The sequence below is a fragment of the Scophthalmus maximus genome, chromosome 21, assembly GCF_022379125.1.
Source record: "Scophthalmus maximus strain ysfricsl-2021 chromosome 21, ASM2237912v1, whole genome shotgun sequence".
In the NCBI taxonomy this organism is placed as follows: domain Eukaryota; kingdom Metazoa; phylum Chordata; class Actinopteri; order Pleuronectiformes; family Scophthalmidae; genus Scophthalmus; species Scophthalmus maximus.
The window spans coordinates 13,746,659-13,818,747 of NC_061535.1; the positions used below are offsets into that span (position 1 = coordinate 13,746,659).

General features: G+C 42.0%; 1 protein-coding gene and 1 long non-coding RNA gene across 2 annotated transcripts; both read right to left on the bottom strand.

The window, feature by feature from the left end:
* Positions 1-1,722: 1,722 nt before the first annotated feature.
* LOC118291416 lies at positions 1,723-10,039 on the bottom strand. Its single transcript, XR_004786661.2, has 2 exons — positions 9,636-10,039; positions 1,723-2,352 (listed from the first exon to the last, which is right to left on the bottom strand). It is a non-coding gene; the product is annotated as an uncharacterized LOC118291416 (long non-coding RNA).
* Positions 10,040-17,869: 7,830 nt separating this feature from the next.
* cdh10a (cadherin 10, type 2a (T2-cadherin)) lies at positions 17,870-42,212 on the bottom strand. The gene is made up of 12 exons (XM_035619671.2): positions 41,946-42,212; positions 36,131-36,475; positions 28,992-29,286; positions 26,323-26,442; positions 25,728-25,895; positions 25,407-25,588; positions 24,534-24,787; positions 23,386-23,522; positions 23,186-23,307; positions 22,555-22,663; positions 21,619-21,870; positions 17,870-19,144 (listed from the first exon to the last, which is right to left on the bottom strand). The coding sequence occupies exons 2-12, from the start codon at positions 36,341-36,343 to the stop codon at positions 18,654-18,656; spliced, it is 2,343 nt and encodes a 780-aa protein (XP_035475564.2). The 5' UTR covers positions 36,344-36,475; positions 41,946-42,212; the 3' UTR covers positions 17,870-18,653.
* Between the last annotated feature and the right edge of the window lie 29,877 nt (positions 42,213-72,089).

Genomic DNA, 72,089 nt, shown 5'->3' on the forward strand with positions numbered 1-72,089 from the left:
AGTTCGATGTATGGACGTTTGGGTTTTACACCCATGTGCTGGGCACTGAGCAAAATAATGGTTGACTGGTGGTACTCTTGCTTTGGCTCTCAGAGTTTAGTTTGGATTTGCGTGTTTCTCCAGTTTCTACGGCACCATCTAATTTGACACACGTTTTAACGTGGTAAAAATTCTTCTTCTGTTGTTTTCTTGTGGCGGTTGGCAAACAGTTTATAGATGCCTTACGGCCCCCGTTTGGCAGTAATAACACATTACTTACTTCTCAAAAAATATTACATTTTTTAAGGTAAGACGATGGTCTAGTAAATTGTTTGGGGTTTTTTTATATTCAAAAGTTTTTCATTCATTACCCAACCCTAGTGATTACAGTGATGGATTAAGGAACGATAACATTTTTTCTGTTAATTACTTTATATAATTATATAAATATAATATTTTAAGGTTTTTGTTTTGTTTACACCAGAATAGCAAAACTATTTTGGAGAATTATTAATCATTAAGATTCTACTAATAACTAATCTGTCCACAAATCAGATGAAAGATTGCACCATATACAGTATTTGTTCATTTTTAGGGAAACAAACAAAGGAGGCAACATCGATCCAAATTATCGAAATTTAAACTTAATCAACAAAATACAAACCAAGCACATAATTAGTGTTGCATTCACATTAGCTTAGCTATTCATATACAACATAGTTATACATATTTACATTATATAATACATCTTGGTCTGCCATCCTGTATGGATTTAATTTGCAACAGCTTGTTGCAAATGAACTAATGGGGGATATACAGCCGGTTAAGGTTTGAATGAACATGTGCTGAAAATCCAGGTTCTATCTGGACAAAGGCCTTAGAGCTTGTACCTGTGGATGATTCATTACACGCTCACACACACAATTGCGAGGCCAAAGTGGGATTCATTTGTGAACTATTCACAGATTTTTAATTCATCATTAATTTTAACCTCTTCAGGAATGCTGATGTCAGGTTTGGGTATAGATTCCATATGTGAATGCTACACCCGTCTTCCCCAGGAGAGAGCAGATTATTGGACTCCATGGGAGCATGGGGAAGCATTTTATGGGATGAATGCAGTATTCTTTTTTTTACACACTGGCAGATGTTGCTCAGGTAAACACAGTGAGTGGGTGTGAGGCTGTATTGCGTACAGAACAAGTAGGACACTTTCATCTCTTTCATCCCGCTGGTTCACGATTCTTGGAGAAAAATAGTCCTGGGAAGGAAGACGATGAGGTGCGTCGCCTTCATTCCCAACCATTGAGTGGGATAAATGTCGCAGCTGAACTGACGGATGGTTCTTAAAGTATTCTACATTTGTGTGCTTCTGAAAAGAGCAGCCGTCACATCGCCACACTGTAATTGGCTGACCAGTGCCAGAAAAATAAAATAAAAAAAGAAATGGTTTGTTGCCCCGAGGATATATTCGGACCCAGAAAATAATGTGAAACCTTGTGAGCAGCAGTCAGCAGCTGCAAATGTTTGGACTTTTGCACATTATAATTGTGTGCTATAGTGACCCATGGCAGATGGGTGGGTGCAGTTGGAAGTTGTAATAATTAGAGAACTAAATGGAAAGGTCAGAGGTTTTTGGAGCGTTCACAGACTCTCTCTCTTCACCAAATCGAATCGTAGAACATTTCTGCAACTTAACCATCATCATTTTTGTTGCGGTTACAAACTGAGAGAAACAAATGATTGGCTCACGGATCAGAATCAGAAATACTTTATTGATCCACGGGGGGAAATTGGGGAAATTGGATCCATAAGCATCAAATACTTGGGATTTGCATGATTACACAAAAACGACTGAAGAGATTCCCACAAAACTTGGTGGAAAGTTGGGACTTGGGCTGAGAAACAACTTTCATTTGAATGCAGATCCAGGATCTTTTTTTATTTTTTGACATTTTCATAGATTCCCCGAGGGCTAACTTAGTGATCTCCATGAAAAATCAAGCATATTTCGGGCTGTAGTATCTTTAAGTGTGAGCAATTTGGTGCAGCTTGATTGAATTTACGGGGACAGTTGGGCCTCTGCGGAGGTGTGACATTCTTAAACCATTTTCTTGAATATGACATGTTTGACCTACCTAACGGAAGAAGTAAAGAAAAAGGGAAGCTAAGACTTAGCTTTGATGGTTCCCTGTAACATTAAAGTATAGTTTCCTGTAGTCCTCTCTGTTATATCTGTAGAGAGGGAGGTGTCGGTATGAATCAGACGTAAAGAAGGGAAGGCTCGGACTAAAGTTGAACTGCCGCTCTTCATCTTCTCTTCGCCACGGACAAGTTTTCAAGAAACAGCAGCTCTTCAGAAGTTTGGTCCGCCTGCAAAATGTCAAATAGCAAATGGCTGTAATTATAAAGCACTTTTATCAAAAGTGCTATACAGTACAGTCTTTCACCTGTTCACACACACGAATACCGACGGCGGAGAGCTATGATACAGTGCGAGGTGTCGATCCGACTGCGGAGAGTAATTCCATGTTTGCTGTTTTGGCCCTAATGACGCCTTATGTGGCCGAGAGGAGGCGGGAACTGAGCCATTAGACCGGATGACGCTGTGCAAAAACTGCCCCCATGTAATCAATATAGGTGATATAAATACACAAAACCAGAAAAGCCACTATCTTCCATCCAATTTTTCAGTTCCCCTATGGGTCTGCACATGCTTAGCAGTAATAATAAAGGTGCACAAACATGTACTATGTCATCTTTTACCAGAAGAGTGCAAAGACCGCAATCATTTCTTTAAACTAAAGTTTACACGAGTGCCATCATGAATGAAACATGTTATGGCCCTCTGACCATCTTTTTAGTCGGCAAAAGACAATAATTTTGACAAATGGCAGAGGTTTTCTTTTTTATTTGCCCCTGGCTGCTCTCATATCACCGCGATAATGTGACTCTGTCACGTAGTCAAATTATATTATAATGTGACCTGGGGTTGGCACAGTAACTTGTCGGAAAAAGAAAAAACACATTCAAATCTGCCAGATCTCGATTTTTTATTTGGAACCAAACCCCCAAAAAGCAAATTTTCCACTATTTCACCAAGTTTGTGGAAATCCCATAAATAGATTAGACACAAACAAAAATAAAAATGACAGGGGCGAAAAACCTCACTGGATTAAAATTTTAATTATAGCACACCCAGTGGTGTTGATGTGGAGCAACTGCGGTGTTAATTCGACACAACTCCTGAGATGAAACTTGTCAGATAATTCATAATGCTTTGCATCATTTTAGCAATGGACGAACCAAAGTAACTTTGATTTAGTTTTCATTTCATTTGCATTTTTCTTCATTAGGTGGTGTACCAATGCGCCCGTGGTGTTATCTCATAAAGTAGAGACATAAAGGGAGTCTTTGTAGCACACACACCTTTACTACCCCCTTTTGGAATTTGATAATAAAATCGAATTATTCTCCCATGTTTGGCGGAACCACTCGGGACTACATTATCTACACGTCAGTGGAGTCAGAATGAGGGAGCTGAAGTCCTCTATGTGCCTTTCATTATTGTAATTGCCGTGTCTGTCCATCACACGGGCACTCCCAAAAGAACATTATCTCACACTGTACAACTACGCGGCTTAACATGGGAAATATGCACATTTCAAACTGAAGCGCGAGTCACATTATGCTGGAAATTCACTTTACTCAAGTTTAACATTCGGCTTTGGTTGTAGCCCATGTTGGTTTAACTGACAAGAAAGTGTATGATTTGCATTAAGTTGTCTTTTTTCTTCTTCTTTCCCTTCGGCTAAAATACTCACACAGAAATTGATGATCACTTGACTCTTAATGTAACAACTTTGTACATTTAGATCTTTGGCAAATTATTGAGCATTTGCTCCTGCAACCTTTCCACATCTTGGTCTTATGCAGAAGAGTGTGTGTTCTCTGTACTTAGGTGGACTTCAGACGACTGCCTGCAAGGTCAATTGATCAACTGCATTGCCCTGCCTATTCCACATCAACCTGATGTCCGTTGCATTCGGCGGGACCTCAGGAACTGAGGAAGACGAGCACCCTAAAGTTACAAAGTTTAAAATATCAGTCTCTTTATTGATCTGGTGACACCCTTGTTTACTGGTTGCAGTGATGAATGATTTATGTCGGAAATCACACAACGTATCGACCAAACCCCGAGTCCTGAGCAGCCGCTCTGATAGAAATGCAACAGAGGAAGGCCAACTCGTGCAATTCTACGTGGATAATAAAGCTGTTGTCGATGCAAAATTAGCAATCAGCGCTAACCATAACAAATGGATTGCAATTCTTGTGGCTGCTTCTCAACAGAGCCGTGGGTTTTCACCGTTTCCTTGCCTTCTTTTTTCGATTAAAAGTATCGGGGAAACGGTTGTTTTTGTGTTGGCAGTTAATACAGCTTCATACATCTGTGAGCGCTGTCGGTAAACAGATTGGATGTTGTGTAGAAGTACATACATTTATAAAACATGATGAACAAAAGGTAGAGTGAAATATTGAAAATCAACAGGATTATAACGTGAACGTAGGAAGTTGTGAATTGTACAACAACAGATAAATGTAAATGTTTAAAACCATTATGGGATTGCAGGATTTATTTGGTGTGATTTCTGTTGTCACTCCTTTGACATTTAGGCAGGGTGTAGATATTTGAGCATAGCTATTTCAGTACAAAAACAAACATTTCTTAAGGCTGATAATTCAATATAGTACGATGCATTGTCAATGGAAACCAACCCTTTTCTCCTTGATGGGACGGCCTAATTAAAGGCAAGGATAATTAACTGAGTCCCATTTCATAGGAGACAAAGTGCAAGGCAGCAGCAGCCCCCATTATCCTTTTGATAACTGAAGTGTCCTTCCTTTCATCTCCACTCTTAATGCCATCAAATGCCATTACTGATTGTCCAATTTACAGAGTGCTCTGGGATCTCGCTGCTTGTCGAGGCACCGGAGTGCATCGCAAATACGAGGCCGGTGCTCAGCGAGGTGCAGTCATCCTTGGACATCGCAACAAACAGGGATATTTTCCACTTTATTTCAAAAAAAAGAAATGATCTCATGCTATTCTGAGGTTGGTATAGGTTATGATCATCTGATGCCCAGAATATTTCACACTTAACGGGGCGCTGTGGAAAAGGTGAGTTTATCAGATTAGTTTTGCTGGGATACACACACACACACACACACACACACACTGAATTATTTTGGTGCTGAACACGGATGACAAAGAAAAGCTATTGCGAACCAGATGGTGGCCCGAGCAAATATCCACATGCTTTAGAGATTGTAGAAATGGAGGTCAGAGTCGAGTAACCTTGGTGGCTCAGGCAAGTGAACCGTAGATTGAGCCTAAGACCATCTAAGAGTTTCCTGATGCAGTCTGATATCATCCCCGTGTGTAATCAACTCCGTACAGTAGAGACCGAAATGTACACTTCAACGCATACGGAACATCTTTAACTTTTTTAGAAAACCCATGAAATACAGACAGTAAGTTAACAAGTCAGAGTTAAATTACATATAGAAAAACTATTCAATTTCTTTGTTCGATGAAAAATAGGCCTAATGCACGAATGCTAGTGTAGGTTGTAAATTTAAATGTACTAGTCCACAAATTAATGTATTTCTGTAATTTTGGGGGGATATAATTGGGATAAAAGTACTATACTCTTTGTTCTCATAAAAACCTTCATTTTTTTAGTTGGAAATATAATCATTCATTTATGTCGTTCCATCTTCATTTACTCTGACCCAGTAGCATCTATACTGATGCTTACACCAATACAGAAATGTTACTTTTATATAGATATCAAGATTATTGAAGGATACTTTGTAGTTGCAGAGATATACATGTCATTATCGAGCAGAAGCCTGAGAAAAAAGGCCTTGGGACTACTATTGTTACTATCCCTGCAGCAGACTTTACTCTTTACTCCCATTCCAGGTAGCATAAATTAGTATATAAATTTAAAGATGTAACCCTTACTCTTGGATTCCAATGTCATCGACCTTTGAACTTAAAATTGCTTTCCTTTTTTTTAAAGGCCAGACATGTTGGAATAAAAGGAAAAAATTGAATTTTTGCATCCAAAAAAACAGCTTTTTATCTGCGTAATTACAACGCATCCAAAGGCCGAACCCTGCTGAGGTTCTTTTACGTTATTTAAAAGTGTTATAACCCTGTGAGGGAGTCTTCTTTGATGAAATGGATGGTATTTAATCAAGGCCTGATATTAAATCTCCCAGTAGAGGATATTTATAGTCAGACAGTGGAATTCATTATACAATGAAATGTATACAGTATATATAAGTCGTGGTTACAGTTTTAAATATCCATGCCGTTGAACTTAAACAGAAACTTGCTATTCTTGGAAATTGTACACTTGCTTTTTCAATAAATTGTATATGATCTTACAAACTTGTCTTCAACTGCCACGCCACCAGAAATGTATTTACCCGACGTCATCTGTGGACTTTTAACTTCAGTCTGCCACAGCTATAAGCTTTACCACAACATTGCAATAATTTTCAACTTACTCGTTTCCACATTGCTGACTATGAAGCATTTCAGAATGCCTGTTGTAATAATGATAGTAAAAGAAATGGGCTGAGCACAAACAAATGCTTTTTTTGTGTTGATGAAACGGTTCTGACAGTTGTGGAAGCTTCAGCGGTGTGGGTTTATATTCTCCGGGGATTATGAGGAATCAACACAGCTGCAGTGAAGGCGGTGTTCACAGAAACAGATGTTATTTGTATTAATACTTTGTGTGTGGATGGGGAGGAGGAGGGTGTTGCTGCCGCCGGCGTCTTTACCCCAGACTCATTGTTGTATTCCATCATTGCCTTTATGTCTCTATTAATAAAGCTGCTTGGCGAACAGACGTGTTTCTCAGGTGCCGTGCTAAGATACATCTTGGTAATTATTTACATAGACTCAGGTCTTTAAGGTCCCATGTTCTGTTTTCATGTGCTTTCACGTTGTAATGCAAATAATTAAGTTAACATATTTTGCAGAATTAACCTCCACTCAGGTAAGCTCTCATAATGGGCTGGACTCGGGGGACTAAGTGGAGTCTTTGATGTCCAATAAAGGAAAATACTCTCAGCTGAAAGCTTTTTGTGATCCATGCGTGAGGGAAACCAGTCTGTAGTATCTCCAGTTTTGCTTTAGAAATCATATTTCACCCTATTTTAAACGAAACGTTGGAAATCTACATTTTGCCTTTTCAGTTGTCCTGGGGGTGGGGGATTAAAACTCAAGATCGAGTGCAGCCGTATCTTTTAGGTTGATCAAAAGCAATATTGTTGCAGGAACCGTATAAATCTTCAAGCATTTTGTGCTCACATAAATATTGCCAGATTTTCATCTGGGACATTCGGCGGCTGCTCGAAACAAGATATTGTTAGATTGATAGGAGCACGAGAAAACACAGTGCATCACTGAGACCTTGGCCATGAGTCCATTAGCATTCATAATCTGTCCACGTGTGTCACCTGGTCTGGAAATGAATATGCCGCTCAAGCTTTGGGTCTCTTATGAATGTGAAGGTGACCAGATTGCTTGTGTTCTGATTACTTTAGGAGATAACATATGCATTAAAGAGGCATACCTGAAACTTAACCAAGGTCAGACCTTTAATATAGAACAAGCCCTGAAAATTCTACCTGCAGTTTAATATCTAACAAGCAACTCAATATGATCAGAGAGAACTGGGACATGATGATGTATAACGTGTCAAGTTGCATCATCCGACTTGTTTGCTGCACTGCCTTTTTGTATCCTGTTGCCAATAAATCTCATATTGACATGGCCTTATCATGTGCAACCTGAAACACGCATAGTATTTTTTGAAAAGAGACCCTTGAAACACCATCACAGCCAGCGGCAAATATACCCCGCTGCTTGTAAACAGTCAACAAGGACAGCTCTCCGCCTCCTGCTGCCGAGATTGAGCCTCGGTGCTGTTACAAAAAGTGCTGATCCTGATGTAATATTGACAGGCGCTGAGCCAGGCGAGGTCCTTGGGTCTGACACATTAAGGTCATATTACTTCCCTCCAACCTTCCTGCCCATCTGACTGAGCTGAGCACTAAAGATAGCACGCGGCCAACACACGAGCCCCCACTGCCACCGTGTCGATAATTAAAAATTCATGGACCTTTAATGTTAAACATGACAAAGGACAATGAGACAACACGGGGATGGGGACACACGTGTCGGGCAACCTGTGTAAAGACATCTAACATCTAACGGGACAACGTGTCGGTCTATCATTGTCAGAACACTTCATAACAAATCAATAATTTTTAGCAAATTTGATATTCCTAAACAAATGTTATGTTGTGCCATGCCCCCTCGAAGTTGGTCAGACAATATCTTCGCGAAGCGTCGAGGGCAAAATTCAATACATCGTCTTGGCCGCATAAATAATGTATTACGGGCTCTTAGGGTAAAAACAAGAGGAGGTTATAAATATGAAACGTATGAGCTGTATTGACGAGGCCCAGCCAAGCTGGCACCTGTCATCACCAGGAGAGCGTCCAGTGAAACAACAGACAAATGTCCTCCATCATCTCCGCCCTTTGTCGGACCTCTGGAGGTCGACTCTGAGCACAGTTCTTGTGAAGGTGTTGGGCTCCTGCCAAATACTCCTTACCGTAATCATCGCAGAAGGGTTGGATTCTTTCTTTCGTAATGAAACCTATATACTGTATATTCAGACGGTATAGGGATTTTTCGGATGGAGAGCCTCAAATGTCGAGCGCTCCAAACGAACCACGAACTCACGAAAAGGCTTTTTGCCCTGCGGCAAACCATATGGCAACGAATCATGACGACGAGAGGAGGTAACGGCTGCCGTTGACAATTTAAATCAGCAAAGACATGGGCCCAATTTACCAAGGTCAAAAACAATGGGTATGTCATGAAATGAGCTTTTGATCATATCGCCCGGCTTGTATGTGAGGGACTTTTTCTAGAGGTTTCTAAAAATTTCTTGTATTTTTCGCCCTTGACTCCAAAATACTTGGAGCAACACGTATATTCAGTATTGACTCTGAATTGCCACCACACTATTGAGCATTCATTTCTCTTTGCAGTTGTCATTAAGAGCGGTAGATGGGTGGATTGGGAATATTGAAAAAGCAGAGGAGGTGAGATCAAATGCACAAGATAACTTTTATGTTGCAATAATCTATTTCTTAATTTCTCCAGTGCCGAGAGCGGAGCCGATAACGTTGAAGCTTCTACAACCTGTCTTTCATAATTTATCCATGGGGGAGTTTCAATACCAATCCTTAATCCTGGGCATTCTCATTTTTATTTAATGCTTTACCTTTTATTTTGCACTGCAAAGTCCGTCTGTGAAAGCACCAAGGGTTTTTTAGAAGTTAAATAGAAACGGCATGAATGATTTTCTGTCATAGTGGAGCAATCGTGGAATAAAAAAAAAAAATGTTTTGTTACTATCTGTACCAGGGCCAGGGCGATATGGACTTTGGACTTACCAAATTGTAACTTCTTTGAAATGATCCCTTTTTACAGACTAAACAATTACCTGAATAATCAGCTGACTAAATCTCCTGGTGACAATGGTAAAAGAAAAACAAACCTGGCTTGATGTTGGATAATGCTGGACAGCTTTCTAGCCACTAGAGTCCGCAGTCATCAGCCAGTGGAGTCATGCACCTTGAGCATTACTGAAAAGTTTCTCCAAAGTGTTTCATCCCTCCCTCTGCCTGCTGTGTATCTCAGAAAGTCCAGATACACCCTGATGAACTGTTGTTCAAGAAGTCGTCCGCCGAGCCCGGCAACAGAAATGTCAATTTATCAGCTACTGGGCTTCGTGTCTGAAACAAAATCCAAGCTTTGGATCTTCTTCCTCTTTCGTCAGCCGAGATGAATCTTGCACTTTCACACCTGGTCAGAGGAACACTCAGGGTTTCGGGGGGTTGCTTTCAGAGATGGCAGGACATGTGTGCATTGCTGTGTAGTGCGGTGGACGAGAAGAGCGAGTTGTATTATGGGATGTCTATGTCGAGCTACAGGCAACCCGCAGAGCTTTTTATCTGGCTGTGCAACCTGGCCGGATGGCATCCTCTTGGCACGCCATCCTTGTGACTGGCCACTTGGCTCGCGGCCCAGGGATATTTGGCTCGCTCTGCAGAGCAGAATCACCCCATCCCCCTAATTCCCTGCTTTACTTCTCTCCCCCTCTCTCTCTGACTCTTTCACACACACACACACACACACACTCTCTCACTGGCCTCTTGCCTAAGGACAACTGCAGTGCTCTGTGTGGCCGTGTGCGTCCCTTTATACTGGCTACATGGCCGTGGCTGGTAAGAAAGACGGTGCCATGATAGCTACCGACAACCGCACAATTATACAAACAAATCACAGTCGGTCGGCCGCTGCAAGGTGGCTTTTTTGCAATGCATGAGACCCCATCGGCGGTGACTTACCAAGCCACCGGTGTAATTCATTTGCAGCGATGGCCTTGGGTGGTGCAGAATCAGGGGACATGCAACAGCTTATTATCCACCCCTCCGACTGTCGATCAAATTGATAGCTCACTCTTAGTGGCATCTCATTGACATTGTGTTGAATGTCCTGTGTCTTCCCTGCTTAATTGAACATAGAATTACCCTATTTGGACACGCTTAGCGGAATGGAGATCGACAATAGTGAAATAGACGACGAGATCAGAGCTGACCTCTGGAACACACCCCACACACGTAAGCCAGAGGCTGCAGTCAGAAAAGATTTTCTAAAGGGGTTGGTATGAACATGTAGTAATCTGTAAAATGCTGGCACAGCAACATACACATTGAAAACTCAGAGACTGTTCTTTATTTACATTTAAGTCCAGGGAATGGGGTTTTGAAAGAATGGGAGGATTGCAAATGTGTGTTTGTGATTAAAAAAAAAGGGATAAAAAATGGGACAGCTTCTCAGAGGTTGGAATTAAAGTTGACCCGCAACGATATTATGCGCACGTTCTTTGGGCGGAAGTCGGCATTCAAGTCGTTTGTGTACGTTCATTATGAACAGGGTGAAAGCAAGGACGAGTCGGGGTGGGTGGGGGAAAGTAATCAGCCGTTTCGGCAGTATTTCATCTGTGGAACATGGAAATAAAATGTCCATGATCATAAACGCTCAACGGTGCTGTGCGTACAAGTCACCTGTAATGAAGAGGCGTCCGGAGCTGTTGCAGTAATGTCTCACCTCATTGGTGTATGGGCCGTTCTTCATCATCATGTGGTAACTGAAGCATTTCCCTCAATGGAGTGAGGATTAACGAAGGTAAAGGATCAGATCTAGTGCAGTCCAGATCTAGGGTTGATACAGTTAGAGATCTTTACTTGTCGATTTTTCGAGGATTTTGATATAAAATATTAATCATGCAATGGAAAGGGAAATGAATAAAAACATCTTAATCCAATATTCTGTCACCTCATGATATACAACCACTTAGTTGAGCTTGACATATAGATGTAAAAAATCTATTTAATTAGTCAGTATGAAATGGTAGCACTTTAAATATGTATCCAATGTTTTGCTAACAACATTATTAATGGCAACCAGCATTTCAAATCATCGTACATTTGGACGACTTTTAGTCTGTAACATCTTCTGATGTTATTTGATTCTAAAGAAACTTGGAAAAAAACTAGTAGGTAGTTTGTGTGGACCAGTACAACAGTATATGCGGCTACCTGTTTAAAGATCTCTGCTGCCCTCTGCTGACGGCAAACCAACCAAGGATATCAAAGCCAACAGCCCCACATACAGTACATTGTGTCTGACTGTAGGTGTAAAACAGATGATTTAATATTTATATTCCACGTGATAAGGAGAGTTGAAGTGAGTGCCACATAGTTCCTTTATTATGTAACAGTTCCAATGAATAAAGCTGCTAAATGTCCAAACTTAAATGTGGATAAACTGAAAAAAAAGAAAGTAAGAGGAAGAGACCATCTGTCATATTCAAATATTCTTATTTTTTTTCCAATTTCTATTTTGCTTATCTAGGAACTTATAAAAATATTTATTTTTAAAAGAAGAAAAAAAATAGAACGATGACAAATAATGTCAGTAAGTCACTTGTTGTGGTTTTAGTCGTCCAGAAGATGGAGCCAAGCACTTATGAAATAAATGTACAAGGTACCAAAGACTTAGAGGTCACAGAGGCACAACATGTTGGAGGCAGGCAGTTGATCAATTAGCCAAATTTAACTCATGTTGAACCTTCTTGAACAAACATTTTTGGATCATTTCCACATCGACATTAGATTTAAAAAAAATTATCATCATCATATCCATCGTAAAAGTGCAACGCCACAAACGCATAACATCAGCTCTTGAACGAAGCTTCACCAGGTTATTACAGCTATAACTGGCAGAGAGTCACGTGTGCACCTGCGTTACATAAAACCCGGCGCGATAACAATCCTTTGGCAGCAATAGAAAAGTGGTATTATGCATCATCTCAGGTGCTGTATATGCGCTCATGCGAGTGCAAATACAATATCCACAACAAAGATAGCATTCGCCATTTCTGAACAGCAATTACATTTCCCCTAAGAAAATTATCCAGATGGGTTTGAAATATGCAATAATTTGTTTGGTCATTAAGACGCCTATTCAGAACTGCTTTTCCTTGTAATTATAACAAACTAGGCAGGATTCCATGCCACTGATGCATTCTCTTTGTGCTCAGAAGTGATTTTCATTCCCTGAGGGATAAAAAAGCTGCTCTTTTTTTTAATGTTCAACCCACGTCCATAGCTACTTGCCAGTAAAGCAATGAAACTGCATTAAACCTGGAAGAGTGGCTCCGAGATTGCAACTGCTGCTGCAAAAAAAATGTCAGAACAGTGGTGGAGTTACAGATGTCACAGCAAACAGAGTGTAATAATTATTGTCTTCATGGTGAAGTATGTCACAAGAAGTCATGAGACTTTGACATGTTTTGCTTTCGACAAGATCTCCACACTCAATCATTTTTTTTTCTTTTTTTAATTGTATACACACGCTTGTCATCAGTCTATGTACTGCAATATATTGTTAAAGATCGATTGTTTTATACATTAAATATTTACAGACATCACCTATACGTTTTTTTATATAGTTTTTCCAACATGTACAAAAATAAGCTTTTGGTCTAAACCTTTATTTTATTGAGTTATATAATGATGTTGTGGATGTAAAAGTTGAGTGAGAAAGCGTCTACCGGCTAGTTTGGTTGATTACAATAATTCATCTGTAAATGGGCAATATATGTGCTGAAAAAATGACATACTTTATTTTTTATTTTAAAATTGGATTGATTTAACATGCTAATTGGAACTGGTTATCGTGAATTACAGTCTGTTGTTCGTAAGATAAGATAAGAGGAACTTTATTAATCCCACAGGGGTAAAATTTCTCAGTGTTTAAGCAGCAGCTGCACATGGACATGGGGTAGGTTCCAAGCGCAATACATGCCTGTGCCTGAGTCAAAGCAGGTGTCATCACATGTCAAGACGCCAGAAATTTCACCAAGCTTCACGGTGATCTGCTCTCTTCACTAACCCACCGACGGGCCCTGCTGGGACTCATCTGGCTCACAAACATGTCACAGTCTGTCCCGAGGTGAACAACCAGGCTCAGACGGACCAAACTATGGCCAGAGCACAGTCACACCTGAGATGAAGCGGTCACAAGCTATGAGATCTGTTGTGGTGTTCGGAAAACAACTGGCAACATTAATTAATGAATAAATGAACAGGCGCACCAAGGCGTACTTAACAACTCTTTTATTTTATGGTCACAAAAACATCATACATCTATTTTATTTAGCTATAACTTTAGGTTTCTATCAGTAGCTTCAAATACTACTTATTACAATTTATTTTTAAAGCTGATTTTTATTTCATAGCATCTTTCTGAAGTCTGACTATATGGGCACATTGGGGTTTCAGTTGCTAAAGGTCAGTCAATGGAAAAAATCTATTCTGGACTCCAGTCGGGTAGATGAGGCTTTGCAAGTTGCCAAATTGACCGTTTTTCTAATCGATGTGTTCACAAATAATACCCTTTTCTTTTACGCTTGAGCCACATTAAGCTTTTATGCGGCGAAAATGTGAGACAATTGGCGACATGCCTGTGACTTGTTCCTGGAAAATGGTGTAACGAGGAGGGACTATTTTAAATAGTCCTGGCACAGGACGACGAGGAAAAAAGCCCCCAGGTGGCCCCCGAGCGCTGTCACATCTTGTCTACCTACCAATATTTCACCTGCATTATTGACCGCAGTACTTACCGACTTTAAGTCTTTTCCAGCCACAACAGACCCTGAAAAAAAAAACCCAACATCATACATTATGGATCATGACACGAGGCCTGTTTCTTATGAGCCTTGCAGGGGGGCACAAAAACCTCCTAAAAATTAAAGTCTTGAACTTATGGCATCGTCAGCCATAGAGCAGCTGCACACAGAAAAATCCATTCCAGAGCCTTGGGAAGTTGCAGCTAAGCTGATCATGCTCATGTCACAAATTCTCATCACGACTTTTATGAATAATAAATCTATACAAAAGCAGCTATCACAAAAAATCTATATAATCCACAACACATAAGCAGCTGCAGCTGCAGTCCTGCACCTCGTCCATCGGAGCCAGATGTCAGCAGCCCCCTTCTCCTCCTCTAATGGACCTCGGCTGAACTAATAAAGCAGCAGTGGCCCACACTTGGTTTACCATCAGGAGTAATCTGTCATGTATTATTCCATCTGACATGCAAATGCCTTTCTTGCATCAAAAGGGATATATTCTACTTAAGCTCTAATCATGCAGTTACCAGTGAGTCGGGTGAGCAGAGAAGATAAAAAAAAACAACTCCCTTTCTGCCTAGAAAGCCAGCGGAGACCCAGAGGGGGAGAACAGAAGCCCATCTCCCCATGTTGCAGGGCTCGATACAGGTCACCGTGGTCAAATTAGTGGCAAGACATGAAACGTAATGGGGACACTTCATTAATGAAACGAAGGGAGAATGATCACTGCTTGCCGGGGCACGTATCTCTGCATAGGAGGTCAAATAACAAGCATTCCCTTTGATTCATCCCACTGGACAGGAAACTGAACTACTTTATGACAAGTAAAAAAAAAAAAATCATCTCACAGCAGCGTTTCACTCTCATTATTGGATTTTCTACAGACTTATGTAATGCGTTTTCAAAACTAATTCATCGTGCTCATTTAAAAAAAAAAATGCCTTTCACGGGTCGAACTCCATGTATGGATTTTAGTCAAGTGATGTGTTCTAATGCAAAAACATGAATCTTCCTCCACATGTTTTTTAGACAAATGTTACAGTAATCGATGAGATGATAAATTCTTCAAAGATGGATGCCAACCTTTTAAACACTTAGGCTCACCTGTACAATGAAATATAGTCCAAAACAACTGTTCTGTAATGATGCGTTAACACGAAATGCAGATTTTCAGGATCATTTGTGTTTTTATATATTCGCCCGTTCTCTTTCCACTCGGACATCGCAGAGTTTGAGAGAATCTCGACGCTAATTGGCTTTTGCGACGTTGCGTCGCGCTGATATTTACCTTGAGTTCAAATATTTCAACTTGAGCGAGTGATGGGAATGACGCAAAGTCGGCATCTTATTGCACCAAAGTCTACCAAGTCTGGCCTCCATCGTAGTTTCTAACACCCTGCTCCTCTTAATAATGTCGTCAATCACACCACCTTTCACTGTGACTTCAGGAGTAAACACAAATGAATGTACACGTTTCCAACAGTGTCACCATTACACTTAAAATCGGAGCCTTGGCAGAACAACTGTGTTGGAATGGAGTGTAGAAACATACCATAATGGTATTGTGTACGTTCAGCAGGTGTGCTCTGTGGAATCTAAAAGGTTCTGGCAGGTTTATAGAGAGAAAGCAGTGGGGTCAGTAATAGTTATGTGACATGGAGATGCTGCGGCGGGGTCGGGGCTTGAACTCGACTGTCTCGGGAGGTTTTTTGCAGAAAACGGGTCCAGTCTTTCCATCTGAGCTTTCACTTAGAGAATAATAGCCACCGAGGGAAAGAAGCACTGCCACCGCTCTCCCTCGTTCTTGAACTTGTTTTGAGGCATAAGTCGATGGTATTTCTGTATTGGACAGAATTATATTGAGAGATGATTCTGGGACAACAATGCAAAAGTGAACATATTTTATTCCGCAACTGCTCGACCCACAGAAATCTACAACCCAAACCCGATCTGACTGTTTTTTGGAGTAGAACCTCTTTGTCGAAGCCTTTGTTTTTCAGCTCCGGTCGACCCTCGTTTCTCTTCGCCTTCCCATGTAGTGGACTCCAGAGCAACACAAACACTAACTGAAGCCTTCAAATTTACAACAATGTGGTCCACAGCTGGATATTAAAAGCTTCACAAGGGTGGGATTTATGGCCTGACTGTTTTATATTGCTTTGCATTAGATAGAACCGTAGTCCTGACTCAACTGCTCAAATCAAGTGTCGCTTTCTTTTTAAATATGATGGATTTGGTTTTTAAATAACTTAACCAGTCTATTTCTTGTTGTAATATTTAAAACCTCGTTTTACATATTGTGTTTTTTACTCAGCAACAGAAGTGCTGTTCTTTCTGTAAAGCCTTCCTTTTGAGTTTCCTCTTGTGAAGGCAGTCATTTCACTTGGACCACAAAGGGATGTTTTACACCATGAAAAATAAATGAACCAAGCCTAAAAGCTTTCATGGACTGGGGGAAAAAATATATCTCTATAACAAATAGACGGACCGAGTAGCCAGACATACATTTAACAAGAGAACAACAATTTAACACCAAATCTCATTCAATCATACACATTTAAAAAAGGAAAGAAACAGGACAGCAGCTACATGTGTAGCTGGCAGCTGTTAAGATTTGAAAATCGAGTGAAGCGGCGTATCGATCTCAGGCATCGCCGTCGCCACAGCTGCCCGCTAATCAGCGAGCACTGTGTTGACTAACAGAACATTTGCGGATGAGCGTGTAATCAACCACATGGTGTTTGGTGAACAGCACATTGGGAACCATCATTTTCCTCCGGTAACTAGTTATTCTTCAGCCTCGGCTCGTACAATAAGTTGATTTCATTTTGCAAGGTGCAAAATCCAGAGGGGAAATCCTTTCAAAACCCCAAACTTGACAAAGAAATACTCTACAATGACAGAAACATTACTTTTCTTAATATCATTAAAAGTCAAAGAGATGTTGAGAACAATGCACAATATTACGGGCTGTAGATGTTGCTAGAAATCATCAACATTTGAAGTGCCAATACCCACAAGTATACATAGTGGTGTATTATCACACAGAATACTTACTGCATGTCTTCACACGTCCCCCCCCCCCCCCCCCTTTATTTTCTCTCTTCTATCTGGGTTTAAATCTGATGGATACAAACTGCAACATTCAGGACTAAAGAAGAAATGGCTGAAAAGATGCAATCACCAAGTGCACTGACCAGAGCCGGATGATTATATTATATTCTTCTAAATATTCTGACAATAGGTAAGTGGTCTCAGACTTGTAGACTCCACCGCCGGTAGTTTGGATTGTTCTCGAAATGAACTTCACTTTGTTTACAGATTGAACGCTGTGTGAAAGTTTGAATGAATCCCGTCTTCATTAGTCTTTACAGTGGGTGGAGGAGTATTCCCCAGACGGACCCTGCGAGAGAAACAGATATTTCTCTGCGTAGGAACTCACCAAATTCATATTGTTATTGATAAGGTAGAAGACCAAAAGGCCCTTTCAGTCGCGACTAAAGCAGGCAACGGAGTGGGAATGTAGCTGCTTCTTTTGTACATCATTTTATTAAGAAAATAAGTATAAAAATATAAATATAAAACAATATGACTCGGCATTCAAACGGCATGAATTCAGTGTATGACAGTTTTTTTCCTACAACATACACTTTCCATTACATATTACACCTATATGATGAAATGAATTCACAGTTTTGACAAATAAACTGCACCAACCATTCACATGAACATTGCTTGTCAAACGAAGATAGCAAATAGTATATTAGGATGTCCATCGTTAAAAACACATCGTAGATTTACAGCAGTGAATGGAGGTGGCTGAAAACGCTGCTCGACTCCTTCCCTCCCGCACCCGCGCCCAGTCTGTCGCCATTGAACACTGATAGTATACAATACTACTATCTCTCAGGTCAAATACAAAACACATTGTCCACACCATAGTTCACGAAAAAACTCCTAAAAGTCGAAGGCATCTTTACTGAGTATGACCAAAAAACAGTGAAAATTTGAGAATTATACTGTCTCCGCATTAATGAGAAAGTTCAACTCAAGTTCAAGTCTTGATTTTTCCCGTTTCCAGCATCCGCACAAGGAGAGCGTGTATATGAGAGTCAAATAGACAACTAGTCAACTAGCGCACCAGCCAGCAAACTAGACAGATAAACAGATAGTTAGCTTGATAGATAGGTAGACGGACAGTCAACTAGCTGGCCAGCTAACTAACGAGACAACATGGCTGTCTGGCTAGGTAGCTAGTTCAACAGACAGGAAAGAGAATGGGCGTGAGTAAAAGAGAGACCGCCGTGGCTGTGTCTAGGTCTCTCGGTCAGGGCTCTTCCCGATGTACATCTCCGCCAACTTTTTGAACTGCGGCCCCCAGTTGCCGAGGTAATCGAACTCCTGGTCGCCCTCGGTGGCGGCCGACTCCAGCGAACTGAGGGACTCCGCCAGCGAGCCGCTGCCCTCGTACGCGTACGTGGCCAGCGAGTCGTACGGCGGCGCTGTGGGATCCGCGTCGTTCTCCTGAAGCCTCCCGTTGATGAAGTCCCTGACGTCCGCGTTATCCTTTATAGGTGATGTCCTCCGAAAGGGAAACAGCATTTCGGGTATGATGTCCCTGCGCAGCTTGTTGGCGTCCATCACCTCGGGGTTGCGCAGCGTGCCGATATCAAAGGCCTGCGTGTCCTCCTCTCCGCCCCCTTCATCGTTGTAACTGACAACGTTGTCTCTGACGTCCTCTTTGGAGATGATCAGAGGCTCCTTCTTCCTCTGTCTCCTCAGGGCCGCGAACAGCACCACGATCACTACACAAGACACAGTGGGAAATACACAGACAGAGAGAGAGAGAGAGAGAGCTCAGCACAAGATGTGTGCCTCCCTTAACATGTGTCATGCATTTAAAAAGCACAGGGGAGCTAAAGCGCAGAGGGGAGACACATTTGCTACTCGCGATAAATCCCCAACACTGCCTCAGGCGTTCACCTCCTATTATTAAAAGATTCAGTGAACAGCACATTCGCTGTATAAAATGCATGGTGGTTGGAGGATCCTCTCTTTTTTTATATACCGTCCAGCACGCAACCTCATATTTCATCTCTTTCATTGTTTTTCAGCCGTTAAAGACAACCAGACATTGCAGAGTGAGCATGTTTCCAGACAGTGGCGCTGCGCGGTAGCAAGTTTTTAAAATAAACTCATAATTCTTCTGCAAAATCACTTATTTAGGACAAGCACATTTCCGACTCCACCTGTGCTATTCTCCTTCGCCCTCCTCCTTTTTTTTGGTCCTAGCAGCAGGTACTGTAGTTGTCTGCCTGCCTCCCACCTGGGTGTTAATTACAACGCCTTCACCACCAGTCGCGGTGGCTGTTCAGACAAATCTTTCCGAACATTTGTGACTGACCGCTGCCACGCTCTTTTTTTAGACGCCGCGGCCGACTGCGATGAGCAGATAGGGAGAGCCGTTCCAGCTCAGCGCCTTCCTGTTGGAGTCAAGCTGGGGTGAATGAGACAGTCTGTCAGGGGGGTTTGCAACCCCGTTCGCGAGAGAGAAGCATCGGGTAATGAGCAGATGTCATGATATTTTGCTCAAGAGGAGCGCTCGGCATTTAACCTTCAGTGCACTTGATGTACGAGAGAAGATCCGCCTGCCACCAGAAACAGGATTTAAAACTTGAAATTACAACAAGCACATTTGGGGGGGGGGAAGCTGGTTAGTACTTAATTGCATGTATCAGTACTTTTTGTCGAGTTGCAGATCAAATAACACGCAAAAAAAAAAACCAAGACAAATCGTGGCAGGAGGTTGAAATTCAAAACATGGGGAGACGCACGCACATTCAAACTGCATCGCCTTCAACAGTATGCACGGGCCTCTGCATCTGCATTCACAGCGGCTAGTATGTCAGAAATGCTCCTATCAAGTACCCTGCTCGGCCAATCAAGGTGAGGTTCGGTGGCGGTGTTGGAGCTCATTTCTTATTGATACGCCCTTGACCATAAGCACTGCACATTTCTGCTTTTTGCTGGGTAAAACGATAGGCGCCGTTGCCGTTGTGTCCCCGGTATTGTGTTACGCACGACGCTGGATCACGAGGAGGGACAACATCAGAATGTCAAGAAGTTTAACATGCGACCTACTTTACCAGGGAAATACACGGACCGTTTTCTTTTAAGTGCGCACATTTGAATGGTGCGTTGAACCACAGCACTATTTTCTGAGGTAGAACTGATGATTATTAGCAAATATGCAAAGTAACTTCGTCATTGATTAGAGCTGCTTTAATTAGTAATTACTTTGAGATCCCTGCATGAGTTACTTCTCCTAAAATGCCCTTTTTAATGTTCTCCTGAAACTCAACTTCTTGTGGTCATATGAATAATTGCTGTCCTCTCTAGCATGATGTGTTTATGGCGCAAGGGGAGGACATCAGGATGGATGGTTGGGCGTACAAAGTGTCGTAAGCTCTGCATCTTCTACCAAGAGTATGCGCCGTCTTCTTTTAATAATTCAAGTAGAATGCGTTTCTTTTTCTAATGATGGTCATGGGACCTTTTTTTTTACACGAATGCAAAAAAAACTAGTTGAGGTATGAATGCTGAGCTTCTCTGGCAGCCAAAGTGGGCACCACTGTCATACTGTCAGGAACATTTTATAGATCGCACTGCAGGAGGGAGTCCAAGCTTTCAATCGATGTCCTCTTTGCAATGATAGACCATGTCATTTCTTTTCCTGCTCTGTGTGGGCACTCAGCAGCATGTAAGTACTCTGAGAGTAAGGCCTGCCTGGGGTCTGTTTGTGTGGCATGTGCCCGTACCATGGACCAAGCAGCACTAAAAAACAAAACAAACAACAGAACACCACTTGCTAGAAAACCATTATATCCTGTAAGAAGTCTTTTTTTTGGTTAAATCATGTTTTCCCAAAAAGCTCAGGAGCTCTATAAAGCTCAACTCTATTTGGCCTTTTTGTATCTAAAAAGCAAACTACCGTACGAGCTAATGCTCAATCTTGTTGTCATATAATACAATGACTAGCTAGGACTAACTACTTATTTACACGTCTTCTACATCGGACATCAACTGGTGATAAAACTTGCCTGGGGTTTTTAGCAAACAGTCATTGTGGGCTGTTCAAATAAAATTGACTCGACTCCAGTAGAAGAACTGAGATGTCTCTTAAGCAATGGCTACTTTTGCTGAATGAATTGACAGAAGGGCTCAAATATACATGGTGACACACCTGCACATACACATGCTCATACAAGAGGCGACTTACTGAGCAGGATGATGACACAGAGCAGTATGGCCACCAGCGCTCCCGTTGTGAGACCATCTGAGAAGGGCAGGACCTCGGAGTTGCACGACTGCATGTTACCACGGCTGTCACAGGCACACACTCGCACAATCAGTGTGCTGGTGCTGCTCTGAATGGGGTAGTCGTTGTCCGAGATCACCACCGGCAGGAAGTACACGCTCATCTCGTGTCGGCTGAAACCTCCCCTCCGCGTCAGGATATTGGCAGTGTTATCTGCGGAAGAGGCGCAGATGGGCAGAGCTTGTCAACGATGATATATTCCAGTTAGCTGGATGATCTTACAGGAAATCATTTCATCGTGTATTTCCTGTTTCCTTCAATGCCGTGACAGACAGCTCATAATTCTCAGAGCCATTTGAATTACTAAGGCGTCTGTATAACGATTCAAGGTTTAACGTTCAAGGGTACTTTATTTTCATTCCCATCCATTTGAGCATGCACATGCAGAGTGTGTAACCAATCATATTAATATCAACCTGTCGTATTGATAGAAAACACCACTTGATCAGTAATCATTTACATTAGTAGTCATCATTGCAAAAAATGGAAGTAGTCCAGTTTCCATCTCGTATCTCTGCTGCAGTCTTCTCACTTTGTCTACTGCAATTCATTTCAGTCATTGAAATTTTATATACTAAAAATCAACACTTCACACGCCTCGAAGTACCAATCTGTTACTGTAACCTGCCTCAAATTTCACTGTCCGTTTACCTGTTCGGATACTGACATTAGTAAGTCAATCAAGACTACATTTCTCCCTCATAGGCTTATAGTCCTGAAGACTTCCAGCACATCCATCCAAACCACATTCTCCCATTTGCTGAAACAACCAGGGATCAAATGCTAAAAATGACAATTAAAATTTGTTTGGGGATTGCAAAAACGAGCATATCTTACCTTGCCTGTCGTCGATGGTGAAGTTTGGGTTGGTGGCGCTCATACTGAAGACAAACTTGTGTCCAACAAGGGGTTCGTCTGTGTCGACGGCGCTTATTGTCTGAATCAGCTAAGAGGAACGATACAAAGTGTGAAAAAGAGAACACATGGAAACTCCTGTTGGTTTTTCCGAATCGACAAATCTAAAAAATGTGTCCAATGTAAAACGCACAAACACAGGCCAGATCTTCCATGTACTGGTGTCTTTTCGCTGGTAAGCAGTGAAGTACTGAATTGATTTTATGATACTTTCATTTGTTCCAAAGCACAGTATCAGCTGGCACCAGGTTATAGACCTCGCAGATCTGCTCACAGGCTGATGCTCTCCATTCCACTCAATTGAAATCCAAGGTTGAGTGAGCATTTTCTGTGGTTGGCCCTAGATTGTGGAATGGTTTGCCACTCACTACCAAATCACCCCCTCCTATTGATATCTTTCACACTTGTCTAAAGACCTATCTTTTTTCATTTAGCCTTTCAAAAGTCATGAAGACGACTGACTAGTCATCTGTAAGCTTTTTAACTTAATAATAATCAATTCAACAAATCATTGAAGACGTATTTCAAGCACGAGATCATGAACGTTAAGCACCTGTCCTGCTTTGACGTTCTCACAGACAAACGTGTCATAGGACATGGCAAACTCGGGGGCGTTGTCGTTGACATCTAACACCTTGATGAAAACAGGCACTCGAGTTGTCTGCCGCGGATTATCTGAAATAAATAAATAGTTAGGGTTAAGCATGGAACAGGCGAAACAAAACTGTGTAAGAGATTTGAAACGTCAATTACTTATTTCAGTGGCCACCACAGAGATGTTGTGCCATTTGGACATTTCTCTATCCAGCGCTTTCAGTGTTGTGATGGTGCCATTCACAGAGTCGATGTTGAACAACCTCTCCAGATCTGTGTGTCGATCAATGGAGTATCTGAAAGAACAACACAAAATAATACAATTTTATGCCAACATGTGTAACTTCATAACAACTGTAAACACAGCTCATTGTGTTTTATCCGTCACTGTCTGGGATGTTTGCATACATGTAATGTTGCTCGTGCAATCAAATCCAGTTTTGATCCCTTCTGCTCGCAAAGATTTCTGTCTTCACACAGCTAAGTACGTCAAAAAAAGTGTTCCACACAGTAATTCACTGGTTTCCAAAGCAAATATTCAATTCTCTGTGTTGTCAAAACATTGCTCATCTCCTCTACTGCCTGCTCATTTGTCATAGTCAACTTTCATATTCTAATGAAATTTGAATATGCAACACAATACGCCTTGTGGCATGGGCCCGAGACTGGCGTATCTCCGTGTCAGAGACAGGCAGGCGCCATATGTGCGGAATGGCGGCACTGAGCTGTGTGAGTCGATACAGCAAATTAAGCCCTTTCACTTTGACTTTGTGCCGTGCCACAGAGGGCTTACATAATTCTGGGAAATAAACACTGTCGGTATTCACTTCACAGGGCCGCCGCCATCTTCCACTGGGAAATCACCGGGGAGGGGGGGGACCCATGAATAATATCCTTTTCTTCCCCCTCCATACTGACACATGGCTCGGCTGATGGATTAGATTTAGCCAAGTGGGCACATTTTCATCCTCACTCAAAAAAAAAACAACTAATGAGAGGAGACTTTGTATTTCCATCACGTGACGCTTGTTTTCTTATTGATTTTTATACTGCTTTAATTAAAGCTGGAACAATGAGTGTTTGAAACAATCAAATTACTACAATCAAGTGTTACTCTCACTTGGTTGGTGAGGAAATCTTTGCTTAACAGGTCATTGATTAATTTCCAAGTTTGCCAAGTTTCGAGCACTCAATTCTCCAGGAGAATGAATTTGTTGTGAAAGGGTACAAAGGGGATTTGGCATTTGGCTCTAACAGCCTGGCACTGTTTAGGGCCTAAACACTTCTCGCTGTCTCTTGTAGCTCACTTGACTGGCTTGTTGTCAGCATCGGGGTCCCTGGCCGACACCACGCCGACGAAGCTGCCAGCAGCCGTGTCCTCGTGCACCTCGATGATGTAAGGGTTCCTGGTGAAGACGGGGGGCTCATCCACATCCTCCACGGTTACCTTGACTGTGGCGTAGTCTTTGAACTGCAAACCGTGGATGAACCTTGCGTCTAAGTAGGTGTTTTTCACCTCCACCCTGAACTCGTAGTCCCTCTTACTTTCATAATCCAGCGCCTGGAAATGAAAGAGCATCAGAAGTCAAGCTGAAGATTTCGTTCCATGAAAAAACAGATGCCCTCCAGGATTTTGATTGGGCATGTACTGCACTTGATTTGTCTGCTTTATCTTTTTCATACTTAGAAGTCTTAGTTACAAACCCGTTTGAGGAGTACTGATCTTGAAGGTCCAAAGGAAAACTACAAAGAGGTTCCAGCCAAAGACTCTTTTTTACACATTACATTACACAGGCTTAGGGTATCTGATCCAGTTCAAAAATACATTCTGTCTTTTTTCGTACATGAGTATATGTTATCAGGGGCTGTTTCGAATCTGAATCTGCACTATTCTGTCTTTCCACTGAAGTGAAGCATACACATGTTGAAAACAACACAAAATGAGAACTCAACTTTAAATTAATGTAAAGCAGTAAAACTTGGAACAGTTTAGAGAAGTTCCTAAATTAGAATCCCTCAACCTTTCAGGAGTTTCATTTACAATCATGTGCTAGAAGTTGAAAGTCACAAACAAATCTTCCAGCTACAAACTTCAAGTCGTAGCTACATGATGAAAAAGCATGATAAACCATGAAACAGTTAACGTGCATGAACAATATTATTGGAAGTTTAGAGTTTACCCTTTTGATAATGATAACTCCCTCCTGCGTGGTTTGGTCAGTGATGATGTTGAATATGTCGTGACCCCCGACAATGCTGTACTCCATCTCAGCGTTGCGCCCAACATCCGGATCATCTGCCTTGATGCGGCCGATGGCGCCTCCGATGTCTGTCGACTCCGCAGCGGTCACACGAAAGGAATCTACACACGACAGTGAGTGAAACCGGATTTTGTCGCCGTCAGTTATGAGCGTGTGTAAGAGACTTGTGACAAACGTTCAATCATGTTTAAAAGCCGTATTAGGAATCGATGCGCAATATGGAGGGAAATGGCCTCCTACGGTTAGCGAAGCGCGGCGGGCTGTCGTTCACGTCGGAGAGAGTGATGCTGACAGTCGTGGTCCCTGAAAGTCCGCCCATCTGTCCGGCCATGTCTTTAGCCTGGATCACGACCTGATAGTGTTCCTTGACTTCTCGGTCCATGCCAGGCAGGGCTGTTTTGATGGTGCCTGAAGAAAAAAAAACATATTTTCAACACGGTAAAGGAAAACTATATACTGGGAAATTCATTTGCTGTCTTTATGACATTTTGATAAGCCATGTAACAATTTAATCTCTGGTTGCAACGGGTTCTTCAACAAAATTTTTGTTTTGCCAAGTATGTTTTAAGGTAAAGCTACCTGGATTATTATCCCTTGTTATGGTTTCAGAAGCGCTATATTAATGAAGGCTAGCACATGCATGTCGTGGGAAGAAGTCGGTGGGGATGCTGGACACGCAAATTGCTGGATATCCAGTAGGTTGAGTAGCACCAGGGGTGCAGATCCTTATCTAGCCGGTTCAATTCTCCCAAGCCAGAGCAGTGCAGGAGATCTGTTTATGGACCCGTATAACATTACAAACTGCATCCAACAATTCCCGCTGTGTTTGACTTACCATTTTCAGAATCCACAGAGAAATAAGGCTGTCCCTGCAGGATGCTATATACGAGCTTGGCACTGTTCCCGTACGTTTGATCATCGGCATCAGTTGCCGTAACGGTGACGACAGATGTACCTGCAGACGAGAACATGGAAAGTCAATTTTAGAGCCAAAGCAGTGGCACTGCACATATTGAGCCAAGCAACGATCAAGTGACTTCCCCTCCTTTCATACGGAAGAAATTTCCTGTAAACCCGGTGGCACTTTTCAGAAATGCGAAATATGCCGACAGCTTTAATACCAGCTTTTACTGGTAACCAGGGCTCTGAGGAGAATCACATTAGCTAGCAACAAAGAGGTAGTGATGTCTCGGTTATGAAACAATAACGAGCATGAGATTACTAGTCACTTCTTTCCTTTTTTCATCCTGATCTGGTGATCAGTGTGTCGGTCGGTCGGTCGGTTTGCCTGTCTGCTCGTCATTTCATTCCTGGAAAAAAACCCTCAAAAACCTTGTTGGATTTTTATTCCTGAAACTCCACAATTATGTTAATCAGGTAGTGAAGCGCTGCCGTTTGATATTTCGGGTTTGCCGGGGGCATGTGTCATCTCCCGATGACTCAAGAAACAACAAGGTAGCTGCTGCAGCTGTCTAACCTGTGAAACTAAAGTGATAGGCTCGCAGTCTCACACTGTGTCTCCTCTTGCACCTCAGTAGAAATTACTGCTTTGATTAACCACAGTCTCCTAGTCGTCAGGTTTTAAATTTTTTTTTTTTTATGTCAGTCAGAATGAAACGATCTGCATTGTCAAGACTTCAAGAGAAGATTTCATGCTCCTCAAGCAATTGTATCACCTCGGCCCAGTTGTTAAGAAGTCATCTGAATAGATTTTTGAAATGCTGGCACTACAGCAACCCAAAGCCAGAATCCAGGTCCACCTCCTACAAATCAAGCTTCAAACTTTTGGTGTCTCCACAAAGGAGGAGAGATTCTGAATGTTCTTTATTTTTCAGCTAATTTGAAATTTGGATTTGAAACGCGGGGTGAAAACATCCATAGTGTATTTGTTGAGGTTGTTTACAAGACATTTAAATGGAAATTGGTGTTTGTATTGTTTTCTGTGTCTTCAAATGAAAAACCCACTTGTTTTTCTACCCGTTGCTGTTAACATACCTAGTAGTCCCAATTGAAAGCACTGGTAATCTGGATTTGGTAATCTTGAGAAGTCTGTGTCTGGATCAGGGTGATCCAATCCAATGTTGCTTTGAAAAGTCAGGACAAGAGTAATCTGGATTATGTTGTCCGACGCAGAATTGTGGAAACATTTAATAAATACTAACAAGCTACTACTAATGAACTTCCTATGGTTCAGGATGCTAAGATGTACATTTTGCGCTCATGCGCTTTTATCAATACCACATGGATCCTAATGTGTATATATATGTTACACGTTGTGCAATTCATGCCAAGAGAATACAGCTTCCATAATTAAGGTAAAGGTGGTTGAGTCTGTGTTTAGTTTAGTGCTTAATAAGTTAATGAATAAACGTTTAAGCTCAGTTTCCCTCTCAGAGATGCAGTCGTCGAAGTCACTTCCATATGTCCCGCATAATCAACCCGGGCGTTTGTGATAATGCCACACATTGCAAACACCGTCCTTGGCATTCAGGGGACCTCTGCCGTGTCCTGTTTGGGTCCGGCCGTCTCTCTGCATACCAATGAACCCTTGAACATCTGTCCCACTTAGTCCCTGCACTGGCAGCATAAAAGGGAGCCGCTGATTCTTCATGGCTGGCTGGCTTGATTAAGCAGTGTGTTCAGTCAGAACATATAAGGCGGTTTATTAGTGCGCAGATGAGCGGTGGTGACCCTGACCCACCTTTTGTCCGTATCCGTGCAGCTGAGAAATCTTAAGAGCGGTGCATTATGAATTCCAAACGGGACACTGTTGTTTGTCATATAGACAATTGGCTTTTGATTTACTCTTGATTGCTCCGGTGTATTAATTTGTGCTTGCATAATTGAGGATTGATTTCAAGTTGCGAGCATTATATCCATGAGCTTTGTTTATATTCATGCCGACTGGTTCATTTATATAACGTGAATGGATGGAGGTGGAGTGCAATGAAGCAAATCCTTAATTGGAAAGACTGTGACAATCTAAACTTTCAATTTTTTCTACTGCCTATTAAAATGGCAAATGGCATTACTTGTCATGAATGCCCAATGAGCCTCACTAAACAAATAACAATCATCCAAAAAAATAAGAAAAGCAAATGACTTTGAAGAACTGAATACAGTCTCACATTAGGCCAGTCTAGACTTATGAATAACACTCCTCTGGGTTTTTGAAAAGTGTCCTTTGCGGAATTCAGCGAAAGGTGACATCAACATTACAATTACATAAAAATCCTTGAAATAAATAAATGAGGACTAATGGTTTTCCTCATGAATCAATGTGCCGAATATTTTTTTTCGCGGTTCATTGTTGAATCCTTGAATCTAAGAAAATGTAATCATTTCCAGAGCACTAGGTGAATACAAAATGCATTTTTGGTCCAATTAACAGTTGATATAAAATCAAAGAGAGGCAGCAAATCCTCATATTTATCAACCAGAAAATATTTGGCAATTTTTTCTACTGTGGAATCTCTGAAATGATAACGACTGATGACAACTCACCAACTTCAGACATTTCGGGGACGCTGGCGAAGTAGATGTCCTTCTCGAACTTGGGCGCATTGTCGTTGATGTCGTGGATTTTGATGTTGAACTCGGTGTCCGCCTCCAGCTCGGCGTTGGTGTTCCTGTCCAGGACTTTGGCGTTGAGCGTGTACATCGCCTTCTCCTCCCTGTCCAACCTCTTGGTGGCGTGGATGTCCCCGGACTTCTCGTCGATCAGGAACAAGGTTCCCGCCCCCTCTCCGGTCAGGACGTACTTCACGTTGCCTTCGCCTTTGTCCATGTTGGAGTGCAGCTAAAAAAACAATGGGAGAGAGAGATCCGTTTTTGACCAAAGTCAAATTTGTAGAATAGTGGTGATGGATGAGGTATCGCTGGCTGTAACTGTCAGTCGCCTCGAGTCAAGTTTATTTGTAATTTAAAACAACCAGAGTTGACCAAATTGCTGTTTAAGAAAGCCACAGCTCTTTGGTCAGACGCATGGATCTTGTGTAACCATTGGCAACACTACGTAATTGCTCTAAGCTGAATTCTCCAGAAAGAGAACGGCTACTGAAAACAAGTTATCGAAAATATTTGACGTGGACCAACCGTTGCCCTTGAGAACCTCTGCACTCAATTACAAATCATGTCCTCTCTTGTTGCCGATGAGTGTGTTGCCGCTGTTGCAGTTGACCGCGGTGTGAATAGAATTAAAATACATTTCCAGGGGTCTTTTCTCTTTTGGCAGATTTGTACAACTCCTTAATTTTGATTCTATACCCTGGTTGTCAATTGTTCTTCGTCTTCTTTCTCCTCTTCCCCTCCAGCTGCATGAATAAATGAACAATCAAAATTTGTGAAGTTATGACTCCCTGCTATCCGCGCTCATCTCTTAAATTGGCCAGTTGAGGATCTCGGATGTTTTGCGCGCCGTTCGAGTCAAATCTGCGAGTTCTGAAAACCTAATCAACTCGTCTTGCCTGGTCTTCTTATTTTCAGGTGTTCGGTCTTGTGTTGCTGTCCCTGATACTGAACGGACGAGTGTGACATACTCCCATTACTCCAGATCCAATCGGTCTCACGATTTTTCTTCCAAATTGCACCGTTGAAGAACGATGAGAAAAACCCGACCTACAGCAACAACTGCTAAAATTAGTCACCTCTGACCTATCCATCACCTTGAAGCGGGCTCGGAGCGTCGGCGAGGAGTAATGGCGGACCGCTGTGACAGACACTTGATTCAAGCTCATTACTGTAGTGGATCTGTCAGCGGATATATTTAGAGCGCAATCTCATGGGTTCACTTTTTTAAATGACAAGTAGTTAGGGACACCGAATGTACGTCGGTAACGTATTAATATTAATGTCCGCACGCTGTGAGGAAACTAATTATGGTTTTTTTTCCTGCAGTTGGAAGAGGGATGTCAACAGTGCAACTTTGGATGGAAATCGGAAATGTATTGCCAGAGCGTTTGCTATTCTGAATTGCGGGAGAAAATAAATAAGGGAGGCATGTGAAAACAAGATGCTGTCAAGTTCAAATGAGTAATATTCACAGTATGTGGAGTCGTGTTTGGAAAATACTTTTCATGCAGATGAACTCCATTATCCGAAGTCTATTACATGGGAATATCAGTCAGCTCGGAATTTTCACATATATTTGTGTCCTGGCGACTGGGTCTGTTCATTGTTTGTGAATATGAATTCTCCCCTGAGCCGTACACAACCAGCGAAACCACAGATTTACGACGCGCTATGGACGCAACTGCTGTTGACTGTGAATGACAGGCTAATTTTTGGGGAAGCAGGGGAGTGTTTGTATGTTTTTTTTCCCCGTTGCATTGGAATGACCTTTATAAAATCGTAAAAAAGAAAATATCTCTCCACTGTCACCTTTCCTCTCCTTTTGAAATTCATTGTCTGTGTCGTGGTATATTGGCTGTGGGATGCACACGGACATGCTCGCCGAGCAAAGCCGAGCTCCTCTGCGACGCGCGACGAACACATTTCATCGCCGGTATTCACAAACGACCACGATTCCCAACACAAGCGCGGTGCTTACGGTGTAATAATAATTAGGCCGTACACTTCCAGACCCTGTCGCACCGCAGGAAATCTTTTTGATTATATTCTCCAGGAGTTTTTCATCTCGTTATTACCATATTTACCAGTCTCGGTTGGTAATCCTATTTATTTCTATTTTTTTTAAAGGAACCTGAGAAGCTGAAACAACAAACAGCGAGCCATCAAAGGAGCCTGTACCCTCTGCAGCCAGCTGTCTGCAGGATAATAGGATTTTTTTTTTTCTCTTTACAGTCTTTGCAGAACCTTGAGCTATGTATTTTACATTTTTTGCTATGTGGGAGTATATAACCCTTAGCTCATGCACTTTTCCTAATTATCGGATGTCTAACGTCAGCTCCCCCAATCATGTGGGTAAACAGAGCTTCTCCCTGTTGCCATATAGATTTTTCTTTTCTCTCTTCTTACTGAGCGGAAGTGCAAATAGGGAGGAGTTTTGTCACGAGTAAGCACTGGAGTTATTATACACCATCATATCTTCTAAAAATAAGCCGATGAATCGACGAGGCGCTGTGCCATCGACACGTACGCTCCCGTGGAAAAAAAACCCAAAACACCCGGCATCAGTTGTAAAACAACGTGTCGACTCCAACCAAGCTGAACACACAGCGGAGGTGAGTTCCCAGACGTTGAAGAGCACCAATCTCTGCATCTGACGTGCAGAGTAAACACAGTACATCTAGTAGGAGCGAGGAGAGAGAGGGAGAGAGAGAGAAAGTGGCACTGATACTCCTGTGTGTGGCACAAAGTGTCTTCACACAGCCTTAACCAAATCAAATGTTAGCACTACCTCGCTGTATTTGCAGAGATTTAGCAGGCTCCCCCCTTTCAAGGCCTTGCAGCACAAACACAGACCTTTTTTTTCTTCTTCAAGACCTCGCAACAGAGGCACACAGAGAGAGGGAGCCTTGATGAGTTAAATCGCCTTGCAACAAACACTGAGGAATTGTCGGCAAAGCGGGACGAAATCATTGGCAATTCTTGTCAGGTCTCCGGTAAAGCATTGCTCCGCTGCTGCAGAGAGGAGATAGCAAAATAGAGTGCAGGACGGATACAGAATAATTACCGCTTCATCCCTCCCTGTCTCTCTCTCCCTCCTTCTCTTAAGACAGACGGATGCTCTTTACCGTCGGAGCATCGCACTGTAATGTAATGCATGTCATGCAGGTTAAAGCTTACGGCAACTGTTGCATGCTTTGTAATTTTCCGTCTGTTTTATAGCTAGATAAAAAAAAAAGTGTAGCACACGGCCACGCAAAGAACCTCCTCCGGGATCCTTCTATGAGCACAACAGAGCGAGCTGCACCTTGGGTATTCGAAGTTTAGCGCGCGGCCACATTCTTTTGTTCACAGGCCACGAGACAATGCGACGCAGCCAGAATCGAATGGGATTTTGTCCACTTCAAACGCACACACTCGCAAATTTTTGCCCCGGCGTGCGTGTGTATATATATATATCTCTATATAAAAAGAAGTTTTGCGGTTGTATTGCTCAGCATTGCGAGTGTTCACACTCCGCAGCCCCTGCTTAAGAAGTAGGGCACCACAGCTGCACACAGTGAGCGCTCACACTCATTAACGGCTCCGTGAAAGTCAGTTAAAATGAGATTTGAGGCGTTTTCTTTCCACGCTTCACACCCGCTCAGCCTCTTGCCGTAGCATCTTTACAGTTATAAAATATACCAGGGTGTGTTTTCTCTCTCTCTCTCTCTCTCTCCTTCCTTCGCCGTTGACTGCCGAGCCAGAGTAAATGCGCCAAGCCTTACTCATCACTGCGTTGAGGTATCAGTCCGCCGCACTCGGTGTGTAAAGCCTCGGAGCAGCGTGTCTTTTTCCACACCTCGATAAGCAATGTGAGCTGCGTTTTTTTATTATTATTATTATACAGCGGCGGCGCCGCGTGTGCACAGCTTCCCTTCCAGTGGAGAGGCAGAGCCGTTGCGCGCGAGCGTGACCGTTCTGTACATCGAGTTTGATTGCCGTAATCAAGAAATCAACCTCAAGTGACAGCCAGGCGAGCGTGTGTGGGTTGATTGAAGAGGGTTTGATTGAATGTGAAATAAACAAGGTCTCCCACAGTGCGCCGCGAAAGACCATTAAATAACCCTTATAACGGCCGACCACCATGGCGCCGACGGCTCTGTGCTGGGCATTATAAGTGCCCTTTGCATTCGGTCTGGAATCTTCATTTCTCTCTCTCCCTCTGCTCATTCGACCGCTCTCCTTCTCTCAATCCATCGGTTTTCTCCCCGTCCGTCCATCTCGTTCCGTTTGCCTTCTATCTATCTATCATTACATCCCATTAGGGCTGCAACCTATACGTTATTCTCACTATCTATTGATTTTGCCGTTATGTCGGCGACAAATCGATACATCATTGTTGTGCGCAACGTGTCGCAGGACAGTTGGAGAATGATGCCTTTTATATTTTCACAGAGCTTAATGTGCTGTTGTGAGGCAACAACTCAAAGATGCTCATGTTTTAGTTTTTATGGAACTGGAATCCTGCCATTTCGCGCTCGTTTTTTGGGGGACCAATTGTGAAAATCTCTGATTATTTTCAGCCAATAGCTGCAGCTCCACTATCTATTGATATGTTTTCGTTTAAGATACGATAAGATGTAACTTTATTCGTCCCACAATGGGGAAATTTGGTCGTCAAAGCAGCAAAGTGGACAGAATACAGAATGAAATTTTAAGAGATTTTAAAAAGCAATAGGTATGTACAAAATATAACCAAATATAAGTACTACATACAGAGCAATACATGCGTCTGCTCCCCGTCCTACAGTTCTGTTGATTCATCCATCATTCCACACTTTGACTTTTCCGATTTATCATCCATTTTAGTAGGCCAGATGTCTTTATAACAGGAATTATTCTTTATCATTGAAGATTTTACTAAGGGGGGACAGGCAGGAAAAGTTCTGGAAAAATATTTTCGGAACAACATTTGCGAATATTTGCGTTCTCACATACAACCGCTCCGTAAAAAAATTCAGGAAAATGTCCGGACTACAGTGCCTGGTGTGGAAGCTTCTAACAGTCTAAAGCCTTAAGATAGTAAAGATCATAAGATGAAATGTCTACATTAAAAAGTATAATCACAACAGTTGCTTTAAGCTTCAGTTGGCTAACTGGTGAATGGACCAATCATCGCAGGTCTTACTTGTGGTCTTTCTCCTTAACTTCGATCCATGTCTCTCTGTCACCATCACATTCTGCCTCAACATCTAAAACCCAGGAGTTAAACTGACGATATTAGAGATTCAGATTATCCCCAGCTTCTGCTTTAAAGTATAATAGCGGCATGTGGCTGCCTCATCCCCCCCCCCTCAGTAATTTATTATAGCCTCCTTTAATAGAGAATGATATTGGACACAGGGAAAGTGGAGAGCTGGCGAATACGATTGCTGTCATGCCACAGAAGTTGGGTGCCAGGAAGCATCAAAGGGGTTGAGAAGAAAGCCACGTCAGCCGTCACCGACACGTCAGCCGATCGGCCCCGTTCATAGTTAGCTTTTGCTTTGCTGCTTCATCGCAAAACACAACAAGGTGAATTTCATTGGCCTCCTTGATTGATATGTTTTCTTCTTCCTCTTCCTTCTCTTCCCCGTTCCATTTATTTCCCACTCTTCCCTCCTCTTCACCACATCAGGATGATGGTTCCTGCAAGAAAAAGGTTGTCATGCCCCCCACCTCCTCCCCCGCCCCTCCCTACTCAACCCTGCACAAGACACTTGTTTACTCCGCAGAGAGAATGAGGTGTGTGATGAAAGCCAGCTTCCTCTGAGAAAATTGGCTGTCGACAGTCACCTCATTTCCCTCCCTCGCGTTGATAACTGCAGCGTTCCCCATCACACCTGTCTTTCCAGTGCCACAGTACCCGCGAGCTGACAAGAACCTCTCTGATCTGGGCGGGTGGGGAGGTGGAGCGTTGTCCCAGAACTCTGCTTTTTTTTGTCATTATTGGGAGAAAAGTGTCTTGCAAGAGCTTTATGTATTTTTTAATTGAAGAAAAAACAAAAAAAAGGCCTCCGAACCACCAGTCGTACGACGATCTATCAGTCAAACTTGTTTTAGGCCTTGACTTTTGATTCACTCGCGCCGGACAACGCAAAAGAAGCTAAATTTGCGTGACGTGGTATCGCAACAAGCCAATCTGCGTTGTGATTCTCCCGAAGTCACTGACGTCCACGTCCAGAAGAGAACTTGCGGATATTTGCGAGTGCGTCTACTTGCACAAGATGCTGTGGACAAACTCTTTGCATTAAAAGGCATTAAAAGCACATTAACATAGCAAATATACCGTTTACAATTGGCTCATGATTTCATCTCACCAGGCGACGCTAAAGACAAAATCCTTCTGCTTGTTGAAATATTTGAACTCGAGCCAAATATTCACGTGACGCGATGTCGTGAAAGCCGGTTAGCGTTGGGATCGTCCCGACAGAAAAACATTTGCTTTGCATTTGTTGTGAAGCAGCACAACTCCTCCATAAACACCTGGAGTATTATTAAGTTTTACATTCGGAGTGTGAGTTTAGGTCTTAGGTTCTTTCCGTGTCGCAAGATTCCCATAAAATCTCGAGGGTTCATTTTGTTTCGGAGGAGACTCGAGTGTTTTTCCTCGATGGCCCCGGTGTTGAACAGGGTTTGTCAACAGGGAAGTTTCAGCTCAACTGCTCACGACTCAAGAACCTTTGATATCGTCGATTGGTGCGAGCAGTTGGCTGATTTAAAATGGCATCCCACTAACTAAAAAGGGAAAAGTTAAAAAGCCTCACGCGTTGTTGTCTTCGGTTATCAACAAGATAAGACAAAAAGGAAGATGTGGCCTCTTAGAATTTGAGATAAGATAGTTTCATGGATCAATCACTGTGATTTAAAGGCACCGCTCAGACTGAGAGAGACTGCAGCCACTTGCTGTGAATCTGATAGCTCCATTTAACTGTGCCTGTAACATCCAGTTTCCTGGCAGCCCATTCGTCTTGGGCCAATTACATCAAACGCTTACTTCAACGAGCCGAAACCTTCTATAATTAGTCCGCAGACAATGTGTTTGGACACGTTACCTTGCCGACGTATTGATGGTCATTTCCCGTGTATTCCTCGAGCAGAAAGAATTGATTCCACATCCATCCACGTTTGGACCGCTGGAGGATCCTCCCGTCGCTCTCCGCCATGCCGAACAGTTTCCCAATATTCCCGGGTGCGAAAGGCAGGGCGCTGCTGGGCCACAGGACGGAGAGCATCAGGAGGAGCAGCAGCACCTGATTGGTTAGCATGGTATCCAGTCGGCTGGGTAACGTCCTGGTCGACTTCTGAATTACGGTAAAGGGCTGGCGATGGGACGAACACTGGAAGGCAGTGTCATCAGAACAGACATTGTATTCCTCTCTTCGCTGTCCCTCGGATTCCTGTTGAAAGAGGAAACTTTAGTCGAGAAGCACTTTTATCACACATGTATTTCACTACTGTAAATCCTAGAAAAGGAGATGGACCACTGAAGTTGCATCCAGACAACAAGAGGGCAATACTGATGTACAAGGAATCTCTTTCCATTTGTGCTCCACCAGTCAAGTAACAATCGTCTAAAAACTGTAAATAATTTGATAATAACTCTGTAGAGAGAACGAGTCCCGAGGCGAACTTGTGAGGAGGTGAAAAAACAGCTGGCGAAAATAAGAGGACACAGTCAAAAGGAAAGATTGCTCATAAAAAGACTCGGGTCATCGTAGGCCGGATTCAAATTAGGTTTAATCGCTGCAACTTTGTCTCCGTCTCTGCTCTTTTATCTTGGTCTTACAAACGGTCAAATTTGATTCACTTTAGAGTTGTCTTCTCTTCTGGTGCACTGACAATAATGTCCTATAGAAAGGCCGATACCGATTATTAATCACAATCTGGTCATCTGTCTGTAGTCCGTCTACAGTACAGGTGCGTGCGCTTTGCGATGCCCCACTTGCAAATGAGAAATCACACGCAGTTTTGAAAATGAAGTGGAAAATCCACAATCAAACAGACTTATCATCACATCTCCTCCTCTGCCCGTATTAGGGAGGCGAGCCGCACTTCTCCTAATTATGAAGTGCATTACTGATGATAATGCAAACAGTGCTTCAAAAACCCAGTGAGCATGTTTGAATAGCTTAATGCAGGCAACTCTGCGAGCATAAATGCTTCTGACGCGAGCAGAAGCCAAGGCTCCACTAAAAAAACCCACATTTTTCACGTTCAGCTTCGCGCTAATTCGGTTGCATTACAAAGCTACAGGGAAACCTCCACTAACGCCTTTAAAGATAAACTGTCTTGTGCTTTCACAAATATTCCCCCCCAAAACTTCAACTCTAATTGGTTTTTGCGTCCATTAGTTTCTCCCTCCACATGTTTTCATGTATCCTAAAGGGATAAAAATCTGTGCGGTAAGTCCACACAAAAGCACCCACCAGCATCTTCCCCAGGTATCTGCGAGGCTGTGTGTGTTCTGTGTTGCTCGCCCGATGCCTCGCCGAGGCAAATGTCCCCACCAGGACTGGTCCTGATAGGTACTTTGCGTATGCAATGCATAATTTATGGTCTTTTGGAAGTTAATCCTAATAAATCTTGCGTCTCTTCCCAAAAAGAGCCCATTTAGCGAGACTCCAGCATGAAGGCCGGAGCTGCAGAGTTATTCTGACAAGCATTCAGCGAGTACTTCAGGGACTAGCTGTGTAAAAAAAAAAAAAAAAATAGGCAGATTCTAGTTTAGCAAATTGCCTCTGCTTTTGTTCAGAGCCTTCTTTAAACAAGGTCTGTAATGTCAGTGGATGCATTCACGTGAACAAAAGGCACCTTGCTGTCTCTGAGTAAAGGCGAAGGAATTGAATCCTTTGAATGGGAAATCTAATAAACCGAGCTAATGAGATCTCATTGTGAAAAATCAGCAATCATTTTCAAAATAGCACCGATTCATAGTGACTGTTTTGACAGATGCGCAAAGTTTTTATGGATGGACGTCACCAACAAACCTTCACATTAGCACAAACACAACGTACATATGTGGTACCAGAGAATAAATAGACTTTCAGAGTTAATCTACAGTAGCAGAGATTATATTAACGGTGCTTTGTCTTGTAATTTACTGAAAGATTGTTTATGTTATTTTCTCCTGTGTATATATATATATATATATATATGTGTGTGACACACGCATTGCCCAAATCAGGAAACGTCGTCTTGCAATTAATCTAGTCTGATGCTTGTGATTACATTTTCTAATTATCATTCCAGCCTGTCCTTGAGTTTTAATAGCATTCTGGATGTTAATCTTTGATGTGGTGTGTGCCTATTAAGCATTAGGCGCCAGTGTGTGTCTTTTTTCAGAATTCATCCAAACACTCCATTAAGGGATGAGTGAGCTCGCTGAGTTCACGCCAGAGCCTACAGACTCAGGATGAGTTATCTCAACTTATTCAGCCTATTAAAAAAAAGTGTGGTTTTATAACAAAAAAATTATAATTATGTTTATGATTAGATTAAGTTGCAGGCAGCTTATATGGCTTGGCATCAAAACCACTGATGTAAAGTGAGAAGAAAATTGTTAAATATGCTTTCAAAGTGTTGTCTAAGGGTTGTTAGTCTTAATCTTGGCGGAGACACTTTCTGGCAAGAGCTCTGCTCCGGCCCCCCCGCTTTCTGTAATCTGCAAATTTATACATTCTTGTTTCGCTGAATGAGAACATCTTTGATCAGATATTTATATAAAAAACTAGCTGTTCATCAGGATATGCTTCCTCGAGAAGAAAAAAAAAAGAAAAGAAGCACAGCCTTGGTATGCACATCAATCACCCCCCCCCCCCCCCCCCCCCAAAAAAAAAGAATTTGAGCACGCAGGCTTCCCTGCCGACATTAAACTGATCCCTGCAACTAAGCATTTCCGTGGCTCCTCTGACTTCAGGAGGACAGTAATCACAGATGTAAGTGCGCAGTGGAGGTTCTGGTTGCTAAACCCTTTTTTTCATAAGAGGTCTCTCGCATGCATAATAAATTGATTCTCCTCCATACATGCGGCTGAGGATACAAACACCTACACTGACCACCCGGTCTGTGTTCGCTGCAGCCTTTGGCACATGGGACCCTTGTGTGTTTTGAATTAACATTGTGCGAAAAAAATCAAAAAATCAGAAGTCGTCGGTCGACCGGTAAAACTCAATTCACCTCGAAAGGGAAACAGCAAACAGCGATGTCTTTAAAGGTTCAATGAAAAGAAAATCCCAAATACATTCCTCACGAATTTTGATTTAATGTACATCATCACACAATCATGCACGTTTAGCACGAGGCCCCCGGCTGCGACGTCTGTCGCCTAACACCTCCTCTCCGCTGCACACACATCGACCGGATGTAAAACCAACAGGATTCAAACGACAGTCCTAAAGAAATTCAACAGGTGACTCTGTTTTATGAGAAACAAAGGTAAACGGACGGTGATTAGGAGAGGAGGCGGTGGAGAGAGAGAGAGAGAGAGAGAGAGAGAGAGAGATGACCTTGCAACAGCCGAAGGTTGCAAGGTCATCGAACCAGTGTCATGATCAGTCTTGGCGTTTATCTTTACCTTCAAGTTTTCTTTTTTGTTTTTTAATCTTTTCTCTTTTCGATAACATGATTTACAAGTCATACATGTCGTGTTTCTTCTTCACATTTCTTCCACGTGTGTGACTCGGCCGCGAGGAAAAGCTCGGTGCGTGCAGGGGTGACTGTCAGTTTGAGTAGCTCCGGTGATTGCCGGTGCCGCCGTCGGCAGTCCAGCACAGACGAGGGTGTAAATCCAGCACGAAGGGGCGTCGATGCACCAACATGCAGCAGCAGCAGCAGCAGCAGCACCTGTACGAAAGGAAGCCTCCACTTGGTGGAGCCCTAGACCTTCGCGAAGTCTGCCTGCCTCCACTCCACCGGCTGCAGAGTCACCGGCAGACCTCAGCAGGCGTCGACCCGCGGTCTGAAAAAACCTCCGAGCAAATTTTTTATTTTTTGTGTGGTACAGTGCACACACTTCATCGTTGAAAAGATATTTCAAAAAAAAAGAGGGGTGGGGGTGTTTTTCTTGAAAAGGGTGAAAGAATCATCAAAAATATATAGACGTGTGTTAACTGTGTTTATCTTAAGGCCCTTAGATGACATATACGCATCTTAAAGGTAGAAATGATCAGTTTATTTGAACATCCGCCAAAGAAAAACTGCAAAATATGGAAACACTGGCTTCATACAAAAACCAAATGAATTCCATTAATTTGTTAGGAAAGCACCCCGCGTCCCTTCTCTCACTTCACCATCTCCTCGGTGACATATACACACCGTGTTCCTCAAATAAATATTCATGTCTAATCCCTTTAAAAAAAAAAAAGGGCTGTGGGAATTGCTCCCGAGAGCCTCCGAGCCCGGATGGATTCCCGCCTCCTTTTTCATTAGAACATTAAAAGGTCACTCCATATCTGACAATAATTCAAGCAGCGTGTTAGCGGCTAATTTGCGCTAAACAATAATGGCATTACACGGGCGACCCCGGTGCACACCACCACCATGCCCCCGAAATACATCACTTGGGCGACTGTAGAGCTGTCTGCGTATGTGAGGCGGCACGCAGAGGACTGGGGCGGAGAGAGAAGAGAGGGGAGAGAGAGAGAGAGAGTCAGGGTTGGATTAAGTTTGTGCCGTGGAGGATATGCACATGCAGCCGGCACACTCTGCAGCGCCGACGGCCGCAGCGCTTGAACGCCACGATAAACACCTCCAATGCGTTTTCTTCAGAGATATGAATGGTGCCGCGGCTTTTCATCAGAGCTGCCCAGAGCACATCGCAAGTAGGATGCGCCTGCACTGCCTCTCAGCACACGGACACATATCCCCACACACACACACACACACACACACACACACGCAAACACACACACAAACACACAAACACACACACACACACACAAACACACACACACACACACACACACACACACACACACACAGAGTGCTTGGCATGGACACTTGAATAGGTACACACACACACACACACACACACACACACACAGAGACACAAACACACACAAACACACACACACACACAGAGACACAAACACACACAAACACACACACACACACACACAGAGACACAAACACACACACACACACACACACACACACACACACACAGACACAAACACACACACACACACACACACACACAGAGTGCTTGGCATGGACACTCGAACAGGTGCACACACACACACACACACACACACACACACACGGAGATGCACACGTACACTCGTAGGGACGTCCATGTACGTTGCGTGTTCCGATGTGTGCGTGTGTGTGTAGCACTTTTGTGCTGAGTGATAAAGTTCACCTTTAATGGAATGTGACGCCCACCTCAAAGTTATACGCATGCAGCGCTGTCGGCCGTGCGGCAGGTGCAATGGGCTGCGTGATGGACGGGAGACATCCTGGAGAGAAAAACACACCCCACTCCCGCCTTCACATTTGATGCATCGCACATCTTTAATCAGCTTTAAAGTTCAAATTTGTCGAAAAGGAAGAAAAAAAACCATAATCTCCTCCGGTGCTGCGGCGTGCGTTTGAATCTCATGTCGAACACCTCGAGTGAATAAATAAAAACCCAAACGCGACTGACAGAATCCGACAACAAAAACTGTCGTTGCTCTCGTCCGCTGGATTTGAGCTGTTATCAGCCTCTCTGAAGTTGCAACACTTCTTTTCCGTGAGCCGCGGCTGCTGCGGCTGCATTAGTCTGGCTCGGTCACAGTGCAGAGGAGCAGATCATCCCCCCACCGGAGTCTGGAGGCAGACGACATATAAATATACCCTTCAACGATAATCAGAAAAAGGAGCCCTTACCTTTTCTCTTTCTCCCTCGTGTTTTCACGGCTTAGCATCCATGTGAGTCACCCGGCACTCGGCGCGGCGGTTTCCTACTCCTGAGCAGTGCTTAGCGCCGGAGGACCACGCTCCTCACGGCAGAGCTTACATTCCAAGACTGACAACGGCACAGCTGGTGCGAATGTGTATGGGAGTGTGTGTGTGTGTGTGTGTGTGTGTGTGTGTGTGCATGAGAGAGAGAGAGTCTACTGCCTGCCTTCCTCCCTCGCTCTATGCTTCTCTATTTCTCTCTGCCCTCCCTCGCTCCGTTTCCCCTCCCCACTCTTTCTGGCTCCTCTCCCCTTTCCTCCTCTACACTTTCTTTCTATCATCTCTCTCTCTCTCTCTCTCTCTCTCTCTCTCTCTGTCTCTCCCTCCCCCTCCTCTCTCTTTTCTCTATAGCAGTGCATCACTTCTGGCGGTGGATGTCACCCAGGCTGAAGCCGAGGCGACTCTGCCCCTGATTGGCTGCCATTCACAAGTTAGCGATAAAGAAAAGGGGGGGGGAGAAGAAGAAAAGCAGAGGGGAGGGTGGAGGAGGCGGTTGGTGGGGGGCTGAGGGGCTGGGGGCATTGGTGGTGCTAAGTGAGGGAAATAGTGCCCTTACATCCCAGTGAGCATCAGTTGACTGTGGGATGGAGAGACTGGGCTGGAGGAGGGAGCGTGGACGACGTGTTTTCATTTTCTTTTCTTTTCTCTCTTTTTTTTTTGTCCTCCTCCTTCTTTTTCCTCTTGTTGTGAATGCATCCAGAAAGCTCCCTACATGAGAGGCTCGTGCAGCAAAGCGACTGCTCTGACGGATCGGCCGTTTGACGTCTGATGTCTGAAGCAATCGGCCCCATCTAATCTCCTTTCAATGACAGAGGAATGAAGGAGAAAAAGGCCATAACTTGTAAATCAGCCACGCAGCGAGAGTGTGTGTGTGTGTGTGTGTGTGTGTGTGTGTGTGTGTGTGTGTGTCTGTGTGTGTGTGTGTGTGTGTGTGTGTGTGTGTGTGTGCGCGTGTGCGTGCTCCTCGCTCTGTTCCTCTTCATCTCTCTGACTTGGCTGGCAGCGTGTGACAGGTGCACATGCGGTCCAGGCCCCTCTGTCATCTCTTCTCATTACACGTTTCATGTCGGACGCATATCAGTACGTCCGCGTACACTTTGTGCCACCGAGGCCGATGTACCATTTTAATTCGGCTGACAGAGAGAGAAAAAGGGAGCGGGCGATGGTATGTCACAGAGGCGTTTGATGGCGAGGAGGCGAGACGTCACCAGGTGCCGATATTTGTCCCTAACACGTTCCCTGAGCGGAGTGACTTTGAAATGCAAGGGACGCCGCTCGGAGGGGGCGGCGTTGATGAATAATTGAAGCAAAAGCAGCGGTTTCACTGGCCAACCTCATTTGAGTCTCAAGTTTTATCTCCCGATATCAGCGTGAATAGATTAATCAGCCCCAAAGTCTTTGCACCAGATAAATAAAAAAAAAATTGCAAACAGGCCAAACTAATTAACATCCGAACAACAAGCGAGCGCATTGGCCCCTCGCACTTCCTGAGTCACCCCCTCGCTCGGATGCTAAGAAGTAGGTGCGCGTCTGTGTTTGTTCATGTGTTGTGTCATGTTTGCTTATTCCCATGTGTGAACGGGATGGGTGTGTGTGTGTGTGTGTGTGTGTGTGTGTGTGCGTGTGCGATGTTCCTCGCTAACAAGCCGCTGACAAAAAAAACCCCACCAAGAAAAGGAGGCTATTTTGTACATCTCTGCATAGAATTAGTCTTAATTTACTTGCTATTTACACCCCTGGGACGTTAATTACGCTGTTGTTACGCAGCCCAAACAAGTCTGTGCAAACATCAGAGAACAAGCGCACGCGTTGTACCCAACTGTTTCAGGAAATATAGAAACATGTTTCCAAAGTTACCCTATAGACACAAACACACACACAAAAAAACCACCCCACCAAATCTTCTCATCTTAATTTCACAGGCCTTCACAACAATTTTCCAAATGTTTCCCTCTCCCTCCGGATGAGGAGTCCGTTACATTAAATCAAAGTTCCCCAGGCCCAGGGGAAGAGCTTCCTTAAATAAAGGGTGTCTCTTGATCCTCTCCCAATTCGGCGCGTCAGCTCCCGTCAGCATCACTCGCTCGTTGCACTTGTGTTCCTCTCCTCCGCCGTCCTGCCTGCCGCTGATTAGTTCTCTGATTTCCCCCTCGCCTTCCCGGAGGAGCGCGGCGGATGTCTACCCACTGTTTGCCGCGCTACCATAACAACTGCAGCTGCTGATAGGTCATTGATACACCTCCCCGGTACGGCAGTGACGAGGCCGCATTAGCCGAGCGCTGACAAAACTCCCGTCCAGCCTCCTGCTGCTGCTTTCGGCCGCCGCCATCCTCTCAACACCGATTCCCGCTAACATCGTGGGAGGGACGTCCGGGTCCTATACCTTTGGTGTATTTCAGCTTGGGAAAGGATATCATGCTGTTCTTTAAAAAAACTACATATGTCTGAATTTGACTTGCCCTTTTAATTTCATTGACTGTGCTCAAAAGTAATTTTCAGCAATTTTCTGTTCATCAATGTGCAGATAATGGTTTAGATTAATTATTTAGTCAGTGAAAAGTCAAAAGTATGGACAACCGTTCCACTTTTGTCCAGAATCCAAGTCAACGTCTAATTTTTCTGACCAACAGCCCAGAACTAGAGATATTTCATTTTTGATCATATTAAAACCAATATGAGCAGCAAATCCTCATATCTGAAGAACTCTGAGATACCGACCGATTAATAAAATAGCTGCTGAATAATTTTCCCCTCTATCTAGTATTTTATTGTTTTACTCTCCTATTCATGTAGCTCTCTTTTTCAGTATTAATTGGTTTTGTTTTAGTTTGTTACGTATTCCCACAGACTTCCAAAGTAGAAATTAACAATCTATCGTTAAAAAAGCAGTTTAATAGCGTTGAGTCATGATCTGTTGTCAAAATGTTTTCACTTCAGGTCCTTTCAATTTTTGCATCTGTTAAAAATGTATTTTGTGAGCGTGTTTGTTCACCAAATAATCTTTTTAAATAGACAAAAGAGGGTTGAAGTTATTCTTGCATAAATTCACGGGACAGTTTGTCCAAATTAAACCAACTGTTTTCACTTTGTTTTTTAAAACATTTTTGACTGCTGTATGCAAATATGGCTTTTTACAAAAAAAAAGTCAGCCCCGGCGATTATGAATTAAACTAAATAAATCGACTGAATCTGTCGTTGAAAAACAATATCACACACACACACACAGGTGGTTTAGCTTCTTCGAGACGATTCTGATCCTTGTTGACTGCAGGAGTAAAAAACTACTGTTTGATAGAACGGTGCTGGTTTATTATATAGCAGATTACAAACGGTGGAACATGTAAACACAATAACCCGACACGACCATTTCGTCCATACGTCATATTAAGACTCGAGAAATCAGGCATTTCTTATCCGGAGCTGGAATTTTAAGTGGCCATTCAACGTGTCAGTGTCAACTCCAAAGGAACAGAGTCACTGGCCTGAACCCGCACTCGTCTCCTTTTATGAGATTTTGCCAAAATTATTCCATAATTACGCTCGCAGGGTTGGCAGAATTGGATGACAGAGTCTGACCCGTGATGACTGAGCTTCATTTACATACATTTCACACATCCGCTGCAGCCGACTCTGTCACAGAGACAGGCGACACTAGAAGTTCAGGTCCTCGCTCAAGGACTCTGCGACAGTTTACATGGCTGTTAATGGACACGTCCGCTCTAACAGAGAGTGAACCTGTAACCATCTCGCTCTCCGACGACCACCTTCCCAGCCTCGTGCTTCAGAAATGGTTTCTTATTATTTTTTTCATATTTATTTTTAGTCAAGGGTTATTCAGAAGTAATCTTTTCGCTCAGGGTGGGCGCCTTGTGTGTTTTTTTTTCTTGTTACTAAGTACAAAGGTAAGTTGATTTTACAAAAAGGGGAGAAGAAAAAAAATTTCAAGTTCAATTTTCAGCCAAATTCAATCAACTGCAATTTGCTCTTAGAGCATTAGTGTTCGCAGACACCGCAGCATTACTCAGGCTTTTTGAGCCAAAGCATATTCTCTCGGAGCGTGTTCAATAGTGATAATGAGCAGTCAGCATTGGCACGGTACGGTGGCCCAAAGTACAGACAAGAGAGAAAAGAATGACACATACAACAAACACACAAAAACACCAGAATATTGCTCCAGCAGCAACGTTACAGACACATTTCAAAAGACTTTTTCAGGGGGAGAACAGAAAAAGATCTAATCAACAAGGAGTGTAGTAAAAGATAAACCTGTGATCCTGGATGCAATACACACACACACACACATATATATATATATATATATATATATATATTAACTCTGAGGCCAATTTCAATCTTTCAAAAGGAAATATATTTCAAAGTGCTTCAGGCAACACAGCCAGAGGTGAATTGGCAGAGGGCTTGCTGAGATCAGACTGTTCTCTGGCTGGACGACGGCGCAACACTGACAGGCAGGTCGTCTCAGGATCCGGCCGGCGAGCTGCTCAGATGTCCGCTGGTGTTCTCCGGGAGAGGCAGGAGAGTTTCCTAATGGCCATTATTCGGATAGACCAGATATTTGAAATCTAAATGGTAGAGAGAAAAAAATATCAAAACTTAGATGAATGGTGAGGCATAGGTTACCTAGATAAAGTCTGATGGATTCACGTATATATTTGTAATATTGCTGCTCATTCTAATCAAGCCCAGAAATCCCCCAGCACTGTTAAACGTTGCAATTCATACAAAACTCCAAATGCCTGAAACCTGCATTCTCTCTCATCGCCAGCAGAGGGCGACTCCACAGGTTTTTTCTTTCTATAGAAGTCAAAATCCCACTACTCATCAATTGATTTGTTACGTCAGTAAACATCTTCTTCACGATACAGTATGATGTCTATTTTGTAAATAGTGGTCCATTTAGAGTCAAATAGACGTATTGGTATAATGTATTGGGGCACGGATACCATGTGATTGACAGCTAGTATTGTCCAATGGGTGCAGCCCGCAGGTGTTGGCGATAAGCTCTGTTAGGCCCAACCCTCTGCTTCTCCAAATATGGCTACTTCTGGTTAAATCACAAAACAAGGTGGCGCTAAAATGCCAAACTCGAAGCTTGAAAAAGGTAGTTGACAAACCAAAATTACTGTTTATTATTATTTGTCTCATGTTCAAATGTGTGGTTCACTAAATTCAGTGCTTTTGTGTCCGTAGTCACAAATACTGCGTGCACAAAAAAATCGGTCCACTCTTGGATGAGACTTCCATCACCGGTGGGCAGAGAGATCCCCACTAATGTACAGTGACATTTGCGAGGAGTAAGAAAAGAGAAGTGCTGGACGGTGGTTTACAAGAAAAGGCCCCGAGGACGCTGCTGTCCCGACCGAAATGATGACGCCTCACTCAGTGTGTGAACTCGTACTCATGGAGGCGATATATCTGCTTTTATTGACTAAATTGCCACGGTCGTAAAAATTTCCCGGTCCACACTCCCCACTTGTACGCCTTTACCAGACTTTGTAGCACAGCACTCAGCTGGGGAAATAACTCATTTATTACTACAGAAATAATTATGCCGAGTCTCTGTCGGAGTAGTAAATCTTTGTTTTAATGCGCTGCACGTGTATTAAAAAAAAAAAAAAAAAGTGCTTAAAGAAAAAATAATAATATGTCGGAACTATAAAATTTCAGCTTTCATGGGTAGAAAGTCAACATTATCTTTCATCACTTTGCATGTGCAATATTTTATGCCCACATGAAGCGCAAGAGGAACAGATTCAATAAAAATATGACTATATACAGTCACCGTCACCGCAAATATGTTCTGTACAGTGTCAGAGAAACTGTGACAGTTAACAAATCACACGCCTTTTTAAACTTCCCTCTCGTGAAGAGAGAAAATGTCTCTCCGTCAAAATACACACATCTGACACTTCTCATCGTCACTTTTAACAACATGCGAGGTCAAACTTTAAAGTCGACATCTGAAGACTCTGCCAACACGCCGCAGCCAAAAAGAAACACACTGAGACGAGTGGAGATTGAAGCTCTGTGTTTGTTCGACGATATGTTTGTGTCTACTTGGGGTTTATTCTTCTTAAAGCATCTCTCTCTCTCTCGCTCTCTCTCTCTCTCTCTCTCTGTCTTTCTTTAACTTCTCCTTGCATGCAAACATTTTTTCTATTTGTGCAGTTTGTTCTAAAACTGAACAAAAGCGGGGTGAACTCGGCGGGGTGCGCGCGCGTGTTTAAATCACTAAAAATCCTTCGTATTCCATGATGCAACTTGCCGATGTTTTCCGTCAGACCCCCCTCTGTCTGCTCAAAAGTCCACTTCTTCCGAACCCCCAAGTCTCCATTTTGTAATTTAGGCTCCAAACTCCAAGTCTCAAGATATAGAGATGTAGAAATATGGATGTAGAGAGACGTAGATGCCAAAGGAAGTGTTATACAACTGCGCACACGTCACGATGAGTCGTAATCATCAATAATCAACAGCGGGTAATGAATAAAGTAAGAGTTTTCCTTCAAAATAAGCTGTCAAATATTCTCCCACAAACATAATTCTGCTCTCCAATATTTACCTCAGCATCGTTTCCATGGCTTTCCTTTTTTTTTTTTTTACAGGTCATTATCAATTAAACCTTGAAAGTACAAGACGTGGTTTGATCTTCTGACCTTTGCAAAGATCTTTGTAGGTGTGTGGAAAAATGTTAATGAGGAAGGTGAATGTACAGTGTGTGCGTGGGATTAATTGCAGCGTTGCAGTTTTATTGTGCGTCGGGGATGCACACCGCCGACTATGTGGGCGGCTTCTTCCTACATAAATAATACTGATTGGTGACAAATGAGTGCTCACCTTCCTGCATCTGCAACTATCAGCGCACCGTCAGTTCGCTATTGGCTCTTTGCCTGATTTCATTATTCAACTCTTCTTTGCGTTGGGCAGGAGATCTGCTGGAACCTGCTGTAAACAAATGTGTCTTTCCACACGATTTAATGGCCGTTTAATCATCCTGGTTTTTTTCATGGACGGGGGGGGGGTTTGTCTTGGAAGACACTTCTGTGGCAAATCCCCTCTCCACCAAATTCCACTCAGGCTGTCGCAGCCCTTTGTGTTGCTTTTAAGGGGGAAAAGAAAGAGGGGATTTTGATCAGACGGGACTGACACCAGCTCCTACAACACCCTAATGATAATGTTTCCCATCCAGCCGCTTTCCAACTGTGCTGCCGTTACATCACAAACCCCTTGACCGCACGCCGAGCACCTGCTAGTCTTGAGAATAGAGCTCTAAAGTGGAAATCCGTCTCCATTAAGACCGCAAGTAAAATTGAGTTGTTGTTGCTTCACTTGACGCTGTGAACATGCGTGTGGGGCAAGATATGGATTATATACTTTAAAACACACAAGCAGCAAATTGCAATTGAACAAGTCGCCCGATTGGGTTGAGATCGGGAAAAAAATACTAGCGCAGCTTTCCTCAGCAGAGAGCCCCAAGTGCCCCTAAAGCTCTTTCACACCAATCGGTTGCTGGTAGAGAGGCTGACTAATGTCGCAGTGTGTTATCTGAGCGTCTGAACATGGCACTTTCTTTTTCCTGTCACTGTTACAGACTGACACCTTTATGTTCCCGCCACGACTTCCTCTCTCTCTCTCTTCCACATCCGCGGTAGGTAACATGCCAAGTGCTGCCACACTTACAGTAAACTTCAGCAATGAAGTCCATATGGTGCTACAGTATATGCAGACTGTATAGTGGAGTGTTTACTGCGTGTACGGTGAAGCGGAGGAGTGTTGATATCCGCAGTTTACTTTGCAATACAATATATTTTGTGCTTCAGTGGTTAAAAGAAACATTTCCATCCAATTTATCGAATGCAAATCACGTTTGTTGTGATTTGGCGCTATAGAAATAAAATTTTATTGAATTTACTTTACATTTTTTACATTTAGTTTACTGTAACTACTGTCTCTTACCTTAATTTAAGTTTCAATAATATTATTCTAAAAACACGAATTCAACTGTTTTTACTCTAAATTACAGACAAATTGCCAGCATTGATAGTTGTCACATTATTAGTTTCATGGTACTAAAGGGGGTTTTCATTGTGTGCTCATGAATATGAACTAGGAAGTAGGTGAATCATTTTACATATCAACGTTAAAAGTTGTTATGTAAAGCAAAACAAGCAGCCAGAGCTGGTTGTCAGGCTCCCTGTGGAGGAATACAAGTGTCCGGATAAGAGGAGATGCTGGAAAATGCCCAGAACACACTGGATGGATTATACTGCATATCCCATGTAGCCCACTAATACAGCCAGGATGTCAAGGAAGGACAAGAGGAGTGGCTGAGGAGAAAGCACAGCGAGGTCCTCGATACCGGCTGGAAAGGAAGGAAGATCAATAGTCTTCATGACACATTGCACCAAGCGTTGAACTTCATATGCTTTACTTTAGAAATATAGACATTGTACTACACTTTATTGTCGAGCTGCACACATTATGATACTACGCTCAAGACCACTAGCATATGAATAGTCTTATTTGGGCATTACCGTTATATATGACAACTCCACTCCTCACAATATAAATCCAATACTAACATTAATTTCCAATGCAGAAAGTAGCATCGATTAGGTGGCAAGGAGGGAATTAAAGGCACCGAGTGAGGTGGTCAATAGGTGTGTAACAAATCAGACTTACCTATAGGAGATTAGAGCATCTCACAGATCTGCAATTAAGGTGTGTAATCTTAACCCTTACATTTGTTATTGGCGATCTTTAACCATACATTAACCAAAGGAGTGTTTCAAGGGACTTTTGGGGGGCTAAGGCAAAAGGGAACCTAGGTTACACCATACCCCCACAAGGATCGCATGATACCAAGCCACCTCATTCCACTCTTCAAACCACTCTTCTCCTAAGAGGGACCCTCTCAGCTCAGGCCACCAGGAAATTGGCTGCTTTGCATGTGGCATATTTGGTAAAAGCCTCAAAACATTCATTCAGTTGGGTTTTCTGTTGGTTTTGCTGTGGTTTTGTCATCACCCATTTCCTTCCATTTTCTCTTGCTACGATTCTGTCGGAGTCTGAGGTAAATGAGAGACCAGACTCTGACACTTACATGCAACAGACAGTCTCCCCTCTCCAGCTTATTAATTTTCTAATTAATTCTGTTATTCTCCACAAGCAGCGTTGCTGATTAGCCAACAATCATCACGCGCACATGGCGATATGAGGGGCTAATACATTCAGCTAGTGTACATTGGAAATGGCATTATGAAAAGAACCACCGTCTGATATTGGACATCCTAATTCTATTCAGTTTATTTAATGCTGTATATTCTTTTTCTTTTTTTACCCTTGAGGATAACATGGAAACAGTGTTGCTATGGCAGAGTTCAGAGAGGTTAAAGTACATGAAATGACGTTATTACAGTTTCTAAAGCCCCTTTCATGTGGCATTTTGTGTAAAACAAAGACATCCATCAAGCTAAAAGAAGCGATTGCATGTCCTAGTTCGTCACCTGACTTTGAAAGAAGAAATAAGACAAATTTGTTGCTTAAACGTTGACATGTAAAACAGTTGGGTGTCATTCACATGTCAGTCTTGATTTACAGGTAATTATTTCCAGAATAAACCTTTGTGCTACTGACACACAAACACGTTTTGCCTGAAGGACATAAGCATTTTGAAAGAAGACTAAAGCTTGATAACCAAAACATTACTCAAGGGCACAAGAGTAATAGCTCAAGACATTTCAGTAATGATCATCTTAAATCCAGCCACTGAAAATCTCCATTTCCATTCCTCTGCAACCTCTGCCTCCGTCAGAACAATCACGATAAGAGAGCAGATAACTCTAAAGGAAAGTGAAGTTATTATCGCCACATTTGCTGGATGAAAGGCATTTCACTTTTAACCGTTCAGGACGTATCATAAGCAGCCCGTTACACCCTCAAGTGAAAACAATGGATCCTCACCGTTTCCTCATTCGAGCCGTATTTTTCCAAACAGAAGGACCGAAAGCAGATTAGGAATATGTTGTCAGATACAAGGACAACATCTTTGCACTTGTAAACTTCTATAGGCTTATAAAAACCGAGCTCCCCATTTGCTTAACAATCTTTCTCGGGGATGTGGAAGAAAAGAACGGCAGCGTCCCCTCTGCATGAATGCATACAGTATGGTGCACGGTAAATGCTACATCTGGACATTATGCACAAGGAAAATGTCAAAGGAAGCCGAGGAACAGATACAATGGTAATGTAATGTAAACATTTTAAAACATATCTACATGCTGTGAAATTGTTCCTTTGCAATTTTACATGCAATCACAAACACTCCCTAGAAACCAAATGTTCTGCCGTCATGAAGGCCCAGTAAAGGATTTGCTATGTGCAAGTATTGTCAATGTCAAAGTACACTAAAAATAGGCTGTTGTTGTGTGGTTCCCAAAAAATTATAATTTCCATCACAGCAAGGATTGACTGTACTTAAGAAAGAGGCTTATATGTGTTATTCAACGAGTTCTCCAACTCATTAGGAGTGACTGTGCTGTAGGTAGTAATGACGGGCAACGTCGACCGTTCCCTAAGCAAGCTCCTCTACCTCGTGATAAGCTTCTTCAAAAACAACATACGTTCGTCGTATGAGTTGGAAGTGACATCTGTTAGCGTTTACCATTGTAAGCAGGAATGGCCAATACCACATTAAGTTGTAAGACTAGTTTTAACCTCCAATAACAGATTGTTCGGGGGCAATTTGGGGACCAACTGTCGACAGCACCAGACACACTACCAGCTTTATATTGACATAAACGGTGAAAGCAGAGGAATCACATCCAGCAGAGGAGTAAAATGAGCAGTGGTAGTCTGCAGTCATGTTACTGACTGCCTGATGGCCTTAAGTGTAATATCCACTCTCCTTTCAGCTCTATGCTTTTGATCTCTATCTGCCAAATGTGCCACTTTTATTCACCAGCTAGTCACCGGCGTTTTCCATTTGATAGTGGTCTGGTAACATGCAGAGCGAAACAACGGCTCTACACCACTGGAAATCAGTGATCTCAAACTAAAACAGTTGTAAAGTAGTGGGTTGGAAAAGCAAATTATTTTTCATTATTGAACGATTAATCATTCAGTCTATTAGAGTTTTAAACCCAAAGATATATTTCATCGACTTTCCTTAATGCATCTAGTCGGTTGTTGGGATGTAAAAGTTTAATAAGAAGTTATTTTTCTTCTCTTACTGTGACGCAGTCATCTGTCTGGTCTTTATCGGTTCTGTCTCTTCTCTGAAACATTACAAACCTGACAAGAGTCGGCTCAGTTAACCTGCCCAGATCCTGTTCCTCAGGTATCCTGAGAATTTGGGAGACAAAAAAAAGTATGAAATAAGCTTGGTCCTTTTGACAAAAAGCACAAAAAAGCGCTCCTGAGAAATAATTAATATCTGTCTGACACCCTCATCCCCGCTCGGTTTTCTTATTTTATCCATTGCTGTGGCCAAAAGTCTACATCCTTTATTGAACCCACTCTTTCCCCGAGCACCCTTCCGACAGGCAGCAGAAGGTACCATGTAAAACTACTTTCAGAACAACTCAAGCTCCACACTATACCTCCGCTCCTCTTTCTGACAAGTGGTGACACAGTAACTGTCGATCTTTCCTCCCCCATTAAGGAGGAGGTTTCACATTTCTCTGCTCCGGGCTGCCAGCATCCTTTTCTGTCTTAGTCTTTTTTCTCTTTGAAACTTGCCATGCTCACAGAAAGTCAGATCATGACGTATCGAACAGCGCTGTTCTCAAACAGTGGCTTCTCTGACAACGCCGGAGACAACTGTGGATGCCTGGTGTGGCGTATTTCTACCTGTGGTAGCTGGCTGTTATTTACTTGGGGGGGTGGGGAAAAATAGGATAATTCTGCTGCTGCTCAGGTGTAAAAAATATATCACACATGGCCATCACTTATAAAGTTTTAAACAAAAGTAATTAAACAAAAAAAAAGAAAGAATCCGTCTGATTCGTACGTTTCACTGGACGACTTTTGAAAATGGACTGAAGACGGCGAGACTCATGACTCAGTGAAGATGTTGTTGTGTTTTTAAAAAATCTGAATCTTAATTAGGACAGAAAAGTGCTGGATTGTGACTAAAAGACATAACAAGAACAATGGAGGAGACTCGACGGATTCTTCTGTAACTTCTGGGTTCAGTATGAACGCTGCACATTTACATCTTTTTTTGCAATTCAAATACATCTCTGCTGGTAATGACAATCTTTCCGCGAGCACACCAGATTAGCTGAAATCACAAAACACTATACGACAAGCTCAGTTTTCCTCCGGTAATTTTTTCTCAAAAAGGTAAAAAAAAGGCTGATTGTGGTGAAGGTGCTTCGAAGTTGTGGATGTCTATCACTGACTTCTTCGTGGCCCACCAGGACCTGCTCGGCAGTGGCTGCTAGATGGTTCTAACTCCTCCACCACATGCTATCTCGGCTCAGGGGTATTCGGGGGTTGATACTCTCGAGGCAAGGGGGTATAAGCTTTTGTTACACGAGTCACTTCTTTCCCTTTTTTCGTTGTTGTTGTCATTTTAGGATATAAAACAGAAAAGCTAATTCTCAAGGGCAATTTGGTGGCGATAGTGTGCCTGGTGTGTTCATCATAATGATGCCGCCGTCTGGGGAAGTTATTTTCGAAGAAATTTATTCATGTCATTATAATGTTGAGTTAAAAAAGAAACCCTGAAGAACTCTGTGATTAGAACGGGGAGAAATATAACAGACATCAGAAAAAGAAAGGGGCGGAGAAATAAAAAGACTGACTGTTATTTACGGCTGGTGTGAAAGTGACAAAAAGAGCTATTCCTAGGGAGAAAAAAAAGACAGAAATAGAAAACATCATTTGACAGCTGATACAGAGAAAGTTACACTGAAGTGTAATTAAGATGACAACACTTCAGGTTCAGCTTCTACAGGCCAAAGATGGGTAACACAGTATGTTCACGTGCACAATAACAGTCTGATCAAACGTGTTAATCAACTAAAAGTAATATGTGCACTCAATTTTATTCGGAAGCATCAATGTCGCAGTGCATTGTTGTGTGAATTGTGTAACTCATTCTTCAGATGAAAACAAATTTAAAAAAAAAATATCAACCCAATTGGATTTTTTTGAATTTCAAATGTTGCAGGTCAATGTGCTCAAAAAATACTGATCAATTATGAGACAGAGCCGAAATCTGCCTTATCATCTCTGTTATTCGATTACGTGATAAAATTGAGATTTGTCAAAGAGAGGTGAGACGCATTTCCCCAAAAATGACCCCATATGTCGTATTTGCAAACAGCCAATGTGGAAGTGCCTGTATTCTCTGTAATGACCAGCAGAGGACGACTCCACTGGTTGTCTCTGTAGAATTGTATGAGAAAATACTACTTCTCACTCGATTTATAACATCAGTAAAAAAAATTCCATTCAAGTCATCTTCAATACAGCATGATGTTCATTTTATAAATTATGGTCTCATTTAGAGTCAAATAAACAATGAAGCACCGTATGATTGACAACTGCTCCGTCCAATTGGTGCGAGTGATGAAACCACACCAACCCAGTCCTGATGAAGCAAGATTTTTTATTTCAACTTTGATTGTTGCATATTTATTTGAGCATATTTACTTTAAACTACATAATATTTCATGGTTTGCTTCTGCCACCTTCGCATCAGACACAACATAAGACTTGTTGTTGCGCTGCCTCTGTTGTACACACAGACACAAGGACAAACAGTATAAATAGTGTCTACTGCGATTGACCCAGTTTGCACAAAAGAAGTAGGTTTTAACTTCCTTTCCAATTATTCATTAGTAGAGAATTGGTTTTGGGGACATGGCCCTTGTTGAGTGACACTTGTGGGTGGAGGTGGGGTAATTCAGTCACTCAGTGAAATTATACTGCAGTAGACGAAGAGGTCAAAGCAATCAGGTGGGCAGCAAAAGAAAGGCGAGGGCAGGTATAGAATTATATCTGTGTCACCTCTTTTTTTCCATTTCATTCCTTAAAAATTATATATAAGGGAGAAGGGTGGCAGAATTAACAACTGTTAAATTAAGGTTGACATGTTTTAAAAAAGAAAAAGGTATTTAAAAAATAGTACCTTTCACTCAATACGACAAATCTGTATTGATCTACCAAATGGAAGTCGAGTAGTGTAGTGGCTCAGAATAAGAACAACCACCGCCAGCAGGTGTAACACGGATGGAAATGCACAGAAATCCATGACATGGACCAAGAGCGGTTGCTCAGGGCGATGTTAATTATAATCATCATCCTCACCATTAGCAGGCAGAGGTCGGTTCAGCTGCTGCTGAAAGGCAAATCACTGTGGAAATTGTTGTTAACGCTGAGATAACCACATTCTGGAGAGGAGACGCCACTAATTCCATATTACTCCATATTTCATAAGGCACCGGAATTATTCCTTCCGACAAAAGGTAAATAGATGAGTTTGGGTGCGTCGCCAGGCCGTAGCTAATTCACCTAGTTGCACATTTTGTCAAGCTGTGACATAGGAAGTGGTATCAGGTCGGCCATTTCCCCGATGACGACGACCAGATTTGGGTAAGGAAATTTATTATTATTATTATTATCAATGTTTTAATATAAGTTTATTTGTGTCCAACCATCTTTAAAATAGCTTGCTGAAATAAAAAATCAAAATTTTGGGGATATTTTAACATTTAATTCTTTGCAGCCGTTTAATTGGGCTGTAAATTACTCTGCAAATTGTATACAGGCAGTTGGGAAACAGGAAGCAGCAATCAAATATGTAATTTGAAAAAAAGATGCTTATTTCCTGGCTCCATTCCTCCAACAAGTTTGGTGGAAATTGGTAGCTTTTTATTATTAATCCTGCTAACCAACCAAACAAACCAGCAAAAGAATAAAACATACTCTCCATAGCAGAGGTGAATAAAATCAAGAGGCTTTAACGAACATCAAGGATTAGCATGTTAGCCGTTACCTATCCAACTATGGTACCTCACCAGTTTTTCCTATAAGTAGACCCTTTATTAGGAAACCTCTGAACAACTGCTGTTCATGTGCAGCAAATTTCCTTGTGCCCCTTCCTGGTGTAACAGGGCCTTTAATGCAGTGTGTGGCCTGTCGCCCTTCATTTGTCCACTGAATTCAATTATCACAGAATCTGTCAGGCACAACAACTGTACACAACCGCTTAAAGGAGGAACGAACCGTGGCAGTATAGAAAACTTTAGTCTAAGACTGTAAGGAATCCTGGCAGCATGTCTCTAGCTTCATGACAGTAATGCTGCTGCACTTAGGCTGTTTTTCTGACTTGAAATTGAGTGCGCTCTTTTCGACGGAGAATGAGATGTCCAGTCTTTGGACATTTAAAGCCTGTCAAAGCCAATCACCAAGAGAACTAGCTTGCCTTTTTCCCCCTCATTGCTGTGCTGACATGGTCGGCAGAAGTACGGAATGGTTTTCCTTTTCTTCTGACAGCACGCTGAAAGCTTTGTGTGGTCTGAGCAATATGTACAGTACAAGTGCAGATCGAAGTAGAAAGACTGAATATTAAAAGCTTTGAGGTATTGTATACAATAAATGCAATTTGTTCCCCCGTGGATATTTTTCTGCTTCCCCTCCTTTTGCATTTGCATTTAGTACCTGCACGCCGGTCGGTCCGTACATCCTGTTCTCGTTGTATCTCAGGAACGCCTCGAAGGAATTTCTTCAAATTTGGCACATACATTCACTTGGACTCGAGGATGGATTGATTTGATTTTGATGGTCAAAGGTCAAGTTCACTCTAAATGTAAAAAAATGGAGGTAGTCACTGGGTCCAGAATGAGGCCAATGTGGAAATGCCTGAAGCCTGTGTTCTCTGGGCAGAGGGCGACTCCGCTGGTTGTTTCTATAGGAGTCTATGAGAAAAGGACTCTAATTCTCATTTCTATGAGTTTATGGTTCAATCTCTAGAGTAAAGTCTTCTTCAATACAGCGTGATGATCATTTTTTCCCCCCAAAAAAACCAACATGGTGCCGGTCAAAATGCTGAATACTGGCCCTCAATGCTACACAGCTGCATATATACAACAGTGTATTTAACCTAAACCTAAAGACATTCAATGTGTAGAAGGACAATATAAAAAAATTAGAATTCAATTATTGTATATTCGATGAATTATCCAACTTCTTTTACCACATCCGCAGTGAACTATTTACATAATGCACTGCAGATCATTCCGGTACATAAAAACGTTGCTGTTACAGCCACGCACCATATTGTGCACAACTGATGGTGCAGAATGTAGATGATAGCTGCTGCTTAACATCTGTTGAGCTGAGTGAAAACTTGAACATCGCTATATTTCCTACACAGTCGACTGAATGCGAAGCACAGAACAAACACAGCCCACACACCTTGTGTGGCTCCCGTGGAACATGGATTTCATCTGTTATTTTATTTTTTTGAAGTTGGCAGACACAACATATCCAGGTTTGAAAATTGAGCATTTTAGCCATTTAAGAGACCTAATGTTATGTTACATACATTTTTTTTATGGTATGGTTTTAAGTAATGACAAGCTATTCTTAAACTGCTAAAATTTGCTAAGAAATAAGCTATAATACAGAATAATCATGCAGTAATTGACTTAATTAATCCTATAGAAGAATTAGGGAATTTATTAGCTCAAATTTAATTAACAAGAATAGGGCGGCAGGATTGGGGACAACCCTGTTTCGATACTGAATACAACTCATCGGCAGCTCCTCAGGGTGTAGTAAATCTCTTTTTCAGTCCAAATCATATTGCAATGAGCTCCATGCATACTGAAAGTACAAGAAGACTCTTGAATAATTCAAAGTGAACCTTTGGGACAGAGAGCAAAGACAATTCCTGAGACTGTCGATGGCAATTTTCCCACGTTTTTTAGATATTTAAGTGCACATGATAATAAGGGAGCGGGACTAGACCCTTCATAAGTACATGTGGGTGAACTAATGAATAAATCAACAAGTGGCCTACATAAAACTAATCAACCATTTAAGAAACGTTGCTTACAATATTTATTCACAGTCACTTTATTGTTTGAATCCTTTTGGAAATGTACAACTACAAACTCGATGTGCAAACTGACTCGGTAGAAAACTCCACTGAGGCCCATGTTTCAAACTGTCGTCGAGACGGTGATATTGCCATGTCTATCCATGTCTAATTCAGACAAAATAGAAAACAGAAAATTGGGATTTAATGATCATGGAACATTATTTGCGTCGACCTCAGTGTCTACAGATGTCATACGATTTCTCTCTCTTCTCTTTAAAAAATGTATTTTCAAACAGCATTCGATTTTCAATGGGCCAATGTTCCACTATATTTTTAACGTACTCTACTACTATTACTACTACTACTTTAACGTTTAATGATAAAACTGACGCAAATTACTGCAACTGTTCGGTTGCTTGGAATATTAAGCTGTGCATCCATTTCTCACACCCTCCCAATGTGCGTCTTTCTCCACCGGCCAACAACCTACAATTATCAGCCTGTCAGAAGCTGCCACTGCACACAATAACTACTTTTTTTTCTCCTTATAATTCGCTACACACCCATACAAATCCGTGCTTTCTTTTGGGGCACAACGTTACTGGAGCCATATTGTCTCAAACAGCGTGAGGGTTTGTTTGCTTGTCAGTGCAATTGTTGTCAGGGGTCACGGGGAGTCACATTCGGAGAATTGTGACATGAATGTGAATATTTATTCCACTGCTCTTTTACATAAATGTGAAAGTTTAAGACCTTCTGTCAGTTTGATCACGTGACGAACAGTCAAAACATTTGAGTGGAAAGAAAGAAAAAAACTATTTGAAGGCATTGTCTAGGAACTTAAAACCCACTCACTACTTAATCCACATTTGCAGTGGCAGTTCCCAACAATGTTTTAACAAGCGCGGTGGGATATTAAAAGTATCTGTTGGTTGTTTCTGATTAGCTGCCACTGAACCCTGACTGTAATCCCATAAGCTCAGCCTCGCAGCGTACAGACTCCGAACGAGCCCACCGATGGGAGGAATTGCAAAGGACTTGTTCTTCTAACTAGTTCTTCTAATCCATCATACAAGGCTTATCACATGTAACCTTGAATAGAAAGAAAAAGAAAAATCCTTGGGTGGCCTAGTTGTCCATGCAAATGACCGTTCTGTAACCAAAAGCCATTGTTCTCTGCAGCAGAGAACATGCCCATCAACCACCACTTGACATTGACTCACCAATGCGTTACCCCTTCCCTGTGCAGGGAGGAAAGCAGCATGACTAAACGCGACTGACCGAATCAGAGAGCTGTGCGATTAATTAACTCTATGCAATGAGAGAAAACTGCCGAACAGAAGCTACTCGAAGAATAAAGCCTCTGAAATGATATGTAAATCTGATCATTCTGCTGACATTGACCTTTTATGTATTTGAAGTGTCACTTATGCATCGACTGTCATGAAAAATAACCGTCGCCCCATCGAAAAATGCACAAACACATGGAATCCAGGTAACGACGGGTCGCTGAAGGGCGTCGGCCCATTTGCCCTATTACTTTTACCTTTTTAAGGTGCATTATTCAAATATTTGCTAAGATGGACACCATGAATTTGTCCACATAATTTATGGCCACCAGTCAAGCAGGTGGCTACAGGGGGTCATTCTTCACGATTTCCACTTCTGCAGTGACATTTCCAATGACTTGACAGGTAGGCTTCCCCATGAGTAAAGCAAGATGACACTCATCAATCATTCTGATTGAGTCCAGGCTGATTGGCATATCTATCCTCATTCGAGCTGTCGGCACCCATTAGTGTGCAAAATTACATGGGGGGGGGCCTAATGTGTTTACAGGTGATTATTCTATTTTCTCTGCTATTAAGCTACTTATGGGTTAAACTTAACTTTTTCTTCAACTGTCAATATGGCTTGACAGCAAATTTGTTTAATTCAAGACCAATTAATTAAAGGTTTTGCAGGTTTAATCTCCATATTTCAGTGTTCACTAATGTTCATCAGGAAAAAAAAAGGCACAATATCTCACAGAGGCAGGTTGTGAATAGTTCCTAAAACCTGCCTGCCAGTGATACCATCAGTGGGGATTTCAAACTAATGGAAAACTACAGCACTTCTTCTCCTGGATTCTTCTGGCTTTCTGTTCTCTGGCCCCCCGGGGCAACGAAACAGGTGCCGAGGGAGCGAGGCCAATTTCAACCGGGGAAGAGATGCAGCACAGTTTAGTCCGATGTCACCAACAAACTGTACAGAGTCGAGTTCCAGCAAGCACATAGACTGCTTTATTAGAAAAACATATACAGCATGTACCATTAAACAAGTACATTACACACAGTCCATCATTATCACAGATTGCTACCAAAACAAATTCTGCGGAATGAATATAAACATGGTGATTTAAGATTTATAATGGATTTCAATTCATTTAATCCAAATTCTTCAAGAAATTTTTCTTCTTGAAAAAATGACAAACATGACCGTTACTGACCAACACTGCCTAAATGATGGAAACATAAGTCCACCTGAGTTATGAGGGAACATTTTGAATACATTCATCTCCAAAGTCGTAAAATGTTGACGATGAAAAGTTTCTATTAGGATATGATTAGTGTTTATATGTATGTTTATACTCTCAAACTCTTAAAGATATTGGGATTTTTTTTTATTTTTAAAAAGGGTCTCTTTCAAGATTTTCCCTAAACTTACCTAAACTTAAATACTTGGTATATTTGAACCCCACGTTCCAGTTGAACTATGTCCTAAAATCGTATAAACACTCACCTGTGAGCCACCACACCTGCTACACTACAACTGATGTGCAGTACAAAGATGTAGCGCTGGAATCCTCCCTCTGTTTGTGGTTGAGTAGGTTCTGTATCTACTTCATCCTCTTATCTCCCTGTTTAATACACATGGCCACGTACCCACACACCGTGTGACGTTATTGTTGATATAATTGTCACTGTGATCTGCGGGTCCTTGCCTTTTGATGGGCCCCTCGCTATCTTCGCCACAGATTTACAACTCGTGGGGAACAAGGGGTCGACGGAGACGGGGGTTCAAGGCCTCTACAGGTGATGGATGATTTCAAAAAGTCACAGTTGGAGGACGTGTTTTTAAAACCCACTCTGCTTTAAGTTTTCCCGTGCACAGTCATATCCCCAGACAGCCACTGGTTACTTTTAAAATACTGTCAGACATGAAAGTGGCAGTGGGTTTTATACACTGTTCTTTGCAGAAGTGTGAGAGCATCGTATTTTTTTTCATGGTGCATAAAAGTGTGACACATTTTCGTTATTTCTGAGCCTTTGAATAGCACAGAAAATCATATGTGCAGCAATAACAACAAAATGACAGTAAATAAAGGAGAACAGGGCATATTGAAATACAAAATGACCAATTACAGATACAAAAAAAGATAACATGCATTGGTAGATTAATTTAATGAAACATATTTTACAATGGGCGTACACGGTCGTTAAAATGTAGTTACCGCCACATCAAGTCAACACAGCCACAAATCACTGCTCAGGTGTCGGTTAACGGTGAAACAAATATCATGACAGGCGAACTGTTTTCCTTGGTGCCATTAAGAAAGAAAGAGATTTTGAGGATATCTAAAAATAAAATACCTTATCAAGGTTTATACATAATTAATGATTGGTCATTTTACATAAGGAGTGGGAGTTATCTTTCTCATTGCCCTTGCCAATCCTCTCGTGACCTTACAAAATGTTTTTGGTATCAGCCAATCTTATGTATCCAATACGTCAGCATTGCGACCAAATAATATTCAGATCTTGCTGTCATGGGAAACATTCATATTATTGCTGTAGAGACACATTTGTAACTCCTATAATTACTTTTTGTTATAGTCAGAAGATTTGCTCACCAGTTGTTGATCATCTCTGACTTCTCTCTGAGAGAATACACCTACAGGATAAAGTCGGTGTCATCCAGTCGTGGGAACAATTTTTCAATTCTTTTTTTCAACGTTTATGAATGTTTATTCAGGTGCTACCTTTGCTGCACAAACGTGCTACACCTGGTGATATTACGAAGGCCCTGCAGAGAATTTACTCTAATACCCCTCCAAACAACTCCCCACTTCAGTTGTTTGGAAATGCTAATAACACCACCAGGGAAACAACTGGTGAAAATAAATGTCTCCCCATTTCCATCCTCATTTGTATCCATTATTGGGTTCCTCTGTCGCAGGAATCCATCTCGTCTTTCGGGCCCAGTTCCCACTCCAACCCAGACTCAGTCAATTATAATCTAATGCTAGCAGAAGCAGTAATAACAGTCTAACAGGAAAAAGAGATAATGTAGGATTGTGGCACATGGTATGTTTTTATTAAATATTATTAACCAGATATTGGATTTCTGTTTATTTAAAAAAAAAAAAAAAGATTATTGACGTGGTAATAATAGATAAGTTTTGCCTCGTCAGGCCATCCATCTCATTTTGGATGTATTTCGTACCTTTCAGTCGGAGTATTGGATTCAGATAGGATATTGGCCCAAGAACGAGGTAGTGATTGCTGACCGCCCCATATGTTTCCTGTCATGGGAAACTTCAATAATCTAAAGAGCATCTGTCAAAAAAAGAAAATAAATAATGCAGTCAGCAGGAGCTGTCCATTTCCATTTGTGATCAACATAATGCTGCTATCTGAGAGCTGGCAGGAAGCAGATAGCACGACTCCTGGTTATTTAGAATTTATGAATCTTAAAGCGATGCTCTGGGTCATGTCAGCCATGGTGATTGGGAAATATTTGCATGTGACAAGTGCGGTCGGTTTTTGGTTTCCTACATATCTATAGTGTTATGTCAATGGTGGTATGGTGATAAGCATACAGAAATATGTCTGTATATAATAGGCAGTAGTTAACAAAATAATGAATGACCACTGCCATTAAAAATAAACAAACCTCAATTATTGTTTTGGAAAAGGACATAGAATAATGTGAATACATGCTTGTTGCTTATATTCCACCTTCCAGTCTTGTTGTTTGTTTTAATCTCACAAAAGAAGTTTATATTACAGAAGTGATTCCTGGTTCAAGTCTCTGCCAACCGGACCATTTACTGGTCCATTTACGCTGTCCTTCGCTGTCTCCATAGAATAAAGGCAAAAAGCCAAAAAACATATATACTTTAATGAAAGAGGTGTATAGATACCGAGTTCTGGAAGCTGCCCAGTACAACCAACCTTGAACTGTTCGCTGTGAGGGTTTCCACCAGAGGAAAATGTAGTCACTCCCTTTCTTAACAAAGGCTTACGTCGTCAAAACTAAACAATTCAAAAAGAGCAAAGAAAAGAAAATTGCAGTTTAGCCAACAATACTACTACTGCACCTGTTTGTTTGTGGGGTCGATATTGAAATATGGTTATATGTAGTTATACCATGGAAACAGTGTCAAAACCCATTTAATTATACACACAAGTATCAAAAATTAATGGCTTGAAAGGTCATTAGAGTATGTTGTATCCAAACTGTCAAAGCTTCCATCGCTGACCAATTTTTTCTTTCCATTTTTCTATACTTGCTAAATGCTTAACTTCACACCCAGTTGATATAGAGTCATTGGCACTTTTACATTATCTGAATTACAGCATCAAGTTTCTCCTAATATGTCTAGACAAACATATCGCCTATTAAGGCAAAACAAAAAATGTGACACTCACTTTCGGGCTGTTATAAATTAGCAGCAATCAGATATGATATTAAATAAATAATCTAGGATGTACTTCATTAGTTATTTTTAATAGGCAGAACCAAATTTCACATGGTCTTTTTTTTTTACTCCCACTTATTATTTTTTTCACAACATACAATATTTATTGCAAGAGGTCTGTATCACTATCTTGATTTCTTAGTACACGCAATGCAGTGGGGAAAGTTTTAAATCATGTGAGGCAATTATCCATTATGCATTAATTAAACTTGCCAACCCTTTTGTAATCTAAATTTAATTGACTCGTTAAAAAATAAATTGCATAAATTAATGGTCTGGAGAGTGCACGGACAAGAAGAAAAAAAGAATTAAAAAAAGAAAGATTTCCCTAATGTTGTTAGAGGCTTTAAGGGAAGAGAGGTGCTTTTGTTTAACATGGCAATAATTAAGGGGGAAAAACAGGATAAATGACCGACTAATAACATGGGTAACCTATCGAGACCGAAGGCACACTCTAAATAGAAGCTTTTTTTAAAAACCTGCCAGCATTGTTTCACGACAACCTGCTAAAACCTGAAATGTTGGACTTTCAATGAAGACTTTACTTCTCAGGCTCTGAAGCAGATCAACATGAACTAAAACAATTGGAGAGCCTGAATATGCCTTGGAAACTGGAAATGGCTTATTTAATGTCAGTGTGCATTAGGTTAAAGGCAGTGATTTACAATAAAAGCCAAAGGTTCAAGCTCTGGAGTGGTTTTATTTCATGTCTCTATCTGCTTCAGAGGTTTTAGCGAGCCTGTAACAACGTTTCATCTTCACCTTCGTTCTTGCCCCGATACTCCCTGAAATCCGCCTCCTCCTCTTCCTCCTCCCCCTCGAACAAGTCTCTCTTACCTTGACCCCTGGCGAACACATCAGCAGACACGCCAAAGTCTGCGTCTGAGTCTTCAAAGTCGCTGTCGTTGTTATTTTTATCCGAGCAACAGCTGTACTCGGCTCCAAGTGTGGCTCGCTTTCACTCAGGTCGTCAGCCGCTGTCTGAGCCTCGACTTTTTTGTAAAAAGAAAAATACAAACATAATGTCACTCAGTGAAGCACATGCCTCAGCCAAAGTTCCTTTGAATTCAATCAAGCGTACCTAATTGCACACACTCATGGATATCAGCCCCCTAAATATATCAGGGTTTGTTTCATTTAGATCCATGAATTATTGTTTTGGAAGTTAGTTTAAAAGGTCAAAAAAACACAATGTTAAAGAAAAGTTGAAACATTTTATAGGTTATTTCCTGGCCCATGTCCCATCATTTCACTTTCGTGTTATGGAAATCTGTTCAGTTGACTTTGTGTAATCGTGCTGACAAACCAACCGACTAACCAACCAACAAACGGGTGAAAACATAACCTCCTCAGCGCAAATACGAAAAAATAGAATATTCCCCCTCATGTATTTAGTCGTCCTGATGTTTTTCATCGGCACCATCTCATCATGCTTTCTTTTTTTCCCCATAAAACATTGCAGTAAGTTGTATTTACAATTTACTGGTTGGCCATTAATAAGAGGTCCATTTTTCTCTCAATTTAAACCTCATTTCTTCTCATTAAGACGCCGTTTATCTATCACCCTGCCATTGCAAGTGAGGCTGCAAGTAGACATGTATGATTTAGATGAAAGTCACTGATTTTATTACAGACCCACTGTCAACGGCCGCCAGCACAATAACTGGCAATGTGCTCCCAGCATCTCAGCATCCTCCACTTATGTACCCGTCGGCTGAAAGATCCTCAATATTTAAATAAACATAAATGAGGCTCCGCTAACAGGAAATCGACGGCACACATCTTAAAATGCGGTGATATATTAAACTACTTGCTGAAATGAATGGATGTACAGAAGAAAGCTATTATATGTCAGCCATTAGCAGTGCATCATTTGGAAATAAGCTGATCAGCACTTTTGCAGATGTAACCGCCATTCCTCGAGGAGATAGATGGCCTTGTGCATTCATTATCATTTGGATATGTGTCGCATTGCTCACTCGGATCCATAACACATTAGCGTACAATAAAACCTAAATATGAATGCAAGGTTTAGTTGTAATAACTATAACAGCTCAGGCATTCAAAGGACACATAGTGCCATTCCAAAGACAAACACATTCGTGAGTAGACAACAGGATAAAAAAGGAATAAAAGGAATACCTAGAGAGGCAAAATCTAATGCAACCGACCAAAAAGTTTAGTAGCTGAGAACTCAACAAAAAACAATACATTTACTATAATATCTAGAAAACAGGATTTTCTCTACATCAATGGCAGAAAAAAAAAATCAAACTTTTATGGAGCTAAATGCAAAATGACATATTTTGTGAGAGCTTTAAATGCCTTTTCCACTGATGCTTCTAGTTCTACAGTAAACAACCAGGGGTCTCCAAGCTGATTGCTACCAGCCTGGCTGACACTTGCTCAATGACTCATGCAGTCGTAACTCATCATTTTCACAGGGTCGCCTCCATTATATCTCTTATTACACACTGACAATGATGCACTCAACAAATGAGCTGTGCGGAAACAAAAGGTTAACAGTGTCTTTGAAAACCCCCAAAACGTTGCATTAAAAAAGGGCTGGATGTGACTTAGAAAATGATGTTTGAACGCCAACACTTGAACAACAGCCAACATTTGCACAAAACGTGGATGCTGCCAAACACGAGCAGTCAGCCAGGCCACTGATGAAACAATGGAGAGACCTGGTGTTGAATTTGTAGTTTTTAACTTCAGGTTTGAATGCATTATCTGAAATGTTAAAGGATATAAAATGAAGGTAAGCTATCGACGAAAACCTCATATCAGTCGTAAAAGTAACATTGGACTCTGGGGCAATGGATTTGTAGAACTGGCTCATTCAGTGGTCAAAAGTAACGGAGGTCATTTCTCTCAAGAAGATTTTAAGGATAAACGGTAAAACTTGATGTATGATACAGATAAAACTGCGAGGAGGAATGAGAGAGACTGAAAGAGGCCGATAGACCCGTTTGTATTCTGCTTCAGCTAAACAAACCTTTGAGATATGAATCATGTTTTCAGGCTTTTGCACAACTACTACAGGTCATCTTTTGGAACTGACAGAATCGGCATCTTGCTCCATGTGTGGAGGTAGAGAGGGCGGAGAAATCGGATACGTGATTAAACTGCTTATCTTGTTGCCAAACTTTAAAAAAATAATATCCCTGTTTCACTCCATCTTTTCTGAGACCTCCCCCCCTCCATCCTCCTTCTCTGAGGTTCCATCGCTACTAAATCAGATTGAGAGTCAAAGATCACAAGAGACTTCACAATAATTTATATGCAAATCGGATGCCATCTATTAGCCTTCCACAGAATCAGTTTAGATTATTAGAGAAAACAGAGCACCTGATCTTCTTTTACAGGCTTCCCCTCCGAAGTGGAACATTATTGTCATAAAACCCTCTTTCAGACGACCCCTGGAGATGTTTTAAGAGATTTTCCCCTCACTTGTCATGCAACCTCACATCACACCCGTATTCCCAGGACTCATTTGACGGATGCTTGGAAATGTTAGAAATTAAATTTCAGATTAACATTGCACTAAATCATTTTTAAGGCAGTCGAATATATATGTATGTATAAGGAAAGAAACGTTAGAAGTGTTCCAGCTTGTAGTCAAAAAAATTCCTTTTAAGAATACAACATGTTCAACTGACTCTCGGAGTAGTGCTGCTATAATTTAAACTGTGCCCATTGTGGATAAAAAATAGCCTCCACGCTGGAATACCCAAGGGACACAGTGTATGCCCATTGTTTCTGTGTTCCTGCATGGATATATTTGGCTCATATTTTGTGCGCAGCAATAATATTTTTGCCGTTATTACAAATGACGGCCAGTTTGGATGAAGGAATGGAATAGATAATGGGTGAGGAGCGCTGCCTCTCCGCTAATTAAATGACGGCGAGCAAGCAGTTGAGAGAAATGCTTTGATTTTTCAAAGGGTGACATGCGACAGGGAACATTATGTGCCAGCTATCAGCAAACATAACAGGTAGAGGGGCACCAGCTGAAAGCTTTTTCTAATGACTTGTTGGAGCCACCGCAGTGGTGTCTCCATCTGCTGTCAGATCATCCGGGCAAACATGTCAAAGTGTTCACACACTTTTCTGTGGCCCCCACTACTGATGTGTTTACCCTCAACGCATGTCAGTACACAGTGGCCTACCCCCTTCCAATTATTTGTTCAATTACCAAGACACAACACATATTCTACAGTCCACAATGTCAGGGTATTTTTAAGACTGCGAGTTAATGGTGACCATGACCTGTCGGAGAGGTCCAGAGTACTCAAGTAAAAAGGACATGTGGATTCTCTTATCTAAAAACTGGGTTTTATAAATAGTTTGCTGATTATCAATGGATCTAAATGCAGTCACTGTAATATCAACTTAAGCTGTTTTTCTGCAAAATGTCTGGCTATGGACATTTCTTTCCAAAATTTGATGTTCGCAGAAGAACCCAGAGATATGCCAAGTCAGATTCGTTCACAGCAACAGGAACATTTTCTGGAACATTCAGGCGATGGAGTCGCTCACTGTGAATCTTTCTGAGATGTTCCCTCTGCATTCTCTCATGGGCTCAATTACTTTTTCGAGGGGGCTGGCAGGCAAAGTTCTGGAAAATGCCCGAAGGAACATTTGCGTCCCACAAACAGCCCCTTCTGGAAAAGTTCAGGAAAAAGTCCAGACTTCGGTGCATGTTTGAAAGCAGCTCATCTGAAAATTAAGATTTATTCAGGGGCAAAAAGTAGTGAGTCAACCAAGGAAGTTGCAGTTACAATGTATGGTCAGCAATAATGTACAAAGATTTAAAGTTAGAATTCAGATAATGTTTTACTTTCAGTGAAAATTGTCATTCACTTATTGCAGTTTCTGCACATATTAACATAGCATGTTGCTAACAAAAATGTGACTTCTCCTTTTAAGTAGACCTATAATTAACGGTAATTATGCCCATCACAGTTTGCCCGAACCCAAGTTATTGCTATTTAAGCCACGACTAAGCTATTTAGCAAAATATTCAGAGTTGAGAAGCTGGAGCTAATTACTCCTTTGCCTTTTATTCTTAGAAACACGGCAGTTATCAAAGCTGATTCATATTCTGTCCGTTAACTAAACTGTTCATCAACTACTTCAGCTCTATATTTAGTTGTTTGCCAGTGTGCAGCACCTTGGTGGTGACGCTTCATGTGCTTTTCCTAACCCTTCACAGTTCTGACCTAAAATCAAATCCAGGGCACATTGTGATTATCATTAAACGTCCATTCAGCTGCTTTAACTGGCTCTTTTTCCATTTGGTTCCTGGTCTCCATCGATTGTTGAGTCAAATGTCCATCTGCAGCTGTTAACAGCTGCTAACGGTGTCCCAGCATGCATTTCTTACATGTTGGTCTTAAACAAGGATCATGACCCGTCATGGGAACCATATCTGTTTAAAGGCGTTGGTGGAGATGACTTCTTGCTATACGACATACATATCATCTCATGCGTGATTTGAAAGCCGATGGTTAATGTCACGTATTGGTTTTTTTATATATGCCTCACAGGCTGAATCATAGCTTCCTCATTTTTAAAAAATTTATTTATTGATTCATGCTGTCGATTGGTCACTGGGTAAATCAATCCCAGAGAATCCAGGCATGCGTATCATCACATAACGTACATGATGAGTATTTGATTTTCATTATGACCATTTGATGAGAAGCCACACGGCACGCGCAACTTCTCAGCTGAAGGCGTTAACAAGAAATTAACAAACTAAAGGCAACATTCACAAATAAACATGTTCTTAATGCACATAACTACTCCAACTTTCCTTAAAAATGATCAATCAATATGTTAAAAAAATCTGATTTAACTGCTTTCAACTAAGTTTCTTTATCAATATCAAACTTTGCTTCTGATTTGACATCGGGATCAAAGACTGAGGAAGATAGGAGTCGTGCCGTTGCTTCGCCTGGCAACAGACTTCATTTCTGAGAAAAATACGTGTAGCTTAGCATGTAAAACATTAAAGACTACTGAAGTACTTCTCCCTGTAACCATCACAGTGTACATGCGATTAGCATACATTTGACAGTTCACTGATCTGCAGAGGCCAATTTTAAAAGTGATGAGACATTGAAAAGAATCAAATTTGAATCTGCCCTCTGAATAATTGTAATACGAAGCTCCCGTTCAGTTGGGTCGCCTCAGCGGTTTGTTTCACTGCAGAATTATTGTGTTAAATGAACGCGATGTCTTGAACAAACCCAGAGTCCAGTCTTTTTTGTTTGCTTTGTAACACTTCCAAAAAACACAGTATTAATCCTCCACGGCGTCTTTTTATAGCGCGTGAGGTGGACAGTTCTCGGTAATCCCAGTTGTCCATGTGATGTGTGAACTCTTTTTCTGAAGCGGCTTTTCCATCCTCCTTGTGCATGGGCAGAGGAATAAGCAATGTTATTTTTCAACTTGAATTATCTGTGCTACTGCTCCACGGCGCAGTTGCAATGATTCACTTTTAAAAAAAAATTCAATTTTGCAGCTTAAACACTATCTGAGTGTAATGGGAACAGGGATATTAAGCATTGCCAAATTAAAACTATCCATAACGCTGATTAAAAGCACTGCCCTGAACGCACACGCACACACAGAGTCGGACACAAAAGAACAGCAAACGTGTCTATTGTGTGCTGCTGACATCTTTATTCTAATTCAGAAAGCTTCAACAAAGCAAAAACCATTAGAGTGTCGACCGTCGAGGGAGATACTTAGCTTCACACTCAAGGCCTGGTTTCGTCGTCGTCTTAACCGCGAGTTATTCAGAAAAAAGAAAGGGAAAAAAAACAAGGTTGTTTATTGTGCTTGTGTCTCTCCTGATGTTTCTTTGCGGTGTTATACATTGTGTGTTAAGTACAGCAGAACATCTTTGAACCACAGTCGTTTGATTGCTCATATTGAGAAGTTTCAAGTGAGCACGAGCACGTGGATATTGTCGTGTGTACGTAGTATTTTTCGGCCTAGTCATGGACGGAGAGCGTTGGTTTTTCACTGTCAGGTGCCTGATCCAACGCTCGTGTGTTTGTTACATTGTAGACATTTGATCGGGTGGTTTTCACAAACCAGCTGACATTGGGCAAGAGGCGGGGTTCACCCTGGACAGGTCGCCAGCCTATCACAGGGCCACATACAGAGACGGACAACCATTCACTCTCACATTCACACCTACGGTCAATTTAGAGTCTCCAATGAACCTGACCCCATT

Coding starts and splice junctions, on each gene's coding strand:
- cdh10a (XM_035619671.2), bottom strand. CDS start 36,343: ATGCTAACCAATCAGGTGCTGCTGCTCCTCCTGATGCTCTCCGTCCTG. Junction 26,443..28,991: donor CCCCGAAATGTCTGAAGTTG/GTGAGTTGTCAT, acceptor TCTCGTCTGCAG/GTACATCTGTCGTCACCGTT. Junction 22,664..23,185: donor AGAACGTCAAAGCAGGACAG/GTGCTTAACGTT, acceptor CGTTCCTCTTAG/CTGATTCAGACAATAAGCGC.